At 33.9% G+C, this 72,089-nt stretch overlaps 6 protein-coding genes across 6 annotated transcripts; 3 read left to right on the top strand and 3 right to left on the bottom strand.

Moving 5' to 3' along the window:
* Positions 1–939: 939 nt before the first annotated feature.
* On the bottom strand, positions 940–2,331 carry LOC113764646 (UDP-glycosyltransferase 75C1-like). Its single transcript, XM_027308615.1, has one exon. It carries the CDS (start codon positions 2,329–2,331, stop codon positions 940–942), a length of 1,392 nt encoding a protein of 463 aa, XP_027164416.1.
* A 2,075-nt stretch (positions 2,332–4,406) lies between these two features.
* LOC113766837 lies at positions 4,407–5,159 on the top strand. The gene has a single exon (XM_027310998.1). It carries the CDS (start codon positions 4,552–4,554, stop codon positions 4,951–4,953), a length of 402 nt encoding a protein of 133 aa, XP_027166799.1. The 5' UTR covers positions 4,407–4,551; the 3' UTR covers positions 4,954–5,159.
* Positions 5,160–18,532: 13,373 nt separating this feature from the next.
* Positions 18,533–20,508, bottom strand: LOC113765437 (crocetin glucosyltransferase, chloroplastic-like). The gene has a single exon (XM_027309612.1). The coding sequence runs from the start codon at positions 20,216–20,218 to the stop codon at positions 18,803–18,805; it is 1,416 nt and encodes a 471-aa protein (XP_027165413.1). The 5' UTR covers positions 20,219–20,508; the 3' UTR covers positions 18,533–18,802.
* Positions 20,509–25,216: 4,708 nt separating this feature from the next.
* Positions 25,217–27,031, bottom strand: LOC113765438 (crocetin glucosyltransferase, chloroplastic). Its single transcript, XM_027309613.1, has one exon. The coding sequence runs from the start codon at positions 26,855–26,857 to the stop codon at positions 25,448–25,450; it is 1,410 nt and encodes a 469-aa protein (XP_027165414.1). The 5' UTR covers positions 26,858–27,031; the 3' UTR covers positions 25,217–25,447.
* A 9,093-nt stretch (positions 27,032–36,124) lies between these two features.
* LOC113765644 (UDP-glycosyltransferase 75C1-like) lies at positions 36,125–37,652 on the top strand. The gene has a single exon (XM_027309877.1). It carries the CDS (start codon positions 36,201–36,203, stop codon positions 37,596–37,598), a length of 1,398 nt encoding a protein of 465 aa, XP_027165678.1. The 5' UTR covers positions 36,125–36,200; the 3' UTR covers positions 37,599–37,652.
* An 8,614-nt stretch (positions 37,653–46,266) lies between these two features.
* On the top strand, positions 46,267–50,302 carry LOC113766042 (RNA-binding protein 42-like). The gene is made up of 4 exons (XM_027310270.1): positions 46,267–46,506; positions 48,533–48,710; positions 48,847–48,944; positions 49,993–50,302. Exons 1-4 carry the CDS (start codon positions 46,267–46,269, stop codon positions 50,002–50,004), a joined length of 528 nt encoding a protein of 175 aa, XP_027166071.1. The 3' UTR covers positions 50,005–50,302.
* The last annotated feature ends 21,787 nt before the right edge of the window (positions 50,303–72,089 follow it).

The following is a 72,089-nucleotide window of genomic DNA, read 5'->3' on the forward strand; positions in this document are numbered from 1 at the left end:
GACTTGATTGAGCTCGAATAGGCTCAATTGAGTTTGATTTGAATTGATTAGATTTAATTAAACTCAAACTCGAGTAACGTAAATTGAAGTCAAGTTCGAGCTCAAACTAGAATTCTAAAAGCTCGATAACCTCGAGCTCGATCTCGAGCTTAGTTATTTTACCTCAATTTAACTAATACACTGACTAATTAGTAAGTTTTGTTTTATAATGTCATCAGGTATGACTAAGAAATATCTACATAAAAAAAAAGAGGACGCACTAACAAGAAAGAGAAGTTCTTGGTGTTCTATTTCCTTGATTACCTGAAACCTACTTATTTATCATGTGCAAAAATTTCACGAGAAAAAACTTATTCAACTGGGGCTATAATTTGTTTAAAATACGTCAGAAGTCAATGACTAGGATGTCCTATGTTATTCGGACTCTTCATTTTATCCTAAAGTACCCATGTCGACACGACACGGCACGACACTAGTACTAGTATGGGATATGTGTCCGACAATTCGAAATATTTTTGGACAAATTGATCTTTGTGAGGTCTAATTGCGAAGGAAGAGGAGGAGACATGGGTGAGAAACCCATGGATTGGAAGACTTGTTTCATTGGAATCCTTATTGTACTAGAATCTTTTTGATTTAAGACTTGTTGGTTACCTTAGAATTCTCCAATCCTTAGTGAGCTATGAGCTGTATATTGGCCGTACTGTATAATTCTTGTGTTTAAGAGAAATTTTGCCGTATCCATGTACCCGTGTATGAGTTTTTAGGAGTGTCCTCGTATTTTAATTTTAGACGGATGATGAATTAGATACTTAAATAGATACCCGAGTCGGAGTAACATAGAAGATGTGTATTATTCTATAATGAATTCCATGAATGACAGGTTACATGGACATAGATTGAAAGGCAGCTCTACTGTGAAAAAAAAGGTTCTTTTCCCTATCCCAAACTCTCCAAGAAAAGTTTGAGATTGTTGTGTGAAGATCCATTTTCCTTCACAGCATCCACAGCCAAGCCTCTCCATTTAGCAGCATTTCTTCTTATTTTCTCCCCCTTTTCTCCACATCCCATCACAACACCCAAGCACCTCTTGATCTCCTCTCTCTCCACCAGCGATGCTTCATTAGCCTTTGCTCTTACCCCATTGCCCCAAACTTCCTCAATTAGTTTTGCGTTTGTTGTCTGATCAGAAAATTGTGGGCATCCAATCATTGGTATACCAGCAGTAAGGCTCTCCAATGTTGAATTCCACCCACAGTGCGTGAGAAAACACCCTATAGACTTGTGACAGAGTACTTCCATTTGTGAACACCATGGCACTATTATCCCCTTTCCACTCAGCCCATTTTCCATCATTTCCTTTACTTCTTGGTCTTCATTATCCGATTTTCGGATGACCATCAAATAATCCCAACCAGCTTCTTCTAATCCATGGAAAATCTCAATCTTTTGCTCTTTGTTTAACGTCGCAAGGCTTCCGAACGATACATAAACAACAGAGCGCTCTGGCTTCAAATCCAACCATCGAATATAGTCCTGTTTCGGGCTGTCAAATAAGTCACCACCAACAGACTTGTCTGTTAGATCAGTGCCATCAGAAAAAGCAGAAGGAATCAAAGGTCCAATTGGAATCACATTCATATTAGTTATTGCTCTGAGTGATGCCTGTTCTAAGTCATTAAAAGTATTGACAAGTACACAAGCTTTAGTGTCTTGCTCCAAGATTTTTATATGTTCATGGAGAACAGGCACAGTAGAAGCGAAGTATGGATTAGAAGGCATGATTGTACTGGGCAAGTCAGTACTCAAAAACAATGGAAGATTAGGCAATTTTATTGAAATTGAGGGATCAATTTCACGAACACCATCATACACACCATCCTGGCTGTTGAAGTATCTGAGGTAGATTGCAAATGCAGTAGCACACTGAATCACGAAAAAAACCGACGGTATTTGCATCTCGAAGGCCACTTCTGCCACCCAGGGCAATAAGATTGTGTAGATTAAGCAGGTAACAGGTCGGCCTTCGTCAGACAAAGTCTTGATCAACTCCCTGACGGTTTGGGTGCCGAAGTGTTTCAAGTCAGAAAAAAACCTCCCGCGATCGCGCCTTTTACCGGACTCCTCGTCATCGCAACCATCAGAGAAGGTGGCATAGGAAAGACCATTGTATCTTGGAAGGGCCTTGTTGATGCAGCTAAAGCCATGAACGGTGGTGGCAAAGGTGACTTGTGCACCATTTCGCGCAAGGCTCTTAGCTAGCTGAAGAGTTGGGTTGATGTGACCCTGGACTGGAAGAGCAGTTATGAGAAAGTGCTGAGGCTTCTTCATGATGGTTTGATTAACAATTTGTGAAGAGATTTTGACTGTTTAACTTTGTGGGATACAAATGCAGGAGATAACGAGATTAGTTACTTGTATTTGATGACTTTATAAGTGCCTTGTGATTAGCTTTTATACTTAGTGTTCACAATGTTTGACTTGTCTTGTTCTGTATGTTTAGTGTCTTTGAAAGTTCTCTTGGAAATTGACATATATTGGCTCTATTGGCTGGACTCCTCTACATTGCCGCCCCGCTTTTCCCTTCTCTCCTTACTTTCCAATACAAGTTTGGAACCCTTGTCAAGCACTTCAACATAAAAAAAAGATTTGATAATCAGAATAAAATATGTTCGCAATGAAAAATGAAAAACTTATAGTAAATTTATTCAAACTTGCAGACAAAGGTATGATTTTCAGTTTCAATAGCATTGTTTATTTCATTCAAACGTGGAGACCAAGGCAATGATTTTCATTTTGAATAGCACTAGGTTCATGCTGACCGAAGTCTTGAAACATTTTTTTAAATTGGCAATCTGGAGTTGGGAACGTTACTTGAAGATCAAGAACAAATATGCAACTTCAATTGACATAATTGGTAATACCATGCCTCTTTTGTTGTTTTCACAAGTCAAAAGTTAGTCATTGCTTGTTTTCCAAGTACTATTAGTACATTAATAAGAAATTCGCTTGACACATATAAATTCTATTCCACACGTACAAATGGACAGAATTTGAAAGTCGAACGAGAAACCTCACGGCCACCTAGCTAATATCACTATCAATTGAGCTTATTCTTGAGAATATTTAACCTTTATCTGCAGATTTAGTTGAGGTAGTAGAATCCCGGCAATCGATCCCTTTGTTTTAGCCATCTGCCATGCAAACATGCATGGAAGAAAATCCAAACTAGTGGATCCTTCATTTTCACTACGTGGATTAACCTAATTTTTGAAGATATGTTGTGACTTATGATGTGGCTCCAAGTAATATATTTACACCTTTTGATGTGGAATAAGGAAAATGTCAAGATAAAAAATGTGTTTTTGTTTTAATGGGCTTGGTGAATTTGGAACAATAATATTGTCCTTGTACTTGAACTGTCATCTTGTTGCAATCGCATGTTTCAGCCGTCTTCCGTACTGACCTCAAAAGGAAAGAATGGTTTTTAGCTTTTGGCAAGAACATACATGCAATATTCTACAAATAATAATTGAAAGCCTTCTCTTTTAAGCCGTCCTATCCTTTGGAATCCAATACCAACTTCTTTCTTCCTAACCTTTTGTCAGTGTGGTTATCTGCTAAAAATTATGTCTGTGATAGTATCTCAGTAATTTCTATCCTTAATTTCCTGCTAGAAGCACAATAATGGAAGTAAATTATACCATCTATACTTTACATCTATACTTTTCCATCCTTTGAGACTTGTAGTTAATCACAATAATGTTTCCAAGTATCTCCATTGATCCGTTAAACATGGTAAAAGATTTAATTTTCCTTTAGCTCAGGCATGTGAATCTTTTATTCTCAAACCATGCGAAACTCAAATAATTACTGGATCTTAAACAAAGTTAACGTAGCACAAGAAAAGTTGAACATAAATAGTTTGGATTAGCTATTTTTAGGGGTGTTTTTGAAAAATTTTACTGTAGCAGAGTTTTTTTATAGTATATTTTGAGATATTTTTAGAAAATATTTTGGAATATTTAAAAGTAGAAGAGTTTTTAGAATATATTTTGGTATATTTTTTAAACATTAAAAAAAATTTAGACTACCTTTTAAGTACCTTTTAGAGTACTTTTTAAAAATTTTAATAGTATTTGAAATATTAATTTTTGAAAAACTCAGCAATCCAAACAGAAACTTAGTTGCGTCAAAGTTTAACAGTCAAATAACATAAGCATAGGAGTGAGTTAGTAGCTATTTAGTTAGTTTAATGACTAATTTATGATGAAAAATTATTTAATAGTCAAAAGTCAAAATACACATGACCAGCGACACATCCATAATAATTGTTTATAGTGACACATCATCAATTTACACATGACCATCAGGTTTTCCTTTCTGCACCCAATATAAGCATTGGGCCTATCCAGTGTGCTGATGATAGAATTGGGCCTCAAATAATTGGATCAGATTACAAGAAGACAATGTGAAATGAATACAGCTGAAGCCCCTTACAAAAATGGCCCTTAAATCTCGAAATCCCAAAAATCAACAGCAACACTTAAAATGGGCGGCGCCACCCAGCAGCAGCTCCACCTCCTCCGCATACTCCTCTCCTGCCGGAAAATCACAGCCCAGGTGACGAAACCCATAACAGAATCCATCATAGCCATCGCTTCCACCACCGAGCCAGAGTTCTTACCTCAATTAAAGGCCAAGCAAAATCGTTTCCCGAGATCCCACAATTTCATGGACGCCAAAATCGCGGCCAGAATCGGCGAGAAACTCGGCCTCCGGCTTAAAGAACTCGGGGTTTTGAACGTCGAGATTGATTTCAACGAGGAGCTTCTTAGACCCGTTCATCAACAAAAGTTGGTACGACCCATTTTTCAGAATGTTAAACGAGCTGGGATTAATATTTCCGGTGCTGAGAAGTTGCCGTTCGGAGGATCAGATCATGGATATTGACGATGATGATCCGACGGTGTAGATTGGGTTTGCACGAATTTTCACTGCTACTTAGGTGTACTGGAGCAAATGTACTATGATTTTTTATTTTTTTTTGGAGTGGAGGAGTCATGTATAAAATTTAGTTTATGATTTGTTTCTCATTATTCACTAGTTAACTAGTTCTCCACTAGTTAACTATAGTTTTATTTGGTAATATATGTAAATTTTGTTTTGTTTTAGTATTTGGAAATTGAAACTTAATAGGTAATAAAGATGAACGAGTATCTATATCTATATGCATTGTAGAATGGATTTTTAGCAGAGACCTCTCAATGGCTTCCAAACATCTCATTCTTTTTTTTAGATTTTTGTATTTATTTTAATACATAAAAAGTAATGGGTTATAATCAACCCTATCACCAATTAAATTTAAAATTTAAAACATTCCCACCATCTACTTTATAAACCATTTATAGTTTGTTATTTATACTTTAAATCTTTTTTACTCCTTAATTGAAGATAAATACTCATTCGTATGCTATTTTAATACAATGTTACATTTCTATAATTAAGAAATATTTGTCACCACACTAACCCTATAACCACCCCTACAAATGAGTTTTGTAAATTACAATCACGTTTCAAAAAAAATCACAAATGTACAACTAAATGTAAAGTTGAGGGGGTAAAGTGCAGCTAAATGTAAAGTTATGGCTTCCAAACTTTTCATTCTTTTTTTTAGATTTTTGTATTTATTTTAATACATAAAAAGTAGTGGGTTATAACCAACCCTATCACCAATTAAATTTAAAATTTAAAACATTCCTACCATCTACTTCATAAACTGTTATAGTTTGTTATTTATACTTTAAATCCTTTTTACTCCTTAATTAAAGACAAATGCTCATTCGTATGCTATTTTAATACGATATTACATTTTTATAATTAAAAAATATTTGTCACCACACTAACCCTATAACTACCCCTACAAATGAGCTTTGCAAATTACAAACACGTTTAAAAAAAAATCACAAATGTGCAACTAAATGTAAAGTTGAGGGGGTAAAGTGCAGCTAAATGTAAAGTTAAGGGGTTTACTATATTTAACTCTAAAAAAAATCCCAAGAACGTAATAAGTAGTGGGTTATAGATTTTTGTATTTATTTTAATACATAAAAAGTAGTTGGTTATAACCAACCCTATCACCAGTCAAATTTAAAATTTAAAACTTTCTCATAATCTACTTCATAAATCATTTATAATTTGTTATTTATACTTTAAATCTTTTTTACTCCTTAATTAAAGACAAATGCTCATTCACATGCTATTTTAATACAATTTTAATTCGCAAGCATATAACATGATAAAGAAACAGCAGAACCAATTAGGATTAGATTTTGACCCAAAAAAAAATTAGGCCTAGATGGCACTGGCACGTTGCCGTAACTTGCGATGCCAATTAGGACTATTTAGTGTTTTTTTTTTTTTTGCAAGGAGTTAGGACACTGTAAAGCTTATTTAGGCAAACTTTGCCTCATCGGTGATTTGAGTATCAAGTTATTGAATATACTACAAATTCTATAATATCAGTTTGCTACAAAAAATAATATTTTACTGGTATGTGGTATTTGCGTACGAAATTTCAAAGGTAAATCAAATGTTTTTACTTATACTCTATATAATTTGAATAGTTTTTTAGCGAATATAACCATACTATGCAGGACCATTACTTTGTACAATTGGAGCTAGCAAAGTGTATATCAATCACAATTTAAATTTTGCTTGATACCTGCACAGTTGGTGAGTTCCATCAGTAGCACTACATCAAACTTTTAATGTTGTTTCATACTCTTATCAACATGTATTTCAAAAAATTGTAGGTTTGAAAATGATACATGTGCTCGAAAGTTAGTTACATGGTTGAGGTCAAGCAATTTTACAACATCACAAGCATTGTTGATAGCAAATTCAAAGAGAATATGGATATCCGAATATACAATCATGCGTACGGTAAACTTACTCTATTTAATTTAATTACTGCACAAATTTTTTAAATTTATAATCATAACCTATACCTTCTTTCATTCTTACTAGGTTAAATATTTTCGAATACTTGCTTACATTCAGAGCATTAACATAGAAAACATGTTCTATGAGCTATGCAAAAATTGTGGATAACTATGTGAAGGTCGTTTTTTCAAAAACAGTGTGTATGCATTGTAATGACGTGGTCGACACTGTTGTTAGGTAATTAATTTCATGTACCTTTAATTTCAACAAATTTTTCTGTATTGTATATAACATTTTATTTGTCAAACAGGTACAATGTTAACATATAAATCAAAGATTCCAGTGGTAACATGCATCTTAATCTACAGGACAGACATGCACGATTCGTATTTGATTGTAATGCTTCTTATCTTAGAAAATTACAAAGAAAGGTAGAATTTCTTGATATATGTTTATTTTTTATAATACTATTTATAAACTATGTAAAAAAAATACACTAATTTTGAATTTCGCACGTACTTAATTCTCAGGACAATGGTGATAGGTTGTTCAACCAACGAATCAATTCATGCAAAGATCGTGCATTTTCATTTGTAGTACGCATTCCACAAAATTCAACAGAATTAATTAAATCACCAATTTTGGCTTTCGTACTAAAAGTTGATTGGTGTGAAGAGTGTTCGTACCTTCATGCAAGATTATCAAATCGAATGCATAATATTTGTAAGTATTTTATTTTAACAACATTTAATTACATTCATTTTTATTCATATATCATTCATTTTCTAATATAAATTTCTATTATTTTTTCAGGATCTATCTTCCAAAAAAAGGTAATTTTTGAATAATATACATATTGTATCATATTTCAAACTATTTTTAGACAGATATTATATTTTAATTGTGTTGGTACAACTTTTTAACATTTTTTAATTCACCATTTTATCTTCATTTTTTCAGTAATGTCAGCACCGTGTGTAACACGGGTATTCACACTAGTTAAAATTATGTAAAGAAGGGATGGGTTGGATTAGGGGTGCAAACGAGTTGAGTCAAGTCAAATTTTGGCCTAATTAAGTCGAGTCTTACCTTACTTTTATTGAACTCGAGCTCGACGAGCTGACAATTTTGAAACTCGAACTCGAGCTCGAATTCGAAAAAAAAAAATAATTATTTTATTTTTTAAAAAAATAAATAAAATAATATTTTTCTTAATAAATAATAAAATATTAAGGATATATATGTAATTTTATTATTAAAATAAAAAATAAAAAAACATATATATATATATATAAATATATATATATATAAATACTCAAACTCGCGAGCCGCTCGCGAGCTAACAAGCTTAATATTTTGAACTCGAATTCGAGCTCAAGTTAGACTCGAATTCGATATTGATCGAACTCGACTCGAACCGCTCGCGAGTTGCTCGGTTCGTTTGCACCCATAAGTTGGGTGTTGTAGAAGGAAGGAGCGTGAGTGAAAAAGGAGTGTAAATAAGATATCTTCTTTACAAAAAAGAAAAACTAAAAAATATATTACAATTATGTGAGCCAAAAAAAAGGTAGGATTGTTAAAATTATGTGAAAAGTTTTGATTGGTTTGGATTTTACTTCTTGAAATTAAAAGGAATACTTATAATACGGAATGATTAATTTGCTTTTGCGATCAATTTAGAATCAAGGTCACATCATTTGAAGTTCGATTCTAGATGTCCACATAAAAGCCACACTTCTATATGAGAAATAATGGCTGATGACGGATCCTCTATCTAATATTTTGTGTCCACTTTCTTATCCAATGCAAAACTAAGTAATTCCACTTATTATATCTGCTGATATGACACATAAAAAAGAAAGGCTATTTGGCTGCCTTATTGGACAGAGGTTCCCAAAATTGTTTGCTTTCACTTACACCAAAAAGAAAAAAAATTGTTTTGTTGAAGAACTTCCTTCGTCTTCTAGGCAAAAAACGGTGGCAACAGGTTTTGGAAATTGTAACAGTAGCAATAAGGTTTTGAGAATTGTAACAAATTTGTGTAAATAAAGGAAATCCAAAAAAGAAGAAAGAAGAAGAAGAAGCATAAGACAGCCAAACAGTTTTTCTTTTTTATGTGCCACATCAGCAGATATAATAAGTGGAACTACATAGTTTTGCATTGGACAGGAAAGTGAACACAAAATATTGAACAGAGGATCCCGTCTGCTTTTAAGAGGCTCAAATGTCATTGCATAGCTATAATAGTCTTAGGCCCATTTGGACAGTCATTTTCTGCCAAAAAATTGCGTCGTTTTCCGTGATCACATTTTTCTATTACCTTTTTTCTCATATACATCAAATCGCTACAGTAATTTTTCTACAAAAAATCCAAGAAAATGCAATCCAAACAAGGCCTAATGATGGTGTTGATTTATTGCTGCCCAACTGATGTTGTTGATTCCGAATAGCTTATTCTTAGTAGTTGTCAAATGAACCCAATGATGGTTTTTCATCATATGCCCATCCATCAATTGGGCAGGATGGCTTCACTTATTTGTGATTTGACCTTGGAATCAACTGAATTTTAAGTTAAGAACCCATTAGCAGGTTTCTTAAATTTCAGCTGACATACAAAGGCTGCTAAATCACATTTTACCTTGTGCCCAAAGAGGGGTTCTATACTCATTCTTGATCAATTACTAGGCATGTCAAATAATTAGTTCAAATCCAAACAAAAATATTTCCGATCATGATGCCTCTGGCTGGGTATCGCATTACCATTCTTTCTTTCAACAAATTTAAAGGAAAAAAAAGGGGGTAGTTGGGCTGTTGACTTTTTCAATGTAATCAAAGTCAATGAGAAGATTTCTTTTGATTATATAGAAACAAAAAATGTTGTTGGTCTGTTAAACTGATCCCTCAGCATCAACTGGATAGGATGAAATTGTTGTAAGGATGTCCAAATCCAGCTTGGATGGCCCATCCTCGCTCCCGTGTACAAATAAGCGCAATTGGGTGCGAGCCCATATGTTGTTTCATCCGTATAATGACTGCCAAACTAGCACACGGATTTATATTTCAATTCAAAACAATACTTATAGTATAGAATAAAGTATATGAAAAAATAAAAAATTCAAAGAAGTGTATGTTTAACATGTTAAAAAAAAGATTTATTTCGTAAGTCAAAATGGACTTTCTTAATTTTAATATCTTAAATAAGTTGAAACCAAATTTTGTTAACCTATTATCTGTCAATAGATGATAATAATTTAATTTATAATACTTTACATGATAGAGCAATTGTAAACTTATTTATCAATATATCATGTTATACCCATATATCAAAGTTTTTAACATAAAAAAATATAAAGTATAACTAATTCATTTTCCTCAATTTTAGAAAATTTTTCTCTCATCTTGTAATCCTAAAATTGTTGAGTGCTTATAGAATAATGTTCTACATGAATTTTAATATAGATTTAAAATAATCTTTGTAAGATCTATTTTTAAAATTTTCAAAATTATTAAATACTATCATCCTTTTCATCATCTCTTACCTGTTAACTAGCTATCTGCTGCCTTCTATGACTTTCAGACCTTTTACCACGATGCCATCTTTCTTGTCATTTCCCTACGATCCTATTCTTTCTTCTCCCCAATGTTGTTAAACTCGGACCAGATAGCGACTCAGCTAAACTATTCGATCAGGGGTGAACTAGTCGGATCGAATGGACTGTTCTTAAAAACCCTTCGACATCAACATGATGTCATAATTATTTTATATTTTTATAAGTTTCAGAAATATTGAAATTAAGTTCTTGGTTATATTCGACCAATCATACAAAATGTTCCAAAAATATTAGACTTATAATCAAATATACACCTAATAAATATAAATAAAAATGTAAATTCATGACTAAACTATGTCCATTTACCAAAACTAATTCAAAAACTAAATTAAAATAAATTAATGCAAGTTGGAATCATTGATGCTAAATTTATAAGATAATAGGGATGGAATATCTTGATTTAGAAATCATTTAGGAAAGTGAGTGATTTTGGTATTTACATTAAGGGGGTGGCATTTTCATATTCCTATTAATAAATGAAAGTATTACAATTTCGGTAACTCAAATTATGTTTGAGAAAAGCAAGAAAGAAAAGTTTGAGAACCAGGTCAACCAGTCGAATCGAGACACAAGTTTAACTGATTTTTGACGGTTTTGATTGGTTTTTTACCAAAGTGATTTTGTGCTATAAACCAACTCCGGAAGAAGGCCGGTTCACGATCTAACCAATCAAACCGATCGGTCCGGTTCGGATCTAACAACACTGCTTCTACCCTCCCTTCGTCCAATCTTATAGTATTTTACCTTTCTTTTTCGACTTTTCTCACCACTCTTTAATTCTTTGCTATTCTCTTTCTCTCGCCTATAGCTAGTCTCTGACTTTCTATTTTTGCTACCCAATTTCTTATTCTTTTCCCTTCACCATTCTCCCCAACCCCTTTAAATCCATAATTTGTTTTTTAGGCTAGTAGTACTTTGTTTTCTATTTTGTGATTTCATAATTTAGAATTCACAAATGGTACCATTATTGATATTTTAAATCCATGACCAATGAATATTATTTTCTTTTTGTTTTCTATATAATTTACCCTTTTAGTTAGGATTACTAAGTTGAAAAATAAAATATTATTATTTACTTTTTTACTTTTAGTAGGGTTGGTGAATTTTCTCTTTATTTACCCTCACATTAATAAATTTCAAATCAAATTCCTATATAAGTGGGCCACTTCTTACTTTTAAATTCAAAAGACATGACAGGATATATAACAATTTAAAAAAATTAAAAATTCTATATAAAAAAAAGAATGAGGAGTTATGAGCATTTTGATTTAACCATTCTAAAATCTCTTCCTGCAATACATATAGATATAGATTTCTATCTGTCTAACTATTAGGGCAAAGACTTAAGTAGACCCAATCTATAACCTCACCTATAGATTGATTAGTTCAAAATTTGTCATATACCAAATCAAACATTAAATGCACAATAAAGATATGACAAAATTTGGATTACTAAGTTTCGTAGATAAGCTCTACCAAGTTTTTGCCGCCTATTAGGAACCAACCCATAAAAGGAAAGGAACCCCCTAAAACTCCCATCCAGAAAAAAAAAAAAGAAATACAAAGAATAAACACATTAAAGTAAAGTGAAATTGATTGCTCCAAACAACCATGATATCATTTGTTTTTTACAAAAAAATAAATAAATAAAAAACTATGATATCATTTTTTATTTCTTTTGTGCCTTATTGATGTAAAGAATGAAAGGTATCGACACATTGAGAAGAATGTACTGTTAGTGCATTAGTTTTGCGAAGCATACACTCACTATTGTAGAAAAAAATGCAACAAAATCACGTAATCGTCTACAACTGGATATCCTAGGATGGATATTGATCATTTTTTCTCTCCTGCAAAAGTTCTATAGTTCTACTAGTGTGAAAACGAGTGGAATGAAAAAAACTGTACTCGAATATCCTCTTCGCCTAATCGTATTACTAAAATAAACAAAATCTTGCGAATTCGTGTGCGTATTGTTGTTTGCAATATTGATGTCCCAATATTGATTGGCTTATGTCAGGCACAAGGAATTGAGTTATTAAACAAGTGATAAATTGTTGAAAATTTCTTGAACCATAAAATAGTAGATGGGTCTTTTGTTTCAAAACGTTTACGGCACTTGTTTTATAGTTTGATTAGGATGGTTTTAATTCAATTATTATTTTTTTTATAAGAGAACCCGCAGCTGTTACCCAAAAGTATGTATTGGGTAAACTCTATTTCGTACAATAGTCCGTCAACCACATGAAGGGATAAGGTGCACTAGACAAATCCTATGTGATGGGCAGATGTCCTAGAAAAGATTTGAATCCGAATTGGCAAGAAGATATGGTACCTACTCCACAATTTCAGCTAAATCAAGGGACTTAATTCGAGTATTTGGCCACGCCTGTTTCAACTTGGATTATTTCTTTGGGCAATTTGGCAACGATTGCTTGACAGATAATTTTAGTGGCACGGAAAAGGGAAAAAGCTTTCCCACTGTTGCAATTTGCAAACCAGCTGTGGCAAACTTGTTGATCTAGATAGATAAGGAAAACAATAATGGGGGCACATATCATTTTACGAGCTTGAATTTTTGAAAGATTAGCAGTTCGCAATTGGGCTTTTATATATATATGTGTGTGTATATATATATATATATCACTTTGTAGAGTGATTGTGACAATAATTGATTGTTGTAAATTGTTCAAATTCAAGTGTTTGTCTCATAAGTACCCACCCGTAAAACAGAGTTCATGCATTCGCTTTTTCTGAAAAATGAAGTTAAATCAGAGAATTGTCTAATGTCAGAGGTGATAACAATGGATGTGCATTCAAATGGTAAACCAAGTGCAGAAATTGTATACCAATGAGTGTGGACATATTCCTAGTTGGATAAGCCCAAGTTTTATGCAAATGAGACCTGTTAATTAATGCTAAATTGATTTATTTCCGCATTCGACCAATTTTGGCGTATGCTCCAAAATCTAAGAAAAATTAATACTGTAAGAGTTAATAGATATGCATGTCTTTAATATATATATAAAAGTTTTCAGTAAAGAAAATTTCCAAGTAATTGGTTTTCTAGTTCTAGAGATCTAGATCTTAATCATTTGAACACTTTTTCCAATTCCAATGTGCACAAGTTACTAACAATCAGTAACCAACATGATCAGAAGTTGTAATTTGTTAGGCTTGAGCAGGAAAATTTGATTTTTCTCTGTGGCTGAATATTCTAGCAAAGCAAGATGATCTTAGATCGAAGAAAATGACGAAAGTGAATATGTCTCTAGACAAGCAAAGCCAACAGCACAAGGACAATCACAAGGTCCACAGGAATTCTGTTCTGTCGTATACTCCTGTATTTGTCTAAATTAATTGGGTGCGCGTGCTCTTTCCGTTCTTTCCGTGTCGGAAAAAAACAAGGACAATCACAAGGTTGACAGATCATGCATGCATGGACCAGAAAGTCTCACTCTCGAAGACTAGATGAGTAAAGCTGTGAACTGAAACCACATGCGACTGCATCACCACCATTTGTGGAAATGGCTGCGTTTGCTGTCTATTCTCCCTTTGTGTCTCTTCATATTCATTGAAAACGGTGGCACGATGCGTCGCCTCAATCGGACGTGTAAATGGATGAGCAGCATCTACAGTCACAGTTTAGATTGTTAAGGTGCAATTAATTGTATGAATGGATTTGATTTGAAGTCAGATAGGGGGATTGATTTTGCAACAGAAATTTTAAGAAATGTCAAAATTTGTTTTATTTTTGCACAGTGTTATCTTAATGTCCACATTTGTTTTGTTTGTACTTATATTTATTGTGATATTATTTACATTGTATAATATGACTGAGATAGGTGATATATTGTAAAAATCCCAGTACAAAGGCCTGAGCAAATGGATAAACAAATAAGGTGGAAAGCAAAATGCTGTAGAAATTAGATAGCAGTGGGATTTGAATTAATATAGACCAACGAGTTTCTATATCTATGTTCAGGTTGTATTATACATATTTGTTACATTTGAGTATCTAAAAAGCTAATTATTGTTGAGTGGCTACAAAGAGTATCTAATACGATTAGGAAGAATTGATAACTAAAACAAAGTATCAAATCATATATATATATAATAAAGTCGTATTCTCATTCTTATCGCTTTATACTTTCTCTTTCCTACATGGCTTAACGACAGGACAAGTGGTTTCAACATGCTCTATAAAATAACATACGCTCTTCCATCTCTCTCTTCTTTTGCCTTTGTTCATTTATTCCATGATTTTCACTTTTTTTTTTTTAAAATAACCTATGCTATATATGGAGCTTATCTCTCTCTTTTCATAAGTACGAAATCAATTATCAATATCTATCTAAATTAAATCATATATATATAATAAAGTCGTATTTTCATTCTTATCGTTTTATGCTTTTTCTTCCCTATGTGGTTTAACAACAGGGCAAGTGGTTTCAACACGCTCTATAAAATAACCTACGCTCTTCCATCTCTCTCTTCTTTTGCCTTTGTTCATTTATTCCATGATTTCCACCTTTTTTCAAAAAAAAATAACCTATGCTCTATATGGAGCTTATCTCTCTCTTTTCATAAGCACGAAATCAATTATCAATATCTATCTAAATTAAATTTCAAATGTAAAACCATTCTTATCATCCATGTATGACTTATAAAACCGTCCTTAGCATTCTATCCTATATTCGCGGCCGATTATCATTCTATCATAATCATATATTTGCGGCTGCTTGCTCCTCTTTTGGTTTGTGAACTTCTAGGTATAATAACAAGGTATGACCCGTATAATTTCTTTAGCATGCACGCCTTAGTAAAACTATTTTTTATTATCATCTTTTTATATTCTTATCAATATCTCTTTATATCCTTATCAATCCTTATTTCCTACCCAAAGTAATGTACTCTAAGCAACTTAAATTAAGATAAAACTAGTTTTAATATTCTTATCAATATCTTTTTATATCCCTATCAATTCTTATTTCCTACCCAAAGTTACGTACTTTCAGCAATTTAAATTAAGATAAAACTAATTTTAATATTTTTATCAATATGTCTTTATATGCTTATCAATTCTTATGCCTACATATAGCCTCTTTATATGGTTAGGTATTTCCAGTGTAAGCGGTTGGTACATTAAAGCATTAATTTTGGGTTTCCACTCCTCTTGATTATCAGGTAAATCTTCCTTCGTTACAATTTTTCTTTTTTAAAAAGACATGTTCATCTTCACTTGTAAGAATTTAGTAACATATCTTGAATTTTGTGTGTTTTGGTTTTATTTTCTATTTGTTTTGTATGAAGAGATAGGATTTAAAATAGTATTTTCATCGTAAGTTTTCATATAGAAACATGTTAGATGTTTCAACCGAATTGGACAACATTCATATGCTATAGGATGCATGTTAGATGTTTGTTAATTTGCCTTTGTTTCGTTTGTCCAAGGTACTGGGCTTGTAGCTGATGCTGTGGATCCTTACTCAGCGCATACTCCAAGAGTTGAATTTGTTATTTTCTCCAGCCTTTTTTTCCCAACCACATGTAAATCTATTAGTCACTTTAGTTGAACTATCTATTCTATGTTTTTCACTGCTGTTAAACATTCATATTATAAGCATTTGGCCTATGCCTCTTGAGTGATCATGAACTGAAAGGGGCAAATTTATTTTCATTCCTTTTGCGAAGACAAAATGTCTACTAAATTTTCATCTTGAATTGTGAGTGATGATGGGTTTTGTTGTCCAGAATTGTAAATACAATTTGTAACTACAATCTGGAACAGTTTCATCTTGAATTGTTCAATTTTATGGAAGTAAATGCTATTGTTGATTACGTCCCATGTTATTCTTAAATTTTTAATAATCAATTGACGAAGATATTTCTTCAGAAATTTTGTATCTTTAGCTATTATTGCTGTTAGTTACTTTAGTTGAACTATGTTTTCTATGTCTTCCACTGTTGTTAAATATTCATATTATAAGCATTTGGCCTATGCCTCTTGAGTAATCATGAACTGAAATGGGAAAATTTATTCTGGTTCCTTTTGTGAAATTTATGTATACTGGTGTTCAAGGGTCAATGCAACAAGATTTTCATGGGCATAATATATAGTCAACTAAGTCTACAAATACAATTTAATATAAAAGTATTACCCACTTTAATACATCAAATACCATAAATAGTCTGGCTAATTAAATGTACAATATTTTATTTTAGCACGAGGAAGTAGATTTAATATAGTATTTTACTTTCTTAATCTATAATATTTATGTATTGTCTTACACAATTTTGAATGTGATAAATCATTAATTTTTTTATACTTAGTTGTCTTGCTTTGCTATCATGCAGTGATAATGGAAAATCTATAAATGCTGATTTGCACTGATAAATGGAGGAGAATGTTCAAACAGAAGAAAAACGAAAAAAAGTTTCTGAAGAATAGAACATTATTTGATACTATTTACTGCACTTTTTATTTCTTTTCAAGTTTTTGAATGTTATGGTATTGTCGAATGTTATTTTTTCATTTTTGAATTATTATTCACTGAATTAGATTTTCACATTTATATTATAAGAATACTTTATATTATGATGCGCACATAGTAATATACTTAAGAAAGATTATACTAGAATATACATTAAGTTTGTATTTCATATCGACATTTTTATAAAATTGACTAAATAGTTTATTATTTTTTGAAGATTCCCGTTCAACAAACGGGTACAAAACTAGTTCAATTTATAATGTAAAACTACTTGTCCATTTTTTCTCATATATGTAAATGAATAAATCTTATATATAGTATCAATGTATACACTATTGTTGTTAGATGGATAATATATGAGCAAATTTTGAATTTCAAATTTAAATTTTGCATATGTGTCATATATTTAACGTTAATTGTATATACATTGACAGTGTATACAAGATTAATCCTATGTAAATATGCAAAATGTCATTTGTTCTATTTAACAAGTTATATGAACTTCATCTGTGAATGTATGCTTTACCTTCCTATTTGCTAGTTGCGTTCAGGATGATGCAGAGTTGTGATTTATACACAGAATTATCATGTCAAATCCAGATTCAAAACTCCCTTAGCCTTAAGTCAAAATTTTATACATCACGTATATTTCTGAAAAGCTTAACAATGTAACCACCCCTTTGGTTGGAGGGTTTTGCACCCCTCAAAGAGAATGAGAGGGTAATGATTGTCATTGATGGTGTTTGGCACACTTTTCTTTTTTTTCGACAACTATAACATTTGTATAAATTAATCTATCATATCTACAGAGAGAAGAGCCTAAAGAGACTGTGTAAGGGTCTAACAAATATATAGATCTAATTAAATTAAAGAAATGCTCTAACATTTCTTTTGAATTTTTTTCATTGCAGGTGAGTTTTGAACTCCCGATCTACATCCCAAAGAAGGAAATCTCTCTCTGTTGGCCATTAAGCTTTGCTCAGTGGTTGTTTGTTACACTACTGTGGGCTTTTTCATTGCCACTTTTGGGTCTTTCATTTACCCAAAGCTCATTGCGGGACCAGTTTGGGCACTTTCACTCCCATTACCCACCAAGATAGAAAAATAAAACAAAAACAAACTGAAAAATGGGGAAGGAAAAGCCAAAAAGGATGACAGCCGCAGCGTCTTCCATCTTGCCTCCAGTACTCCTACTTCCCTTTTCTGTTTCATCCCAACCTCTCTCTCTCCTCCCTTCTTTCTTTCTCTATCTTACGCAACTTCTACTCTTTTCTCTCTCGCAAGTTATGGTGGTGGGAGGTGGCTGTGAAATGAGTTGGAGGTGGCAATAATAATCTTTTTTTATTCAAAAAGTCATTAACATTATGGTACCAGATTTTATCAAAAGGAATCTACGCAAATCTATTATCAAGTGGAAGAAAAGGAAAATAAATTTTTTTATTCAAAAAATCAATGAAATTATGGTAACTATCAAACACCAGATTTTATCAAAAGGAATCTACACAAATCCATTATTATTGAAGGGTCTTTCACAGTGATTATCATTGCTATTCCTTAGCAACAACCAATCGGGTGGTAATTTTTCTTCAAAAGAGAAATAATTACATGGAGGCCCTGCGTACTCTACTACTTAAGATCAGTGTAAATCAGACATACAAACACTAAGTCAATCCATCGAAATCCCAAAAACGAAGAACAAAAGATAGACGTATCTTAAATTATGCTACCAATCTACAACTGGTTTGACTCAGCTCAGTAACCTTTTCCGGCCTCTTCAACAAATGCTTTTAGATTCTTGTCTGAAGATCCACCTTCTTGCGTTACCTCCCTAGCCAATTCTTTCCATTTCATAGCATTCCTCCTCAATTCAATCCCTTTCTCCTCATCATCCATCACCGTCTCTATACATCTGTTGATCTCATCACCGTCAACTGTGCCATCTTCATTAGGTACAACCTTCACTCCTGTTTCCCAAACATCTTCTATCAACTTTGCGTTCGTTCCTTGATCGACCCAATGAGGAAATGCGATCACCGGCACGCCACAAACTAGACTCTCCAACGTCGAATTCCATCCACAATGCGTGAGGAAACATCCCAATGAAGGATGTGTTAGCACCTCAATTTGAGAACACCATGGCACTATCATCCCTTTCTCTTCCAATTCCTCCATGCAACTCAAGCTATCTTCTTCTTTCTCTTCTTCTCCATCTTCCTTCGCTCTTATCACCCACAAAAATGGCCTTCCACTCTTCAACAAGCCGCTCGCAATCTCCTCTATTTGTTTCTTAGGCAGCCTCAGTAAACTGCCAAATGATACATAAACAACTGAGGCAGCAGGCCTTGAATTCAACCATTCTTTGTAATCTTTTGATTTTTGGAAAAGATCACCGCTGAAGGAAGTTTCTGATGGATCTTTCCCATCCAAGAATGCCGAGGGAGTCAAGGGTCCAATAGCAATCAAATTATAGCTCTCAATAGCTTTGAGAGCTTGAGGTTCCAGTGCATCAAACGTGTTGACAAGTACTTTTGGCTTTTCTTCTTCATCCAGTGTTTCAAGTTGCCTCTTGAAAGCTGAAAGAATGGAGCTGTTTATAGCATCGCTAGAAGGTAGTATAAAGGACGGAAGGTCCTTGGCTTTCATCGATGGCAGGCCTGGAAACTGAATTGACCAAGTGGGGTCACTGCTGTTATTCTTCACGTCATCTTCATAGCCATGGAAGTAATAATAGAATATGTCCATAACGGTGGCCGGTTGAATCCAGAGAAGGGCAGATGGGATGTGACACTGACGCGCCACCGTCGTGGCCCAAGGACAGGGAAGTAAAAAGGTGCAGACAAGGCACGTTACTGGGCAGCCTTGGTTAGCACTAGTGTTGATGACATTTTTGAGGGCATTTGATCCATGTTTCTCCATCCCGGACATGTGTTCACTGTGACCTACACCCTTTGGCTGGAATCCGTCGTCATAACCGTCTGAAAAGCTTGCAAAACTTAGGCCTTTTGGGATGCTGCCGGAGGATTTCGTCATACGGCCGAGGGCAAAAACGCTGGTGGCAAAGGTCACTTGTATGCCCATTCTTAGGAGTCTTTTGGCAAATTGCAAGGATGGATTAATGTGGCCTTGGACCGGATAACTTACAAGGAGAATATGTCTTTGTTGCGGCATTTTTAGCAGCTTCTTGATTTTTCTTCTGGGATTTTATGCCAAGAATCTAAAATTTTTCGAGAGGTGGGAGCAAATTATAATATCAACAAAGGTATGAAGGAATTTTGAAGATGGTGGTCATTATGATTGTAGGAATGTGTTTGTTTGTGATTTTGAGGTGACAGTGGCTAAGTTGTGTGTAGGATGCATCTGAGTGACGTTGATATGTACAGCTTGTGTGGATACCAAGAATTGTTGGCCCAATGACGTTTGTGGTGACGATTTGGAGAAAAACACTGGGCAGTTTTGTTTAGTTCTCCTAGGAAATAATTGAGCAGTGGACATTGACAGTGTTAATCATCATTTTGTTAATCATTGTGATGCTGATTTTTCTATGATTTTTCTTCTTGACTTGCCTTGATAAATCAGTTATTTTATACATGGTATGAACCAGAATTGAACTAGTCCTCTATCTTCGTTTCCATAAATCTCCAGAGACACCCTTTCCTGCTTAGGTCATTATCAGCATAACACCACTTGTTCGTCCCCAGAAATTTTGAAGCTAATAAACAAACAAAAATGGAAATAGAGTTTTATTTGGGGCCACATGCTTCAATCTTTAAAATTAACGGTGTTTGAATCTGATTGAGTGAAGTTTTCCGAAAGCTTTCGAACGTTGGGAAATTAGGTAACAGGTTTTGGTATGTAATTTCGCACAAAACATCTCCAGTTTAGGTAAATTGAAAGATACAAAAGCACCAAATATGCAATCAATTTTCTTGTCTTTCTGGTCTTAATAAGCTTCTTACCATGTCTAATGCTAGAGGTCATAATAATGAATGTGCATTCAAATGGTAAACCAAGTACAAAAATGATACCAGTTGGAAATGCCTAAGATTTTTTTTCCTTTTGGGGAAAAGGTGATGATTTACACAAAGGAGACCTGTTAATCAATGCTAAATCCTTTTGTTTCCACATTGATCGATTTTGTGTTAGACTTATTTACTAATCTGGGCTTCTGCTGATTAATTTTATTTTGTTAAAAACGAGTTAAATGAAGACCGGTAAAGCCCACTACAGTATGATCCATTACAATTGGAGCCTAGGTCTATCTCAATCATCTATTTGGTGTGATATGCAAGGTGTATGGCTCTTATTTAGATCAGGGTTACTTTAATTGGGGGTCTCACTATAGTTTGCTAGGGTGGCTTGTGCCATTGATAGCCACCATACAGAGCTTGGAGAGGGAGAGGAAGCCATCTATGCAAGTCACATGAACCACAACATGCTGATCAAGGTGATCACGCATTTCTCAATATCTCCATCTATCTTCAGAGAACAGTACGCATTTATATTACAGATATATTACAGTTGCATTCAAATATCTGATATTGAGATTCTGGACATTCTTACATTTTGGCATACGCTCCAAATTCTAAGATATTTTTTTTTCAATATCTAAGATAATTGATTATTTGTATGAATGATCTAGTCTCTTATGGTTCGTGATAACATTTGCATGTTTTGACCAGCAGAACCGAATTGCATATGCTAAAATTGCTTTTATTTATCTTGAAGACAATTAGGGAAACCGGAAAAGAAAGAATTTTATTGAAAAATCAGAAATGACAAAATTGGAGATGGCACAATGATTGTTGCCCCTGAAAAATTAATAGAGTTTTTAGTGAAGAAAATTTCCCAATAATTGGTTATATAATTCTAAAGAGCCTAGGCTAGGTTGCAAACGAATCAAACCATTTGTCTAGAATTCAGTCAACATTGAACTCGAGTTAAACTTGATTTCAAAGATACCCAATTAATTATCTCGCGAGTCGGTTCGATTATATATGTATATTTTAATAGTAAAATTACATATATCTTCATAATATTTTATTATTTATTAAAAATTATTACAATATAAAGATCAAACTCGAACTCGATTCAAATTCGAATCGAGTTTGAGGTTAAAAAATAATAATTATTTTATTTATTTTTAAAAAATAAATAATAATCATTTTTTTAACCTCGAATTTTATTCGAATTTGAATTGAGTTCGAGTTTGATCTTTATATTGAAAACTTGTCGAACTCAAATTGAAGTTCGAATTTAATAAAATTAAATCGAGACTCGATTCGATTAGATTAAAATTCGACTTTACTCGACTCGTTTGCGGCACTAGCCTAGATTTCAATCATTTGAAAACTATTCCAAATGCAAACGTGCACAATTTACTACTAATTAGTAGTTGTAATTGTTTAGTCACAAGCAGGAAAAGTTTTTTTTTTGTAGGCTGAACATTGCAGCAAAGCAAGATTATACAATCTTAGATTCACAAAAATGACGAAAGGGAATACGTCACTCGATAACCAAGCCAACGACACAAGGACAATGACGAGGTACACAATACCATGCATGCATGGGACCCGAAAGCACACTCGAGAAATCCTGATGAGTCAGCTGTGTACAGAAAACTACATGTGACTGCTTTCTTTCCTCCCTTGGGGACTCTTCATATTGACTAAATGACGGCGGGCATTGCCGCAATCGACTGCAGAGGAACTTATAGATAAGATTAGAAGGAACCAGACCGTGCAAGTACACCGTAGGTCCATCGATAAAATTATGGTTAAAATGTATTGCACTATAATTTGTTTTTAAATTAAAAGAAATTATAATTGTAAAAAAATGAGCCTAAAAATGTTTATCTTTAGTGGAATATTTCAAAAGTTTGCTTCAACTTGTTTAATATGATGCAATAAAGATATATACTGTATTGTATGGATAAATAACACTAAAGAATTTAAAAAGCAAGCACATGAGAAATGCAAACCGATTCAATATTAACATAAATGATACATGCTTCATAAAAATCAAGTATCATGCTATTATAATTACAAATGTATAAAATTTCATCACCATTTCTTTTTCAAACAAGACAGTATTATGCAAAACTTCTATCCTACAAATTCACAATAAAACTAGCAAGAAAGTTGAATGGAAGGCTTTTCAATGCATAACAGGGTACAAAAATTCAATACCAAAGAATTAGTAAAGGAAGTGCAAGATTCAATTATGCATTAAAAAGGAACTAAAACATCAAAATTGCAAAAAATAAATTTTGCATTTAGATTTAAGACAAACCGCACAAAAGGAAAATCGATTTGCAGAACCAAAATAATGGAAGGCTTAATGAATATCAAGGAGATCAAGCCAAAATAAATAAATACACCAAGGTAACAGAATAAAGAGGCAAAAAAAGAAAAATGATAAATGCTAAATAAAATATAGTTAATAAAAAAAGTTAAAAAATACAGTTAATAAAAAAAAGTAAGTCCATATTTTGTAGCATGAATGAGGGAAGAATAGGAAAAAAAAAATGGAATATACTAGACAGTAAGAGTAATGGAGGTAAAAAGTCTATTATTTATGTTCTCCTAAAAAAAATTATCATGATTCATGAATCATGATTTTTGAACAATGGAACAAAAGAAACATCCATTCCCATGCAAGAAAAACATACATTCAATTAATTATAGAGGAAAAAGGAAAAAATGCATTGATTGAGCGGAATGAGAAAAGGCAGAGAAATATTAGCATGAAGGAAAAAAAGAAAAGAAAAATCAAAATACTGGATTAAAGATTTAAAATTGATGGAATAAAAAGTGACAGTATAAATCAGTTGATTGTTACGACACCTCTCTATGGTCAACAATAATCATCTAGAAAAATAGTAAGAAAATAATATTTCCAAATAATAATACATATGGTTTTTTTGGACACCTCTCTTCTTAGTATAATTAATTATAAAGAAAAAATTTGAAGGGGCAAAAAGGAAAGATGAAGAAAAAAGAGGGAGATGAAGGTTAAAATCAAAAGAGGAAGAAAAGAAGAATTGGGAGGAGAGATATTCAACTACAAAAATAGTGAAGCAAAAATTCAACTACAAATAGAAATTGACAATATGTTGTCAAAATAAGAGACTATACACTTGGCAAAAAAAGAGGTTGCTATATTAAACTCTCTTTCCTTTTATATACAAGGCGGATAAGTTTAATATTGTTCAAAATTGGACTAGTTTTTTTTTTTTTTTGAAAAAGAAAAACTGGACCAGTTTAATGTCCACAGAGGGTATTAATATGATAAGGATATGGAGAGTATTAAAAACTTGAGCTATTCTAAATGCAACAAAATAATGTTATATACGGTAAATTATATATAATCTCCCTCTCGGTTAGCATAATGTTAGATAACCCTTCCAAGGTTTCAAAATAGTCGCATATCTCCTCTATAGTTTTATGTAAAGTACAAAATGAATGGAATGCATAATCAGTTAGGTGATTGAACAACCGTGCTTTAAAAGTGTATGTGGTGAAATCATAATATCTACTTAATCTCCCTATAGTTTCCATAAATATCTATTTTATCCCCTATAATTTTTGTATTTGTCTACATAATCCCGTTATATATAGTTTTGTACAAAATAGTTAAGTCATTGTTTGATTTAGCATTTAAATAATGTTATTGCTAATATTTCAATTAATGACATTACATAGACTATTTTTCGTTAAATTTCTAGTTTACATGAAACCGTAAGGGGTTAAGTGGAATTTTGAAACATTAGGAGAATTATGTGGCAATAGATGAAATCACAAGGGGTTATTAGTAATTTATCTTATCATATATTGTGCAAAGAATTGTCTATTTTCAAGTAAGAAAATAGGAATATTTCAGACCTGATAATTTTGAAAGTTACAAACAACTCCTAGTCACTAGTTTGCCCATATCTATCTTAACTCTATCCTTTTCTCCTATATTTTAGGTATTTCTATCCTCTGATTTAGCGATAATTTTGCGAATATTTAAAATTCCGAGTAATAAAAATTAAGAATTAAGAGAGTTTTAGAATTTCTGCAATTTTTAGGGATACCAGTCTCCATGACATTGCCAGAATTCTTTCAGGTATACACACCATCAAACCATTTTACAATGAGATGCTTTACTTAATAGTGACGACAATGATTTATGAATGCATGATTTATGGTGAAGACTGAAAAGTATTTAATTTAGCAAAAATATAGTAATGCCAAATCCATATTTAGGATTCTCTTTGGCTTAACTCAAACATTTAGAAGCCCTACGTACTCTTATCAAACATGCAAACACTAAATTTATCCATGAAAATCCCCTATTAAAAAACAAGGAAAAAAGACAAACAAATCTTACTACACTAATCTACAAGTTTGACTCAGCTTAGTAACCTTTTCCAGCGTCTTCAACAAATGCTTTTAGATTCTTGTCCGATGATCCACCTTCTTGCATTGCCTCCCTTGCCAATTCTTTCCAGTTCATAGCATTCCTCCTCAATTCAATCCCTTTCGCCCCATCATCCATCACTGTCTCTATACATCTTTTGATCTCATCACTCTCAACTGTGCCATCTTCATTAGGTATAACCCTCACACCTGTTTCCCAAACATCTTCTATCAACTTTGCATTGGTTCCTTGATCAGTCCAGTGAGGAAATGCGATCATCGGCACCCCACAAACTAGACTCTCCAACGTCGAGTTCCATCCACAATGCGTCACGAAACATCCCAATGAAGGATGTGTCAGCACCTCAATTTGAGAACACCATGGCACTATCATCCCTTTCTCTTCCAATTCCTCCATGCAACTCAGTCTATCTTCTTCTTTCTCTTCTTCTCCATCTTCCTTCGCTCTTATCACCCACAAAAATGGCCTTCCACTCTTCAACAAGCCGCTCGCAATCTCCTCCATTTGTTTCTTAGGCAGCCTCAGTAAACTGCCAAATGATACATAAACAACTGAGGCAGCAGGCCTCGAATTCAACCATTCTTTGTAATCTTTTGATTTTTGGAAAAGATCACCGCTGAAGGAAGTTTCTGATGGATCTTTCCCATCCAAGAATGCCGAGGGAGTCAAGGGTCCAATAGCAATCAAATTATAGCTCTCAATAGCTTTGAGAGCTTGAGGTTCCAGTGCATCAAACGTGTTGACAAGTACTTTTGGCTTTTCTTCTTCATCCAGTGTTTCAAGTTGCCTCTTGAAAGTTGGAAGAGCAAAACTGTAGATAGCATCGCTAGAAGGTAGCATAAAGGAAGGAAGGTCCGTGGTTTTCATCGATGGCAGGCCTGGAAACTGAATTGACCAAGTGGGGTCACTGCTGTTATTCTTCACATCATCTTCATAGCCATGGAAGTAATAATAGTATATGTCCATGACGGTGGCTGGTTGAATCCAGAGAAGGGCAGATGGGATGTGACATTCATGAGCCGCCGTGGCGGCCCAAGGAAGTAAAAGAGTGTAGACCAGGCACGTTACCGGGCGGCCTTGGTCAGCACTAGTGTTGATGACATTTCTTAGGGTATTTGATCCTTGTTTCTCGATGCCAGACATGTATTCAGTGGGATCTACACCCTTTGGCCGGAATCCGTCATCGTAACCATCCGAAAAAGGTGCAAAACTCAAACCTTTTGGGATACTGCCGGAGAATTTCGTCATACGGCTGAGGGCGAAAACGCTGGTGGCAAAGGTCACTTGTACGTCCATTCTTAGGAGTCTTTTGGCAAATTGCAAGGATGGATTAATGTGGCCTTGGGCTGGAAAAGTTACAAGGAGAACATGTCTTTGTTCCACCATTTTTAGCAGCTTCTTGATTTTTCTTCTGGGAATTTAAGCCAAGAATTTATTGAAGGTGGGAGCAGATTAAGATATGAACAATGGTATGAAGAAAATTTGAAGATGGTGATAATTATGAATGCAGGAACGTGTGATTGTGATTTTGAGATGGGAATGGCTAAGTTGTGTCTAGGATGCATCTGAGTGACGTTGTTATATACAGCTTGTGTGGATAACAAGAATTGTTGCCCAACGACGTTTGTGGTGACGATTTGGAGAAAAGCACTGGACATTTTTGTTTTGTTCTCCTAGGAAATAATTGAGAGGATATTCAAAGTATTAATCCTTTTGTCAAATATCATCGTACTGATTTTTCTTCTTGACTTGCCTTGACAAATCTTGTGTCTTGCTACCTGATAAATCTATGGTTACTTCCCATGTGTTTTTTTTTCCTCAGAACAAAATTTGAATCGATTCGGCTCTGATTACTATCACGATTTAGAGCATGCTTTCGAAACTATAGGAGATTTACAAGAGTTTTTATAAATAATTCACCAATACATTTTTCATATTGATAATATGATTTAAACACACCAACACATTTCTCACATCGATAACGTGATTGAGACATAATTTTTTTTAAATATCTACTTATCAATTGAACCAAACTTGTGTTACACTTCCTATAATATTCATGTGTACAAGACAAATTCTGAACGCTCACGCATGACGTGGACTGCACATCAATAGCGTGATTGAGACACACGATTTTTTTTTAAGTATGTTATTTATGTGTACAAGACAAATTCTGAACACTCACGCATTACGCGAACTGTTTCAGGTCCTTGGGTTATGTAACTTGAATACAGCTGTGCCAACTTGTGCGGTCCGAATTTGAAAAGTCATAGTTCCCTTTCTCTTACGGATTTCGAAAGCTTACTTGGGCGAGACGAAGAAGTGGAGACCTATATCTATGACTTTTTCGCATTATAATCATGATTATCTCAGTAGTATATATATAAAACTGATTTTTTTTTATATGGATTGACAATTATTCGAATAAAAAAAGATTGTTTCATTTCAAAATATTGGACTAATTAATTACCAGTCTAATAAGATTAATCTTTTCATTGGTTCTAATTTACTGTGGAAACCATTGTCAGTTTTCCATCCTATTTAAGTATTCAACCAGAATTGAAGTAGTCCTCCGTTTTCGTTTCCATTAATCTTCATAGGAAACCATTTCTGCTTTGGTCATTATCAGTATTCGGCCACGTAAATCGATAAAGATTCAGGTAGCCCCAGAAATTTTGAAACTAATAAACAAACAAAAATGGAAATAGGGTTTGATTTGGAGCCACAAGCTTTAATCTTTAAAATTTACTCGTGTTTGAATCTGATTGAATGAAATTTCACGAAAGCTTTCGAAAGTTGGGAATTAGTTAGCAGGTTTGGTGTGTAATTTAGCACGGAACATCTCCAGTTCAGGTAAATAGAAAGATACAAAAGCACCAAATATGCAAGCAATTTTCTCTTCTACCTTTAATGTAAGTGAAATCATCGAAAAAAAAGAAAAAGATTAAGACGAAAATTGATTAGTAAGTGAACCTTTATTCAAGGGGTGAAATAATATTAGTTTAGACGTATAAGGTGTTGATTTGTAGATTTCAAGAATAACTAAATATTTGCTATAGTAAACATGTAACTTGAGATTCATTATTTTTCAGATCATCCAATGGTATAAAATTATGCTTAAGAATACAAGATGTGTATTATAATTAACATATGCAATTGGCAAATAATTGTACATAATCGAATTGTCGAATGAATGTTTGGTTGGCTTGTAATTCATATAAAACGGATACGTAAGAAAAGTTAAATATAAATACCATTTGCTTAAAAAAACAAATTACATTTAATAGAAGAGAAAAAATATAGCATCATGTAATATATATTAGTTCAAGGTCCAATACTGTGAAAATGGAGAGGACAATTGTAAAGATTCCAAGAATTTTGTAGGGCAATTGTGAGGTTAATTTCTGAACCCTTAATTTTGTGTAGTTCGTTGGTATTCATGAACTAGTTTGGTTGTTTTCTCCAATAAAAATAGTCTAGTGAGATAAATTTCCCGACCAATTAATTTTTTTCCTTTCTGATTTAATTTATACTGAGGAACTTCAATCAGCGCTAGTTTTCGAACAGATTTAACCAGCCACTTTTTATGGTGAACCAGAAATGTACTAGGCCTACGTACATAATAATCACTTGTTTTTCCCAGAACTAAAATTAATAGATAAATAAAATTGGAATTACAGTTTGATTTGCAGCCTCATGTTCTACTTTTGGCCAGCGTCCGCCGAAAGGCACATCAGTTTTTTTTTTTTTTTTGATAATAAACTAATTTTAACGTTCCCAAGTCAAATCAAATATCACTAAAATTTTTGATTTGGTAAGAATAGTCATATGTAATTTCTTTAAAATTTGTTGTGTTATCAAAATTCGATTTGCCTTTGATCTGCATATGATAGGTTCAAGCTTTCGCAAAGAATGTGACATGTTTGGTACGTACTTTCGCAAAGAACATGTCTAGTTCGGATAAAAGGAAAGATACAAAGACAAACGTAAGTAAACGGGATTGTAGCATTTTCTTGGTCAATTCCAATGCAGCAATTTAGTTGCCGTGATTTAGATCTCTTCTAGCTTTAGTTCAAGTGAAGTCGTACAGAAACAAGAAAAGGTAGGATAAATTGAACAAATACTTAGTGGTAAGGGGGAGATTCTGAATTGACTAAGTTCAGGGCTTAAAAGCTTATAGGAAAGCAAAGCAAATTTTAAAATCAATAAACATGACGTATATGATTCAAATTTGTATATTTGTATTGATAAATTTGACAATGAGATTTTCACAATTTAATGTGTGTAATAAGTTATCAAGCGATATAAATTGCTCAAATTTACACCCCTGGTGTAAGTTGATTCTTAATAAATCTAGTGAATATTAACATTAATACGATTGGAATTTTTATATTTGTATTAATTAATTTGATAATGAGATTTTCACAATTTAATTAGTGCAATAAGTTAGCAGGTTTTATTGGCTAGTCAACCCAGCATTTTCTAGGATTAAAATGCCAAAAAAATGAAAATTGATAGAACCCTAATTTTTCAGAAGGCTAAACTAGAATTGAACTCATATGCATTTGAAAGTGCTGCATTTGTCCATACTTCATTCATGGAGGGGTGGCCTCTTGGAAAAGGCCCCCTTCATAAACAATTGTTTTCGTTGTTCAGCTTAGGTAGGGTTTTTTTTTTTGGATAAAATGCAATCTTCATTAACAAATTGCTGAAAATCATCCATTACAAATTGATCTACATCATTACCCTAATAATAGATTAAACATGCACCAAATTCTAAACAAATGTAAAAAATACAAAAAAATTTAAAATGGTGTTCTAACTCATATATCGCCACATCTCCTTTTTGCTAATGTTGCAATCGTCAAAATTATTAATCAACAGTTTTAAACTCTAATAATGATGATGAGATATGTCGAAATAGACCCAAGATCCAAAAAAAATTTCAGATCTGAAGTAAATTTAGATCTAACAATAAAAAAAAAAGAAAAAACACAAAAATCTTCATATGAATCCCTAGGAGAATAGAAAATTCTCATTAGAAATCCTTAGGAGAAATAGAAAACTCTCATTACGAAAATTTAGGAGAGACTTTATTAGAAAAACAATATAAGATGAAATGAAATTCATGGGAGGGAGACCTAAGAGGAGGCCTTTGAAAAAAGCATAAGAAGTAGAGAAAAATTGGAGAAGAGGAAAAGGAAAGAGAAGTTATTGAATCATAATTATGAAGAAAAGAGAAGTTCAATAGCTTTGGTAGGTTTATCTTAATGTATGTATTCTTTGACGCATATACTTCAAGTTACAAATCATTTTTTGCTCAAAAAACTCAAAATAATTCATACCGTATTTGAAAGTATTTGCATTTTAGTCTTGAACCACACCAAGGTAACCAGAATTCCTGTAGTTTATGATAAGAATTTGCCTGCTAGTCTGGTCTATTGCTTGTTTTCTTCAATTTTTAAAAATATTTTGCAGATGGTGCTCAAAAAAACAAAAGAAGAAGAAGAAGAAGAAGAAAACAAACACTCACCCGAATCTTGATTGTTGTTACATCCCAGTCTTAGCAATGTGATATTTGATTTTTGGGACATCAATTTTCTAGAAGCATTTGTTTGTATTCTCTCCACTCTCCTGAGAATTTTAGGCATCGTGTAGATAGTAGTTGACGGGCTTTTAATATACGTACAAGTTAAAAAAAAATTGAATTACACCCGTTCACTTCAAATATACATGTCAACTAGTAGTTTAGGATATATATCGGGTCGATCCCACAGGGAAGAGTAAACAATTACCGGTATTACTAAAGCTTCTCTATTATTTAGACTATCAATGAATTATAACAAATTTAACCTACTGAAATTATACAAAATAACAAATAAAAGCTCCTTAGGTTGTGGTATCCCTAACTACTCATGCAAGTGCTATATTTGGATCATTGAGTACTGCATCTAAGCTAGTTATGGTGTAATTTCCTTATGCATTTGAATCCTACTTTCGTAGTGAATCAATTATATTTATAACTAATCCATACCTATTCTCATGGTTATGAAATTAGCTACAAGTTCATTTCTTCAGTGAAATTACATGAAATGAATCACTAAAAACCACATAGGTGCACCTATACTTTCGTGAGTGTACTCCCTATGTTTAGCACTTCTTGAACAAGTGTTAAATCTCAATTTTCATTGCAGAAACAACACCTTAGATAATCACAATCAATGGTACCAGATTAATCATGATTTAAAGAGCCAAAATGCTAAATAACTTGCTCAAATCATAGCAATCAAATAACCAAATAATAAACACTAACAATTATAGAAAGTTCAACCAAACCCAAGGCATAAACTTTAGAGACACATATTGAACACAAAATCCAGAACTTGCATATCAACTAAACTTAGAATCCAATACAAAAGATAAAGAGTTGGAAAAGAGATAACCCTTGTCACATGAGCTTCAACTCCTCCTTCTTCATCTCCATTTTCATCCTAATCTAGCTAATATACAAGAATGGAAGAGCTACACTATTCTAAACTAAACTATCCTACTACTCAGAAAGTGCAAGAGCTACATCTTTGCACTCCAAGTTTCTCCCGTATGTCTCTCCATTCTTTTGCAAGATTTGGCTATTTCAAGACAAAGGAAGTCAAGAAAATGAGGCCTACACTTCCCTTTTACAGCTGGTAATGTTTTTCACATGTCTAGCATTGCATGTGACTTATTGGAGGTGAAATTGAGTTTTCCGCATAAAGAGCAGCCTTCTCTGACCACAATCCGGCCAGAAATCTGGCCATAAATCCGGCCAAGTTCCGGCCGGATTGCTACAGTGACATTTTGGTGCACTTTTGTTCAATTTCCAGTTCTGCTCCGATTTTGCGTCAACTTCAACTAAACTTTTCTTGATGATAAAAGCTGATTTAGCTCTTGACCAAAACATGAAACTTGTAGCCCTTTGAGTTAGCTTTCCAATGCATCAAGAATCACCTCATTTGGATCTGTGTAGGCTGATAAATGACCAAAATACCCTTGACTGCTCATTGCCCTGTTTCAGCTTCGACCAAATGAAATTAGCTACTGTACTTCGGCTTTTTGACTTGGAAAACCTTCAAACTGGATTCAGATGTCTCCACTAAAGTTGTAGATCTATCTCTTATCTTCAAATTGGTTCAAGAATCATCTTAATCCAATCATTGTAGCTCAAGTTATAGTCGAAATACGAAAATGTATCGAAACTGTCAAAATACACAAAATCCAAGTAAAAAGTGATAAAAATCTCATTTAATCACTTAAAAGTATTTTTCACTAATTATAGCCAAAATGATTCATTTTCTTCCAATAATATAACCAAAGTGACTAAAAATAATATAAAATGTCATACAATTATTATGTAAATTAGTCACTTATCAGTAGTTTTGAGTCAAAATCTCAATTAAAGTAAATTTTCAACCTTTTGTACATTAGTTTGAAATATGGATAACCTGGAAGTTCATGTAACTTTTGGAATGTTAATTGTGACAAATTCTAAGGTGCAGGGAAGAACGATAATATGTGTTTCACTGACAAATATGACTTAAAGTTCTCTATTTCTTTAATTTTTGCAATTTTATTTACATTGAGTTTTTTTTTTTTGGTTATCAAAGAGAGCTAAGCAGCTCAACATATAGATACTAAACGGGGGTGGTTACTCTCACAATATCCAAGTTCATCCATCTCCGAACTATATCCAGTGGGCTCTGTAAACGATACAACCCTGACTCCTTCTTGAGGCTATCTTTAGCTAAACAATCCACAAAGATGTAATCACATTCCAATTCTATAATCAAGCAATCGTATAGGGGCAAAACCTACTCTGGAGACACACCAAATGGGCAATGAAAAGCAGTACAATGAAATTCTAGTGCTTGTGACCAGAGAAGCCCCAATCCAAAATTGTCTCTCTTTCTTCTCTTTATTATTGGATATGGAGCCTGCATTCATTCTCAAATTTCAGCCCAGCAACAAAATTATTAAGATTATTACTATATTTATTTTCGACTTTCAAATTCTTCCTTTTTCCTCTGTCTTCTAAATCTTAAAGTTTCCATCGAATTGAAAAAAAAAAAAAAAACAAAATTCCTGTCAATTGGTAAATCCATTGCTTCTGTCTGGTTCTTATTTGCAGTTCCTCAACAATATACCTTTAAGGTTATTTAAGATACTTTTGGTTAGAAACAGCGCTTGTTCATAGCGAGATAACAATTTCTCCAAATGCTAATATGGCCCCAGCAAAAAGTTTGATGCACTCGGACATTTCATTACAACTTTTAAACACGAAAATTATAATTTGGTCAAATTTAGGGATCGTATGTCAAATGCATCTCAATGACAATTAGCTATTTTGGAATGTGAAAAATTTTGATAGTTTAGATACTATTGGAATGATTAGCTGTTTATGTTTTTTTTTTCCCTAAAAATTACCATTCAATTATGAATTTTATTTTGAGCAATTTCCGCCTTAATGCCATCAAAATGTCCCAAATCACTCCATTTGTCATATTTTATGAAAGTAATTAGTAAATAAACACCTATGGGCCGGCTATGAAAGTAGATAAATACATATGTACACACCAATCTTTTTGAGAATTTTTTGAATGGAAAACTGCCTTAACATTAAAGAACGAGTGTGGTATGTTGCAGAAACTTTCATTTGTAATCTGCTGGATTATGGTAATTGAAGATAAATCAGTAACTTAGGGTTCGAAATAATAGTTTAAGGTAAATTGAAATAGTTGATCATCTTACGATCCCAAGTGCTAAAAATCAATTTAAGTGTGCAAAATGATAGTGTTGAAAAATTGGAATTCAAAACATATAATCAAAATGAATGAAAAAAAATATCATACTGCACCTGATTATACTAAAATCAATAATCTGATGGTACATAATCAGCCAGTAGTTGATGGTAATGAAACAGTTAATCGTCCAATTAAATAAATACTTGATATAGGCAGGATAAATGATTTAAAGACAAGACACTAATTGCCAGGAATCCTCAGTTTTCTGGTAATGTAATAAGTGTAAGATGAGGTACTGTTATAAAATTATGTAATATGTGTGGTGTTAAATATAGCAGTCAAGTACTGCAATTCAACTAGTTATCCAACAGAGATCAATGTATGAATTTAGCAAATTAATACAACCAAAACCTTTGTATACAATTTGGACTCATAAGTAGGCCTATTAATGGGCCTAGAATAAGTCTAACCCTATGCTTTAATTGGACTAGGCAAAGTTTGGATTTAAATATTAGATCCAAATAAAATAAAAGTAGAGCTTGGATCATGCTAGATTTAGGCCCAATAAATGTTCCGAACTATATGTGAATATAATTTTTTTTTTTTGACAATACAGGGTATATCCCAACTTTTTGCCGCACTAATCACCTTGCACCTGAAGTACCCCGCCCTCCAAGAGCCTCAGGCATTAAGAGAGGTTCGAACCCTGGACCTTGGGACTTGAATGACTACCCCAAGACCAGTTGAACTAACCTCGAGGGGCGAGTATAATATTATATATATATATAATGACATAAAAATATTAATAATTTATATATATATTATAAATTATAGTAATTTATAATTATAAAATATATACTATATATAATTATATATTAATTATGAATTTGGACCAAACACAATTTGAGCTGAAATTCATGTAATAGCGTGAGTTGAGTCTAGGGATGGCGATGGGGGCGGGTGCCCGCGGGCAACAGCCCCGAGGGGGGCTCTCGGGGCAGGGGGAATTTTTTCCCCCCATTTATTAATTAGTTATACTAAATTTACTAATACATTTATACTAAATTTCTAATTACACTTAATAGAATAACATTTTTTTCTAAAAAAAAAGCACAAACACAATAATGAATTAGTGATTGTATTTGTACTAAAAGTGAAAACTTAACTATTTTAGTTGTATTTATTTCATCATGTTGGATTGTATTCAAATAACTTTTGTTTGATTGTTTTTATGAGTTTCAATTGTAAAATTAAAATGAATAATAACTTGATGATGTGTTGATATTTTAGTACTTGATTATTTATTAAAATTTAACTATAATAAAATTTTATTAATCCAGCGGGAAAAAATTTGTTAACTCCCCGCGGGGGAGACGGGGCGGGGCAGGGGGAGTAGGAGGCGAGAGACGGGGCAGGGGCGGGGGGAGTTTGTAGGCAGCGGGGCGGGGGATCCCCCGCCCCGTTGCCATCCCTAGTTGAGTCTCGATTTGTGAGTGACTTTGAACTTGCCAAAATTTTACTCAGAAAACTCAATTGATGCTCCCACTCATAATTTGACACGGCTGCTTACTATTTCGATGAACCTAAGTAATTAGGTAGACTGGCGGAACATTAGTCAAGGCAATAAGTGATGGAGTCATTATCATGATGAAAAATGATAACCATGATGAACGGTATCCCACCGTGCTTAATTTTCTACGAAACCAAGACAAAATAAAAAAAAAAAACGTTTTTCTCCAAATCGTCACCTCCTCTTAGTCAAAAATGGTTGCTGGTAAAAAAAAAAAAAATAGTGATGATTTGGACAGCGTAAACTATATAAACCATAGAAGTCATCAAGAAAAATCAACACATGTACAATTATATTTAGCCTTGCTAGGTCCTCCGTTTGCCCACAATGCATAGAAACATCAATACACAAAAAATCTACACAAGATTTTTCATCAAACACCATGAAGAATCAGCAGCACCACATTCTCATCAGTTGTCTAGCAGCCCAAGGCCATCTCAACCCCACTTTTCAGCTAGCAAAGAGCCTCGCACGAGCTGGTGCACGAGTCACTTTTGCCACCACCGTCTATGGCTTTAGCCGCATCAAAAACCTGCCGTCCTTTTCTGGTCTTTCCTTTGCCTCCTTCTCCGACGGCTACGACGATGCAGAGTCAAGAAAGAACATCAAATTTGATAGCTTCTTTGCCGATTTAACACATGTTGGATCCAAAAACCTCACGAAGTTGATCCAAACTTTGTCGGATGAGGACCGGCCGGTTACTTTCTTAATCTACGGTATTATGATGCCTTGGGCGGCTGAGGTTGCTAGTGGAATGAACATCCCATCTGCTTTTCTATCTTTTCAGTGTGCTGCTGCTTTAGCTATTTATCACAAGTACTTCAATAGCCAGGATGGTGTATATGATGGCGTTCGCAAAATTGAACCCTCCATTTCCGTCAAGTTACCTGATCTTCCGTTGTTTGAAAATTGTGATTTGCCCACCATTCTTGTACCCACTGATCCACAATTTGCTTCAGGCCCGCCTATTTTTCATGAGCACATAAGAGCCCTGGAGAAAGATTCTAAGCCTTGCGTACTGGTCAACACTTTTGCCGAGTTGGAAGAAGCATCAATCAGAGCTATTGTTGATCACATGAATGTGATCCCAATTGGACCTTTACTTCCTTGTGTTCATTCGAATGGGAATGATTTATTTGACAAGTCTGTCAGTCTTGATTTATTTGAATGTCACGAAAATGATTATCTCCAGTGGTTGGATTCAAAGCCCGAAAAGTCTGTGGTTTATACAGCATTTGGAAGTCTAACGAAGTTAAAGAAAGATGAAAAGTTAGAGATTTTGCACGGATTAGAGGAAACTGGCAGGCATTACATGATTGTTATGCGAGCAGTGGAGAATGAAGATGAAGAAGTAAAGGAAATGATGGAAAATGGGCTGAATGGAAAGGGGAAAATAGTGCCATGGTGTTCACAGATGGAGGTACTTTGTCACAAGTCAATAGGGTGTTTTCTCACGCACTGTGGGTGGAATTCAACCCTGGAGAGTCTAGTTGCTGGTGTTCCAATTGTGGGATGCCCACATTTTGCTGATCAGACAACAAATGCTAAGCTGATTGAGGAAGTTTGGAGCAACGGGGTGAGAGCAAAAGCTAATGAAGATGGGGTGGTGGGGAGAGAAGAGATCAAGAGATGTGTGGATGTTTTGATGGGAGGTGGAGAAAAGGAGGAAGAAATTAGAAGAAATGCTGCTAAGTGGAGAGGCTTGGCTTTGGAGGCTATGAAGGAAAATGGATCTTCACACAACAATTTCAAATTGTTTTTGGATAGTTTGGATAATTAATGGAACATTAAGACCCCTTTCTTGTACGGCAAAAACTTTTACAGAACATTCAAATTAAAAGAGCCATTTCTTCAACATGAAACTTTGACTTTGGTTCTTTGACGGTTGAAAAATCTCATGTAAAATCTTTGGTTCTTTGGTTCAACATGAAAATCTCATGTAATTGGCTCATTGCTGCATGATTCACTAATAAAGTCTTCTACCACAAGAGAGAGAGAGAGAATTACGAATTCAAATGCACGAGGTTGACGGGGTGAAGACGCTTCTTTTGACACCAACCAATTTTGCAAGGCCTGTATAGATTTGGGATAACTTCGTAAACATCGTTTTGGAGTCTCTTCATGAAGCTCCAAGACTGAGGGTGCTCTTGGCCTTTTGATTTAGTTAAAAAAAACATTGGGTTTTGATCCAATAGTCACTGACAACTTCTTTAAAACTCTCTCGTGCACTAAGCAAAGTGCTTCATTATTCTTAAAAAATCAAAAGAGTGCAACAGTACACTTTTTTGGTTTGATGGCTCACCTTTCGATCCTTACACAAGTCTCTTTAGGACTCCCTTAGTATAGGAGTAGAATAAATGTTGTTATTGTTAAAAAAAAAGTTAAATCTAGAGAATATAATAGTGCACTTATCTCACTTGGTGATTCACCCTACAATCCCTACACAAGTTTCTTTAAGCTCCCTTTCCTCCTAGTATAAGAGTGGGAAAGATTTTGTCATTGCGAAAAAAAAAGTCAAATAAGTATTTGGTGTGGAACATCTGCCTCTCAAGTTTTGGTGAATATTACAAGTTTTTAAGACAAACTCTACTTTACACCTCTAAACTTGTATCACTTTCCTACTTTGCATTTGAAAGTTCAATTTTGAATATTTTACATCCTAAACTCTCAATTTTGAACACTTTATAAGTTAAATTTTCAAATTTGTCCCATTTAAATCCAGTCAATGACAACTTTTGCAAATTAATGGCATAGATGACTTAATAAATTAATTATAATTTGCCAAAAGTAATCAAAAGGTGCCAAGATATCATAGCAAAATAAAACAATACATTATCATTAACTTGTGTTATTTTTTATCTCGTTAAATTTACTAACATTATTAGTAATTGAGACCATATAAATAAATGATAATGTACTAAAAATTGTTGAAAAAGTTAAGTGATCATAGTTGGAACAAAATGGTACATTGTCATTAATTTTCACTATCCTTTATCTCATTAATTTTGCAAATGTAATTATTGATTAGATGTAAATGAGACAAACTTGAAACTTTAGGGTTTAAAGTATTCAAAATTAAGAGTTTAGAGTACAAAGTGTCCAAATTAAGTTTTGAGGAGCAAAATAAGGAAGTAATATAAGTTCAAAGGTGGAAAGTGGAGTTAATCCAAGTTTCTAATGTTGATTAACTGGAGACGTTCTTGCTGTCAAGAAAAAGTATTCAATTTTGATCAACTAAAGCAAGGAAATTTGACAAAATTTCCAATAATTCTGCTGATTTATAAACACGACCTCTCCTGGAAAATTGGATACTTTGCTTTCAAACTCAACTTCAAGCATTTTGATGCAAAGATTATGTTTAGTACATGCTTCTAATAATTTAACAACCCTAGACGTGTTTGATAACTCTACTTAATGCTAAAAATTAATTTATTGAGAGTTTTTCAAAATCAGCAGCATGTTTGATAATAAAATTACCTTATCGCTTAATACATAAATACTGCTTAATTTCTGTTCAAAATTTTAAGTGAAAAATTTTCACTGAATTTTCTGAATTAGCTACACTTATTATTCCTCTCAAACAACCCATTCTCGTACATGTTCTCACACAAAATGCACATTTTTTTTTGTTAACACACACACACACACACACAAAAATACGCAAACTTAAATACAATTTCTCAATTGTTTCATTATTTTTTCTCTGACAAATACACACTTTTCTCTCTCTGGTAAAAATAGAAGTAGATTTTTTTAAAAGATAAAATCATCATATTTGCGCGATATTGCAATTCACTTTATAAAGTCAGTCAGATATCAAATATATATAACCTTGTAGCAATTTAATACTTTTAGCACTTAAATTCACACTTCAGAATTCAAATTTTAAACTTCAATAGTATCAAATGCGGTGTAAGTTACATTGGTAGTTATTTTCTTTTTTCCTTTATTCTTTTCTCTTTTTGCAAAACATTATCGAACAAAATTTCATGAAGAATTCGAAATTACAAAAGAAATACAAAAACAACAAAATTTTAAAAACCATATCCCCGTGCATACCATGTGCATATTTGTAAGCTCGTAAAATTTTCTATCCTAGTCTTGTGAAGATACCAGGGCCAACTCGATTAGTTACTCCACAGCTCCATAAATCGAGAAAATTGAGTTCAAAACATGGGACTGAGATGTTTGCGAATTACTTCAAATAGATCTCCAAATTACGTGTGAGAAATTTAAAGGTGAATTTACTGATGATTATTATGTTGGGACTTTGTTATATTTTACCCAAATGTACAGAATTTTATGCTCTGATCCAAAGATTTAGGAAAAAAAAGAAAAATTAAATGTTAAAAAAATAAAAAAATATTCCAACCATTTCGCACATCTCTCGCACGGACCAGATCTGGAGATCTATTCTTGTATATTACAACCCAAAAAATTACTAGGTGCTACACAAGCCCAAAATTTATACTACAAACTATATATTAGAAAAGTTATGGGCTCTATATGGATTGACAATTTTTTTAAAAAATTTTGTTTTTGAAGTTTACAGCAACAATTCAAAAATAAATTTTCAAAAAACAACTTAAAAAACAAATGCAATCTTATAAAAATATAAAAAATTTAAAAAATGCTACTAAAAACATCTTCAAAAACACTCCAAAAATACTTAACCATCTACACCATTACAATAAAATTTAAAAAAAAAATTCAAAAAACACCTAATGTATATGTAGCCCATGTTTTTTTTAGTCATATTGAATCGATTCGAGGGTCAATGCATTCAAACTTGAAGAATTTGATGATAGTCCCTTGAAAAATATGTTTTAACAAAAAAATGCCCCTTCAAAACAATCAATCATTCAAAAAATCTTATTTTCCAGCAATGATTTTACACAAAAAGAAATGTTTTGTTCTGTTATAATTAGTGTATAAATAAAAAGGCACAAAAAGTACAAAGATAGACATAATAATTTTTCGTATGACAATCCAAGCAAACTCTGACAACACATTTTGTGACTTAGTAGTCAAATAAGGAAAATCTTGCAAATAATGACAATCCAAACAAACTTATTAACTATGTAGCGTTCAGCATCTAAGGTTTCTAACCAGAGTGTAATTGAAGTTTAGTATAAACACAACAATTACTAGAACTAAAAATTTGACTATCCAGCACATCAACTTGCCTCTGAAAATTCTTTCTCATTACCCCCTTTTTTTGTAAAAAAAAAAAAAAAAAAAAAATTCTTGAATAGTTTCCATAACTTTGCGGGACCTAATTAACAAATTCAATATTTTCAATGAATCTTCACTAAATGTAGATGGTAGTAATCGAAAGAAAGGGCTTTAGTGGACTTCCCAAGCACAAAATTTTGCTTTAATATACTCAAAAAAGTCTCACTCACAAGTTTACGCTACTTACGCACGAGCACTCGTTAATATAACTAGTATTCATCTAATCTACCAAATATATATATACACATATTAACTATTATTATTCTCTGTTGCATTTATATATTTTTTTATTTAATTTTATCTATCCTCTCTTATATTTATTTACTTTTCCTAATTAATTTTATAATTTAAAAAATATAACACCTGAAATATATCTTAACAAGTATCCCATGGGTACCCGTTAGACAAATCGTTGTTTTAATTAGTTTTGAGCTTGATTAAATGAAACTCTCTTTCACAAAAATCATCACTTGTCTGAAGTTGATAGTTTTTTTTTTTTTTAGGGGTGTCCCACAAGGAGTGGACCCTGCAGACTATTCCCCACCCTCCACAACTTGCTGGCAGCAAGGTTCGAACCAGGGACCTAAGGCTCCATCTTCAGCAACCTCAACCACCAGACCAAGCCCTGGAGGGCTGAAGTTGATAGTGAAATGAGAATTGGTTCATTTTTTAATTAAAGAAAAACCACATTATTTTCGTGATATTTCCGTGCAAAGGTTGCACGTAAATTTATATGGATTAAAGTGAGTGAACATGAAGAAACAAATACTCTTAAGAAGGCTTGGGTTCTTAAGGCTTTTCTGTCAAGTGAGTCAACAAGAAGGCTTGCTTGTTAAAAATAATATCGTCCCTAGTAAATTAGTAAAAAGTCCCAATATTAATATTTATATGGTAAATCACTTAGAATTTAGCCATCTTCTTCTGAACAAATCACTAAGAGTAACTTTTACAAATTGTATATAGTATAATGGAATTAAAAATCCCCACTTTCAGATCTCGTGTCTCTTAATTTCAAGGATTCAGTTCAATAATGCATTTTTTTTAAAAACCCTTTTCTCTAATCCAGCATTTCTTCATTCAAATTTCTAGGTTCTTTACATTCCATACCCGGACACAATTTTTATGTAAATGTTACCTGATCTTGTCTGGTTAGAGTAACACTTGTGATGCTTATAGAGAAGCAAATAGTTGTATAGATATACTAGCAATTAAAACCCCAACTGGCCATCTTCTCCTGCATGCTAAAAGTTTATTGTGTGATATTATTTTTTCCAACAAAAACATGGTTTCTTCTTTTTTTTTTTTTTTGGTTAAGCTCATCCCAAAATTAGGCACTGTAATTTTCCAGTCAGATCACTAAATTTTCTATTGAGTTTAATTGAAGTTGTATAAATGCTTCCAATTAGATTAACACAATACATGGCACAATAAAATGTTGTAGGTGATATAACATATGCACAAGTAGCTCCAAATATATATATATATATATATATATATATATATATATATGCATGCTTAGGTAAAATTATGTGTCAGCCTCAGTTTCAAAATTGATCAATAAGAAACATAGACAAAATTTTTTCAAGTAGTCTGATATAAAGATTAAATTAATGTATATACTCTATTCACGTATATATGAATCAATTTGTTAGTGGACAAAAATGAAACCACATTAATGATCTATAAATATGTGAACAGCATGCATTTGATATATAAAAACAAAAAAAAAATGTGACAATGATAGTAAGTAATTAAAAAAAAAATCGATGATTTGAAAACTATGTGAATGGCAATTGAGTTGGGTGATAAAGGAGAGAGATTGTAAGTGTAGATGATAGCATAGAATCAAGTGATGACCCAAAACCTTCACAGACCAACCAAACGGACAGCTTAAATCTTCTAACAGGAGAACAAATGCTCTTAATCCGAAACCTATGAAATCATTCAACCGCTGCTTGTGGACGCTGTCTTTCTTATCTTTTTCCTTTTCCTCAAAATATCAGGAAGTGAAACAAAAAGATATCTCCATCTAGTGGACGAAACAGATTCTTTTGTACCATCGAGAAGTGATGGAATGTGGCAGAGAAGATGGTTGGGAAGGCCACTGATCCTATCAACCTTAACACGATCATCTCAGTTCTAGATTGTTTTGACAGCCTTGAATTTACGTTGACTGTCTTTCTTATGTCAAAATGGGGTGGGGTTTCAACTTCCAAGAAATTATGCCAATATAACCATTAAAAAACGCAGTGAATAACTTCTTTTTTTTTCCTTACATTTTCTTACAGAAAGTAAGAATGTTTTTGCAAATAAACCTAATCCCCACAATAATTTCAAAAGCCGGCAACTTTTGAAGTCCTGCGAGTGAATAACTCACGACATAATTGGTTCCAACAAGTACTTGCACATGCAGTAGACTAACGACAAACAACAAACCCTTTTTCCTAGTGTATACATGTAAATATACAGATTGTACATAAATAAATATTTTGCTCTTGCTGTATTCAATTCTAAAGAGTCTGATATATTATTGTTTTATTTTACTTCCAGGCATATCAATCTGTGAAAGTGTCTGGTCAGCCAACAACTCAACTGCTAGTGGACTAAAAGCAACTCCCCAACTCTGAAAACATGCGATCCTATTTCAATAGAGTTGATATTTTAAAGCCAAGAGAACCTATTCAATTTTAAAACTAAAACTACACGTGCAGTGCACGTGAACCTAAATTAGAGAGAATTTTCGGGAAGAATTAATATTAACAAATATTTGTTTCTATTTAATGCTTAAGCTTTAAGACGTATATATAAGAATGAAGATAATTTCTAACTTTTTTCTTTAGTTATTTAATTTTCTGAACAATGTTGTAAAGTTTTTTTTTTTAATGCCTCAACATCCATGCTTTGCCTTGAGCTTGATTAGATATCAAAGTAATTTCAAATTAAATTATGACTAAGTTTGTTATATATAATTCATACACGCAGCTTATAGTCACATAATAAAGTGTTGGTTGTGTTTTATACTATTATTGTGGATAGTCTAGTTCATCATTGGCTTGGTGTACCCAAATTTTAAAAGCAGCATTTTCTTTTTCCATTTACTCTTTTCCAACAAGGTTATCAGCAACCATTTTTTGGAAATAAAAGAGGGAGAGGAATCTACGATTCCCTTGGCAAATTTAACAACCGATCACAGCCCACGACCAAGAGTGTTAGTTTAGTCTTGAATTGAGTGCTAGACAAGTAACGCCTTGTCATGCACTACTAGGATGGTGAAACTAAAGAATGTATGTCTATTGGAGAGCAACTTCCTGTTATTAATTTGGACAATAAAATTGAATATCCATTTTTTTTCAAGAAGTCGGCAAGTCATGACAGATAAAGGACATGGGTTTAGAAAGTTTGTGCCTAACAGAAATTTGACTGTCAAAATAATCATTGGAATGTGAAATAGAATAGCAGGGGATCAAGAGTCTTTCTTCCCCAAATTTGTACAACTCTTGAACGTCGAAAGTGCAACATCAACTAGTGTTTTTTCTTCTCGTGTACTTTTTTTTGTCTGAATAATCACTGACAAATCCATATCCTATGGCTTTGTAATGAGGATATAGATTCTCATGGTAATGCTTTCTTAAACAGGTAAAAAGAAACGAAAAATCTTAAAGTCAGTACCAGAGGGTTGAACTGACGAAAAGCACAAGTTTTGGGTTGAAATTCCATGATATTGGTTGTCATTATTCATTTTCAATTGAGGGATGAAAATGTTGATGTTAGGATGTAGGGAGAATGATAGCTTAACAATGTTTTAATATTTTAATGACCAGAAGTCGTCATTAAATTAGTAAGAAGTGCGTGCATGGCTGTTCCGAATTTGAAGATAGTTTAGTTTTCAAGTGAATGTATTCAAACACGAGCTCCAATTTACTTATAGAGGTTTGATTAGATTGGAGAGGATAAAATGGCTTATTTGCCCATATATAATTAAGTAGCTGTTAAGGTCAAATTTTGACTAATCGCGAAATTCTTTTACTAGTCAAAACTAAGGATTCATGACAAACACATAAAAAACTCAATGCTCAAAAAAAAAAAATGAAAGAAAGAAAAAATTAGCCTTTTTGTTAATTACTCTCTCCGTCCCGTAAAATTTGTCATGTTTGTCACTTTTTTTTGTCCCAAATTAATTGTTATCTTAGAAAAATCAACTCACCTTTTTTTAATGAAATTTTATTTTGCCCTTTCATATAGCCCATCACTTATTTCTTACAACTATCAATACATCAAATAAAAGATGACTCGTTTCTAAAAATATGAGATGAAAGAAAAAATTTTCTTTTCTACTAATATATCGCTATATATAAATTGCACGTTCTCCTAAAAATAACACATTTTATGAGACGAGGAGGAGTAAAAAGGGACAAGGAAATAACTTTATACATGATGATGGAGAGAGATAGAGGAAAGGTGAGAGAGAAAGAAAGAAAGAGACTGGATCAAGCAGAAGCAGCACTACAACAAAAATGGTCTTTCCTGACATATCTATAAGGACACTTGCTGGTTTGTGCCATTATAAAACTTCTATCATGACACTAGTTATCAACTCAATAATATATACTCTAATTTTTTTTATTTTATTTGATATAAAAATAATAATGTACCTTTAGACTCCCTATTATGACACTTACGAAAATGTGAGATACACCAAAAAAAATTAAAACACAAAACGACGTCGTTGGATTTCGGCGGAAGATTCCTTTGCCAAAACACTTAGTGAAGTCTCAAAACTTCATTTTGCCTCCCAGTGAAATTTTGCTTCTTCTTTATCTCTCGCACAAAGTCTTTCTCTCGGCAAACTGTCTCTCAAAACTCTTGGCCAAAATTTTGCTTTCCCACAAAGTTTTTCCTGTTGAATCTCTCCGCAATCAAACTATCCTTGCTTTCCCATTGAAGGGATGTAATTCCATGATAAATTTTTGCCCTAAATTGATTTCTCTCGGTTGCCTAAATTTTTGCCCTCTGCCTCTCTCGGCCACTTTCCTCTCCTCTGCTCCCTACCTCTGCCGTCCCGTCGCCCCTACTCTTTCCCTCTCATCATCAGGTTTAGGTTCGTCAAAACCAGAAAATGGAACAACATGACATTGAAAAGGACGAGTTTGAATTCTCCAAAAACAACGAAGCCCTAATTTTTGGTCCCGCTTCTCAAATCTCGCGGTTTCGCAATGTCGTCGACATCGGCTGCTGCAGCTTCTTCTTCATCCTCAACGGCGTCGTCTCAATTCACCTACACTACCGGCACGTACTTTCCGACTCCGTTTCACCTACAACAGCCGCAAACCTATGTGGCTGCTGCCGCTGCCGCTTCAATTCTGCAATTTCCTGCTCCTCCTCCTGCGGTTCCCCACGTTTATCCTGCTCCCGCTACAATCCCTACCGTGTACTCCCTCCCTCAGTATCAACAGGTACGAACTTTTCTATATCCAATCATTAAGCCACGTTGTTTTTTTTATATGAATTTTGGATGGAATATTTTTGGAGAGATTTAGGGCAATGATTTCGGCTCTTTTTCCTCTTCCCCTGACATTTGAATTCCCTTGTCAGCAGCTATGATGAGAAACTATTGATCTTTTTAATTATTGGTAGGAGTCGAGATATGTATACCATTGTTGTCTATGTGAGTGGAGGAACCAGGAAGTCCAATTTTTCGGTAAAATACCCGGTCTGTTCATTTATATATATGGCTTAATTCATTTAGGAAGAACTTCCTAAATTGATTTAGGAAGTTGAATTTAGGCATTAGAAGAACTTTAGGTTAATGTTTTTCTTCTAAAATTATTGACCTTCTTTATTGTTGAGGTGTGATTATTTACTTAAGTTGATATGATAGTGGTGGAGATTTTAGTTTTTAGAAAAGAGGGAGGGGGGCAATGTAGAAGGTGAAGGGGATTTCACAAATTTTAGGGTGCAAAGGTGGGCCAAATAAAATATTGGGGAAACTTGTCGCGTGCACCCAGGGGTTTTGTATGTGTGGGCAGAATTGCAGACTTGCTGAGTATTCATTTTGCTAGCTCCTGATGGGCTTCGTTTCTTTATGAACTAGTAGAGTGGGAACTGAAGTGTGGAAGTAGTATACTCTCACAGCTTCACAGTAGAATGTCTTGTCCTTCAATTTCTATACACCATCGCCTAAGAGAAACGGAAGCAAATGATTTTGAAATTTTCAATGTGTATAAGAGCTAATTATGAGTAGCAGACTTGAGAGTTACTGCAGAAATGAAATGAAATGAAATGAAGGAGTTCTCCTTCATGTTTGTTCTTGGATTACTGGCCAACACATTACTTGAGTAGCTATTGCATGACTACATTTCTGTATCCTAACTGCAGTTTCTTTTTTTCTTTTTTTTTATTTATTCAGACTTTGCATGGGGAGAAGCTGTACCTTAGATTATGCTGCTTTAGGAGGCCCTGAAATCTAAACCAGATATATAGAAAAATTATTGGGACTTTGGGAAGTGTTATATTATCTTGTTCTAACCTTATAACAAGAAGCTGATGCTGCTGCTTGCACGCAGGGAAATTTGCCCGGTGACAACACTGAGGTAGACGTGCTCATTTCAATCCAAAAGGTGGAGTCTAATCATTCGACAGATTTTAGTTGCTACAGCCACTATTCTTTTCCCAAGTTACTAAGTTGATTGCTTCAATTAATTAATTTGTTAGGCATACTAGACTCGTCAGTGAATGTGTCTTCATACTTGAAACATGTTGTCAAAATTTGCTGCTCTAAAACAGTTTACTGCAGTACTTGATCAGCAAAACATCCCATCAAACCAGAAATGAAAGTAAATTTTGGTCCCAGGATCTTGAACTGATTCTTTGTAATGAAGAAGACAAACCATACCGGCCCATTGTTGGGACATCAATCTGCCAATTATCTTCAATTTCAGCATTGAAACAAGAACAGAAAACTAGAAATTCATAAAGGTACGACATGAATTGGAAAAAGGTAATCGAAAAATTGGTCTTTCAATGTCGGATTTCCATTATCTGAGAATACAGAACTATAGTACATTACATTCTACTAAAAGTTACTGAAATTTTGCAGCCAATTTTACAGGGCACATGCTTATTACTTGCAATGATTTTATAAATACAGAGTTTTCATATTCAAACCTACTTTAAGTTAAGCGATATCTAATACTGAAAAAAATGTTAATGTTGATCAAATAGATAATCTTGGATAGCTTATCCAGACGCAGTGGTGTATTAGTATTTTTTTGGGGGCTGACTGTCGCAGTGGTGATATTATTGTGGAAGTTTGGTGACCCAGGGGTTTTGTATGTGTGGGCAAGAGTTCTTTTTTTTTTGGGAGGGGGGGTTTATATTTGCATCTTAATTTAGGTATAAGTATAGTTTGAGGAAGAGGAATGATGGCAATATTTAAAGTTAAACCAGTCAGTTCTTAATATCTGAAGTTTTGGTGGACAGGCCCAGCAATTATTTCAGAGGGATGCACAAACAATAACACTTGAAGCGCTAGAGAGTGTGAAAGCTGCGCTTGCAAGTAGTGAGATTGAGCACAAGGCCGAGACTAAGAAGAAAACAGTACCTCGTAAGGCAGCAGGGCAGGCATGGGAGGATCCTACACTTGCAGATTGGCCAGAGAGTGAGTTTCATGTACTCTACTCCTTGTGTGGTTGCATTCATCATTTTTTATGACAATTTTCGCCTGTCTTAATTCCTTCACTGATCTTGTTTTTGCTAGTATTAATGCCTTCAGTATTACTGTTTGTGTTGTGCAGATGATTCTCGTTTGTTCTGTGGTGATCTTGGTAATGAGGTGAATGATGATGTTCTATCCAAAGCATTTTCAAGATTTCCATCTTTTAACATGGCCAGGGTGAGTTATTTGAACTCGTCCACTTTTTATATGTCTCAACCTTCTCTTGTTCGAATTATCGAAACTTTAATTTGTCTCCTTGTCGTGGTTGCCTTTGGTGAGGTTCTGACCTGATTTTGCATGATCCCTTAATCTGATTTCGAAGAAGTGCTTTGATCTGATTTACGAGTTTAAAACTTTGAACTTGGACAACATCTATGGTTATGTTTGTGTGAAATAAGATTAAATTTTGCTAGCATATGATTCTTTAGCTTAAGGGATGCTTGGTATCGAACACTGTTCTGGCTGATCATACTGGTGCTTCTACCATCATTTTTATAAAAGAGAGAAATTTAAGAATCTCTCATGCCTCTGAGCTCTTGAATCTGTGCACTTTTGTGTCTGCATCCACACTCGTCCCTTTTGTCGTGACAAATGCCCCTTGTAGTTAGTCAAACATAATATATATTATCTGATGTTTAAAGGAGAATGATTAATCTGCTTAGTCATACTGTCTTTTGTTCAGTGCATTACTTGACAGTGTTGGTACTGTGATCACTACTGTATGTAATGTTGCCTGGACGACGAGCTTTAGTTTCAGCTTGTTGACAATGTTGGCTGTTCAGGCACCAGTTAGTGATTGGGAGTACAATGCTACGATCCCCAAAACTGCTTCAATGATTGATTTGGCTTCAAAAATAATGATGACTTGTTTAGCACTGACTTAAGTGAGGACCAGCTGAGGCAGAGACTTGGACACATGTCCCACACACCTTGTCAAGTAGGAAATTGCAGTACATAGTTATGTCCAATATCTATAATTTTTTCCATCGCATTTGATAGACCAAAGGCTATATTTCTAGCATGACATGATTTCTAGTAGGTTGAATTGCTTGAACGCAAACTATTTCCTGGGGTGTTATTATATTATTATTGTTGCAATTTTTTTCCTATCATTTTCCAATCTCAAATGCTCAAGAATTGGAAAAAAAATTTCTGTTTCCCCAGATCACTGCATACACTTTTCTTCATCCCTTCAATTTCTCGGCTGTTTTCTCTTCTTCTGAAGGATTGGCACTAACCTCTACTAAAGCATAGCCGGACTGCTCCACCTAGAGATGGCTGAAGGAAGTGGAAATGAGGAGACAACTCTTGAGCATACATCAACATGGGCAGTGGTAGTTGTTTGTTTCATCTTGATGAGCCCAAACAATGTACTATATATATACTATACCTCTCGCGGATCGTTGCTAATATTGTACAATTACGTTACCTGACTTTTAGCATTTCTTTCAACTTGTTAGGGATGAGAGTCTTTTTGTTTGTGCACAAGAAAGTCTTTCAAGTTATTGTAAATGAGAATCTTTCGGTACTTTATTGGGATTTTAGTACTTGCTTTGAGCACTTGTTTGCGATTTTAGTACTTGCTATGTTTGTACTTGTTATCGACTTTTAATTCAATGAATTATATTTGAGTATCGACTTCTTCTTTTAAATTGCTATATGCATTCTGCTCTTTGAGATAATTTTACAAGTCCCTTGGGATTCTGGTTGATGGAATGTACAGCAGGGAGGACTAATTGCAGGTTGCTTCCATATAAAAAAAAACAGGGAAAAAACTCTTGGCAATTAAAAGTGTCAGCATAGCTTAACTTCGAAAAACACTAATGACAAATGGGCATGTCGTCCAAAGCAGTGTAAATTCACATGGCTACGTGTCCTTAAAGTCATATATTAAGACAACTAAAGATGCCTTCATAAATTGGATATACTACTGATCCGCTACTGATGTTCTAATGCTATACGGACACTTTCGATTATCACAAAAAAAAGTTTTTGTTGGCAGAGGGAATGCTATAGCAGCATGGTTTTCCTGACACGTTTGAATGTTGCTAAAGATTTGAGGCTATCCCCACATTGGAAGGGACAACACTCGCCCTAGGTGTGAGGATAGATAAAATGTCAGGTTAAATTGTCTATACTGACACTTTTAAATGCCGCTAAAGGCCATTTTTGTTGTAGTGCAGAGGTCAATGAATAGAGGAGGATTGTTGAAGAGAATCCTGGCATTCAAATGCATGGACATCAAGTCAACAACTCTGGGCACCAGCATCGATGCCGCAGCGTTCTAATTAATTCGCAACCCTTTCACCACGTTTCATCATTACAGTAATTAATTCACAAATTCTAATTTGACTTTAGTTCTTTGTAAGTGAGGTCGATGGGTATCTACAGTTTGACCTTTCTTCCAATGCATTTCACCGTAAAGTTTAAATCCTTGATTAAAAGTGCTAAACAATTTAAGAATTAAAAACATTTCAATACATAAATTTGCCACAACTAGTTAATTACCAATTTCTAGTTTAGGTTATGTTGTTTTCTAAACTTTGTCAAAATCGAAATTTCTATTGTAATAGATAGTTGTACGTACATATATTCAATCAGTTAGGCTTCCACTAAACTGGTCATTCTAACTCAGTTACACACAAAAAATTGGTCTAAGCATTTTCATGCAACTTTACTTTTTCTAGTTCTTTTATGACTTGAATATTGACTAACCTTGTTCAGTTAGGCTTTTTTATTCTATCAAAAAAGTTCCCCCAAAAAATTGAACTTGAATATTGACTAAACTTGAATATTTTTTTAATTTCCCCCTAAAAATTTACGCATTATACAAACTCATTCTTATTCTATCAAAAAAAAAAAGAAAAAAAGTTAGAAACTTTATACATGCTTGATGCCTACGTATTTTGCACGCACGTAGATGTTACCATGCAGAAATTGTGCATGGTAACAATATTCACACAACCAAATTATTGTCAGATAATAAACTGCTGGTAGTGTTTTATATCAATATTGTGGATATTGAAACGTAGTTAAACCTTTCCCCAAAATTTAATCCAGTTCCCTGTTGGCTTTTTGTACTAAAATTTTAAAATGAGAATCTTCGTTTTCTATTTCTTTTCCAACAATGAGGGAGGTTACCTACTACCACATCTTGGAAACAAAACAACAAGAGCAATAACAAATTAGGCAAAATTCTTTTGTCCTTGAGCCGGAGTTTGTGGTGAAAAACAATCTCAGCGTGCAACTGTTGCATTAATTCCGATGGTAAATTTGGAAATTAAACTGATCACAACCCGCCGACCAAGAATTTTAAATTGACATTGAATTGAATAGTAGACAAGTGACGTCTTCTCATACACTGAGATATCGAGACTATAGAATGTATGCTTAGTGGAGAACAAATTCCCATCACCAATTTGGACACTAATACCCTATTTAATAATTCAATTCAGCACTTAAATTTAATAAATTCAGATCTCAACATATTTAGATCATTTCATAACCCCAAAATTGAATATTTGAATTAATTAACTGGAACTGAATTTTCTAGGCAAAACTTGCTCCCAAAATTAAGTGATAAGTTATTCACTTATCAGCGAATGTGATATGCACACAAATATATTAGATTTAATACTTAACAATTCAATAATTTAATGGATTTAGATTTCAAATTTTAGATTTCAAACCTCAATTTTATCAAACGCACCTAACATTGAATATACACAAAGTGGACAAATCATGACATATAAATGATCCAAGGACATTGGTTTAGGAAGTTTGTGCTCAGGAGAGGCTTGACTGTCGAAATAATCCTTGAAACGTATTTGAATAACAGGTCAAGTGTTTTTCGTTTTTCAAATTTGGACCAGCATTGTACATCTAAAATGCAACATCAACTTGTCTTGTTCTTCGTTTGTGTTGGGGGCAATCTGGGTATGAATGAAGGTTTGAATTGATTAGATATACCTAAATAATGTGTCTTGATCATCGGACTACAATCAAAATGGCAAAACCTTATGTTGCATGCAAACATCTGTAGAAGCTTTTATTCACATAAAATCGTTATACAATTTCTTAGTTTTATATCCGATAACGAGTTTTGTTGCTTCTCAATTTTAAAAGCAAAAGTTTTATCAGACCATATGGATCCTTTCTTTTAGGGAAAAAAATGCAATCCCATTTGGATGATCCTCAAATTTACTTACTAAGCATATCCATGATCATTTAAAAAAGATAAGCGATTAGAAGTTAACTTAGAATGTCAACAGATGTACAAAACAATTTTGAACAATTACTATATTTTTTATTCAGTCAAGAAGTATATTATTCGATAGCGAATCTATTATATTCATAAATTCATTTCATGATGCTAGTTTCTAAATTTTTTATTAGGTTAAGAAATCATAATTTCATCTTAATTAGCCTTATCTGTTATTCTCCACCTTCCCTATATTGTACGCCAGTCCAAGGACTGCTCGACAAATACACCACATCCTAAATTGTAATTTCATCTCCTCAACCTTGGACCCATATGTACTACAACACCCATTTCTTGTCCTTCTAAACTCCAATTCCCCAGTTCCCAACAACCCTTTATTTTCCCCCTTCTAAAAACTAAACCCTTTTTGATTTTTTTTAATTTTTTCTCTGAATTTTCTAAATGCAATAGGTCACCGAAGGATTAACTTTCTGAGGAGAAGGCCTTGATTCAGTCTTGATTGATATTATGGGGAATTTGGCTTCATTGGTGAGATTTTGGGTATAAGTTCGATTCTTTTTGGGGAAAATTTTAATTGATTCCCTAGTACATTTATGATTTGTCTCTTTTTAGGTTGGAAATTTAGTGTAATCCATAATTTTTTGTTAGGAGATAGAAAATCTTGAACTTTTTCAAAACAAACATCCTTTGACCAAACCAAATATCCTTGAATGTTCAAATCCCTATAGAGTTTAACGTGAACGTGCACAACTTGTGCCATGCCGATTTGTCAATTGAAAACTAATTGGTACAAAACTAGCTAATGCAATTTTTTGCTTAAGTGCATAGCAATTAGGACATGACAACCAAAAGGGGAGATCAAGGAAAACAGACCTTTAAATTGGTTGAGATTGATATACAGGAGATCCATTCTGAATTTTTCTCTCACATATAGTGCAAAGGAATAAAGTTGGGTCAAGTAGCTATGAACGTGGGTTTAACACCAATTGGCTGAACGTGGGTTTTTGGTGGGTTTCCCTTAAATTGCTTTCGGGCCGATTTATCCGTTAACTCCTGTGTTTGTTCTAATTAGGTGTGTGTTATTTCCGTTCTTGGGAAAAAAAGCTATGATTGCTCGACTCCTAAATACGTTCCAGTGTAGGTCACTAAACTTTCGTACGACACTGACTAGCTAATTGATTTTACACAAGATTAGGGTCGATATGTAGATATGTCCAAGTGAAGTATTTCTTTCTAAACTATTCGAATATTTAATGGACAATCGATAGCCTCATAGTACTAGAATGGACATTTTCTTTAAAAATTGAAAAGTTAGAGGTCATTGATTCTAATTTTTCTGTACCCTTGCGGCTTCTTAAATTTCCCCCCCCCCCCCCAACCAAACCCCACTAGCAAAAACTTTTTAAAAAAAAATTAATTATTAAGACCCACTGTTCGTTATTCAATATTTGCATGGGACCCTATCTTAGCTACATGTCATCCACATGTCATTAATTCTACGGGGATGTGATGAGTTTTTTTGTTAACAATGCCAGCTTTTATTTCTTCCTCATAACTTTTGCGAAACTGCAATAGCATCTAACCTACATAAAGAAAAGCAAAGATTATAAATCCTATAAATCAAAGTCCATCCCCTCCTATGCCAGTGGCATTAACGCGCACACACACATATATATAACCTCATCTATGTTTTGCACCCTCTAAATCTGATTTCTGCTTTCCATTGAGTGCTTCCATTTTCCCCAAAATAATTTACGCATTATACAGAGCTCCTTTTTTTTCTATTGAGAAGGGGAAAAAATCTTGAAATTTTAGATATGTTTCATTTCTACGTATTTTGCACGTGCAAATGTCTGTATGTTTTGATGTCGACATGCAGAATCCATTCAAAATTAATTACAGCGAATGCAATATTTTGTCCATGTCAAAGCACAAATCAAAGGGTAGACAAAGGAAACATATCTTTAATATTAGTTGAGGGAAAGCCAGCAACAGCTAAATTTTAATGTGTTTTCTCAACCCCTTTACGATTTTCTTCGTTTTCTTGAGTTTGATGACTTTGATCCTTATTGATTTTGATTCATTAATGTGCTTGTCATCCTCAACATATTCGTCAACTGCTTCATTGTGGTGGCATGCTGGTGATGAAAGAGAGAGTTGTATGCTGGGATAAAAAATAAATCTCAATATATAAAATGATGTAAAATATTCATTAGATATATTTAAATAAGTTTTATATCGTTAGTAACAGGTAGTGTGTCATGCCCCATTTTTGAAAATAAAAAGAATAGTGGTAAAAAATGAGTTTTTGATTTTAGAAAATAAAGAAAAAAGGGCCTAAAATGGGACATAGAAAGTGTGACAATTTGGGTCCAAAATTTTAGTCTAATTTAAGAAAAATAGGAGTCGCTACTTGATCTTGAGTTTAGGCGTACCAAGTCATTCAAAATATATTCTTAAATAAAAACCAATAAAAATCTTTTAGATGACTCCAAACCTTTGAAAACAAGATAAAAGAGTTCCAGAGTCACGATTGAAAAAACGAAAGGCAGAGATTTTGATCTAAACCATCCTTTCAACCTAACCAATGGCTAGTTGTGAGAGTTAGTCGAAAATTTTCCTACTATAACTTATGAAACTTATCATAGTTGGATGCTTCTATATGGATGCACCTCTACTCTTGTGAGTGTACTCCCTAGATTTATCACTTCTTTGATCTAGTGTTAAGTTCCAATTTTCATTGCAAACTTAACACCTTAAAATTATTACAATTAATGGCTGGTTAATCATGATTAGAAAAGCAAAAGTGCTAAATAACTTGCTTAAAATAATATTATCAAATAATCAAATAAATAGCACAAACAAGATATAGAACGTTCATCCATAACTATAGGCATAAACTTTAGCAAAACATGAAAAGAATGAAAACATGATCCAAACTTGTAGTATAGCTAAACATGAAATCAAATACGAAAGAAAAAGTTATAGGAGAGAAGTCACCCTTGTCAAATGAGTTTCAATTCTCCATCTTTACTTATCAATTTTTTCATCCAAATCTTTACTATACTAATGAACTAACCTAATGAACTAAGAAAAACTAGTGAAAACTATATTTTGATAGTGTCTCTAGCCTTCCAAAGTTATCAAATAAGCTCTCCAAAGGCCTCTATTTATAAAGAATTCAAGCCACAAATGAGTTGTTTCTAGTTAGCAAATTTGGCTCTTGAAATTTCCAAAGGTTGTTTTTTCAAGTTTCCACACTCTTCCTGAGCAGATACAATTGAATTACTTGCTGGAATCGAGATGGAAAGTTGTGTGAAAGTAGAGCAAGTTGATATGCAAGTTGTAGAAAATAGGGAAGAATATGTAGGCTCTGAATACGCGAGTTGATGCCATATATTCAAAGCTCTTGTTTTCACTTCTACGAGTTTAGCATCACTTCAATTGATATTTTCTTGATGATGGAGGCCGAATTAACTCTTTTACAAAATATAAAAGTTGTAGGCCTTTGTGTTGCTTTCCAATGCCTCAAAAATCATCCAATTTGAAACTCTGTAGATTGAGAAATGACCAAAATACTCTCAACTGGTCAATCCCTTATTTCAACTTTTAACAACAAACATAATCGACTGTATTTCAACCTTTTGACAAGGAAAACTCATGAACTGAATTTTGATGTTTTCATAAGAAATGTAGAGCTATGTGTTAGCTTTAAAATGGTTCAAAAATCATCTCAATCTGATATTTTTAGCTCAAGATATAGCCAAAAAACCAACAGGTGTCCAAGCTGTCTTAACTTGCATTCCATTTTTTGAATATTTTGCACTTTGTGTCTTCTTTAAATTCGACAAAATTCCAAAAATTGGAATTCCAACAAAAAATTCAGGTAAATAATTAATTCAGGTATATCGGATTAAGCAAACTCAGTCAAAATTCGACAAAGTCAAACAAAAAATTCGACAAAGTCAAACAAAAAATTCCAACAAAAATGCCTACACTTGCATTTTTTTCAATAAAAAGCCAATATACTACCCCCCCACACCTAAATCTTGCATTGCCCTCAATGTAAGCAAAGAAAGAGCAAAACAGAGATATTGGGGCAACGAAACTTCCCTTAAAACGGAGGAGGGCAGAACTGAATTACGGCTGGAGAGGGAAAGGCGGGCGGAAACCCACGTGATGGGGATACTGTGCTAAATTCTGGGCCATCCCACCCATTTGACGCTCCATCCGATCCATTCGAGTGTCCATTTGCTCTTGCCCTTATTTTTTTGGTTTAGTCATTGGAAATCAGAGGGCAAGGTGGAGGCAAGGAAATGGGATTCCAAAGAGGTCAACAAACAGCCAACAAAGCAAATGACAACTAAATACAGCTTCCAATCACAGACAAGTGCAGAAACGGCCGATGAACACACCCCCAAGAATTAATTAAACAGACAACTAGAGTAAAAACTTTCCCCAAATATCACTGGTTGGGCACAACGTTAACCAAATAATCAACAATCAATCCACAGATATGCCACAGCACCCAAACAAGCACAAATTTTCTGTCCTCAACTAGCAAATCAAAAATCTGGCCTCAGCTAAGAAATTAAAATCTGGCATCAGCTAATAAAGAACTAGTAATCTGGCCTCAGCTACTTATTGACGGAAAAATAAAGAAAGAAATCACCGGAGGTTTGGAGTAGGCAGTGGATGACAGTGAAGAGAGCAGGGGTGGGCATTGGAGTGAAGGAAGGCGTCGCGCGTGCGCCGCACGCGCTTGGGCAGGCGCCTTGGGGTCGCTCGCCGCTGGGTCTCCCGCGCCTGGGCTTGACTGCGCGGAGACGAAAAGCACACTGCTGCGCCCCTGGTTGAGCGCGCGCCTGGGCTGCTGGTCGCTGGTGCTCTGGCCGCCTGCTGCGTGCGGCGGGCTTGAAGATTGCGCGCAACGGGTGGAGCTGCGCGCTCGGTCTGCTGTGCTCCACAAGCTGGGCTGCTGGAGAGCTGGAGTTGAGCTTGGGCGCAGAGGAGGGAGAGGACGTGCGAGAGTTGGTGGCGGAGCTTGCACGCGAAATGGCGTGGAGCGCAGGCGGCGGACCTGAGGCGAGATGCTGCGGCTGACAGCAGGAAAAAGTAGGAGAAAAAGAAAGAAAAGGAAGAAGAAAGAAGGAGAAAAAAAGACAGAAAGAAAGAAAGAGTAGGGCTGCGGGTCCTTTGAAATTTTTTTTTTTTTGAACTCAAGGAACCCCTGGCTTAGGCGTGGGCACGCCTAACTGCTATATAGTCCGCAGAACCTGAACGAAATTTTCTTTCACTTAGGCGTGACCACCTGGCGTGGGCACGTCTAACTGCTATAGAGTCCGCAGAACCTGCACGAAATTTCTTCCCCTCAGGCGTGACCACCTGGCGTGGGCACGCTTAACTGCCAATTTCCTGCCACAAAACCAACAAATCACTAAATGCAACTAACACTTAACAAAAACTCCAAAAACATAAGAAAACTAAAATAAAGGCCTTGGGTTGCCTCCCAAGCAGCGCCTTTCTTTAATGTCTTCGGCTAGACATTGTCCTGTTTATTCATGGAGGATAAAATCGTGTAGCTCGCTTCAGTGCTTCATCTTCTATGTAATCCTGATAGCCCTCGTAAATGAAGTAATTCTTGACCACCCGAGCTACGGTCTTCCATGGATTAGTAGATGGCGCCAAACAAACAAGTGATGATCTTAAATCTTCACCCACTCCTCCATCACGAGCACTTATTGGTTCGAAATATTTTGCCATCATGACTCTTAACTTATTCCTGGCATGAAATTCAAAATCGTCTGGTATAATAAAATCAATCTCACTAACAGGAATTAAAGAATGAGAGTCAGGAAAATATTGATCAAGGAGTGGAGGAGATGTCACCGCATTTGGAGATTGTTCACTGGATTCATTCACTTGAACCATTTGATGTTGGGGTCTTAATTCTTGCTCTTCATCTTTCTTTTCAACTGCATCTTTAGATTCTTCTTCTTGAGACTCTTGCAGTACCATGTCATTTGTCAGAATAATTGCACTCTCATCTTCCTCATGGTCGATAATAGCCGGTGAGGGCAATTCTTCATAAACTGGAGAAATCAATTTGCTCGTTTCAAATGCCCATTCACGCCTTGCTTCTTTCATCTCTTCACCCATCCTTTGTGTCTCCTGCTGAATTCGAGATACATTAGCAGCTAGTAATTCTATCATCTCTTCAAGAGACATACCTGACACGGATGATGGTTCTTGAGACTCATACTGCTGAAAATTCATTGGCTGCTGAAAATTCATTGGCCCTGTTGTATAATCATAACTGGAGTTATCCCACCATCCTTGATCATACCCGTTTGGATTAGAGTTATACCACGATTGAGACCAGGGTGAAAAATCTCCATAATTATTGAGTGGGACACTCAGATTATCTTGATATTCGGGGCACATACTGGTTGAATGATCCCTGGAAAAACAAATTTTACAGGTTGCAGCAGCCATTCTTTCTCTAATAGAGTTTACTGCCTCTTTATATGCAAACTTAGCAAAAAAACTAGTCTCATCGCCTTCCCCGGAAACAAAATCCAGTCTATCACCAAAATATGGAGTGTTAGAAGCCATAAACTATATATAAAAAAAAAATAATAATAAAATAAGAGAAAAATAAATAAAAAAAAAATAAAAACAAGATGAACTCAAAAAGAAACAAATTAATCTGACACCAGTCCCCGGCAACGGCGCCAAAAATTGACAGGTGCCGAACCTGTGCAATAATAAATACCTACTCGAGAAAAATACAGATTTTGTATATAGCGGTGAGTAGGGTCGAATCCACAGGGACTGGGGATAATTTGTTATTCTAGAGTCCAAGGTATAGGGGGTTTTGGATTAAATGCTAACTAAATAAATTAAATGCAGAAAATAATTAATTAAAAGAAATATTTAGAGAAACTCTAGCCAAGGGTATACTTCAGAAATGGTTCATGCAACTGATCATTGATTCAGAGGTAATTCCAACATTTACTAATAGATTGGTTCTAGTTGCCTCGCACGCGCTAAACAACCAACCCTTCCTTAATTTATCGATAGCTAAGGTACGACCGTTAGCTATTTCTCTAACCCAAAAACAACCCTAGGTACGACCGTAGGATTTAATTTCCAGACTGCATTAATAATTAGAAAGGCCCAATCCTGACCAATAAACACGCTACGAGGGTTTATTTAAGTTAGATCGTATATTCCCCTGACATAAACCCAATTATACCAGTTGCTACTGGGATAGAGGCAACGAACAATTACGGATTCAATTACCTCTATTTAGCAAAATAGCCTATATGAATAATTAATTATTGCGCACTAATCAATCATACACAAGAGCTATAACAATTAAAAGCAGGAAACATATGAATACCAATAAATGGAGGAAACAATTAAAATAAATTCGATCTCACAGTAATTGTTGAACCAAGTCTTCAGTTGTCCCCTTGACTAGAATTGAGAGGTTAGTCCTCCATTAATGGAGAACAACCATGCAAAAGAACTAAGAAAAGAAAAACTAAAACTATGCTAAAAGCCTAAACTAAAACTTGTTTCTGCAGAGAGAGAGAGAGCGAGAGCCCGCCTGAAGCCAGCGAAGGGATTGTATTTATAGAGTCCTCGTGCGGCTGTCTCCAAAAGAGACCCAGTAGTCTTCCTGCTTTTGTGGGCCAGCACGTTTAGTCAAAGAAGGAACCCAATCAATTGAAATCCCAATTGAAGTCTTGTTGCCAAATGACTCTTCACGTGCAAATTGGCTAAGTCAGCATTGTTCCAGAATTGTCACCCGCGAAGGAATCTCCAAATATTTGGAAGTTTGCACGTGGCCAACAATCCCGCAAATCCGGCTTTGGACATCATACTTAGGCGTGCCCACGTCTAACTGACAGGAAAGCTTCAAAAGTTAATTTTCCAGCTCCTTTTGCCCCTAAATGCTGCAATTCGCATAGAACACAAAATCATAGTAAAATCCACCGATTAGTGCAGTATTTAGTCCAAATAAATAGGAAAAGCACGTGAGAAGACCGAATAAATTGCACTCTATCACTTGCATTCCATTTTTTGAATATTTTGCACTTTGTGTCTTCTTTAAATCACTTTAAATCATTGACAGCCATCCAAATATCTTCTTAATTCACTCCATTTGATGACTGAATCATTAAATCTACAAACACATGAAGTTTTCACCACTTTAATCCATAGAAATGCAATTTTTGACATTTAAACCATAAAATGCATATAGAAATTTAGTTAATTAGTTATAGAAATAAATAAAATACACCAAAACTAAATAATAAACCACATTTAAATCACTCAAAATAGACACTTATCATTTATATTTAAATAAAATTGTAATAAAATGTCTCAGTTTTTATATCCAATTTGTTGCTTCGACATTGATTTTAGATAGGTAACCGTAAAACTACATGAATCTCAACATTTAAAATTAAGCAATTAAGAATTTTTAAATATATGCTTCAAGCTGTAAATATGATTATGTAAATTCTATTGCAAAGGAACACTAATGTAATCTTGTATGAAAACTGATAGCGTTTGCTAAAACTTGATTAAAACTTTAAGCAATTTGAAATGTCTTGATTCTATTTTAGATCGTCGACTGTCTGAATAATCACTGACAAATCCATATCCTATGGCTTTATAACGAAGATATAGATTCTCATGGTAAAGCTTTCTTAAACGAATAAAAAGAAATGAAAAATCTCAAAGTAGGTGGTGTTATACATCCTATAATACTAGAGGGTTGAACTGACAAAAAGCACAAGTTTTGTGTAGAAATTCCATGATATTGGTTGTCATTATTCATTTTCAATTGAGGGATGAAAATGTTGATATTAGTATGTTGGGAGAATAATAGCTTAGCAATGTTTTAATACTTTAATGACCAGAAGTCATCATTAAATTAGTGAGAAGTGCGTGCATGGTTGTTCTGAGGTTGAAGATAGTTTAGTTTTCAAGTAAATACTCTTACTTGTATTCAAACATGAGCTCCAAATTACGTATAGAGGTTTGATCAGATTGGAGAGGATCAAATGGCTTATTTGCCCATATCTAATTAAGTAGGTGTTAAGGTCATATTTCCACTACTCATGTAATTCTTTTGCTAGTAAAAACTAAAGATTCATGACAAACACCTAAAAATTCAGTGCTCAAAAAAGAAAGAAAGAAATTAGTCTCTTTGTTAATTACTTCCTCTGTATCATAAAATTTGTTATGTTTGCACCTTTTTTGTTCCAAACTAATTGCCATTTTAGAAAAGTCTACTCTCCTTTTTCGATAAAATTTTATTTTTACCCTTCATATGACTCACCACTCATTCTCCATAATTATTAATATATCAAATAAAAGATGACTGTCACTCAAAATATAAGAAAAAAGTAAAAATTCTCTTTTCTATTAATATTTTTATACATAAATTGCACGTTCACCTAAAAACGATAAATTTTATGGGACGGAGAATTATAAAGGTACAAGGAAATGACTTTATACATGATGATGATGGAGAGAGATAGAGGAAAGGTAAGAGAGAAAGAAAGAAAGAGACTTGGTCAAGCAGAAGCAAAAGGTCAACGAGTAGAAGAAGCCAAACGGAGATACCTACAAAAAGTCTCGATTAATCTCTTGTCACGACTGAACACCTACAAAAACATGCAATTTAACATTACCAAGGCCATCATTACCAATATGTTATCTTCTAATTACCACAAAGGAGAAAAAAAGGAGAGAAAGAATTTCTCCTCAAACAATACTAAATGAGCAACGCAAGATGTTTTCCTTTCATGTTTTTTTATTGTGAAGCAAGAAAAAGAAAGGATTCATATACAGAAAACCCGAAAAATTACAATCAAAACTTAATTTATAAAAAATGGGAAAATCAGATTTCACACAATAAAACATGAAATTTACCAACTTATCCCACCTGCAATCACAAAATATAGGTCAAGTTCAGGTTAGATAAGTAACAGGAGAAAACAACATGAACAGAAAATTTAATGAAAAAAAAATCTCAAAATATTCAGATTCAAAACCTAAAAGGATTTCAGATTTGTCTCTACTACTTGCTCATCACATACATAGGTAGAAGAAGAGGAGGATTTTTTGACCAAAAAAATAAAGACGAGAGAGAAGAAGAGGAGAACCTTTGAGCAATTCTTTTTCCCCCTTACCAGTTCCTATGTCCCTTTGATGGCATTACGAATCCAGGGGCGTACGCCCACAAGATACGGTCAGTTGGCTTTGGTGGTTTGTTTAGCAGTAAATACCGCATAGGATGCTGATTAAACTTCGCGGTCGTTTTGCTTAGTAACGAAATGATGCAGCATCAGTACGGCCGTAAACTAATGTGGAGATAGAGCTCAGTGAGTAGAATCCGTCTAAAGCTGAGCCTAAAAGTTTTTGGCTAAACCTGCATCAAGGAGGAAACTAGTCCAAATTCCAAAAGAACTTGGGCACCAGCATCGATGCCGCACCAGTCTTGGCATCTGGCAAGCCCTTTTACCACGTTTCTGCTGCAGGTGGAAGGCCGCCTCCCTCCACAGCGAAGTCCTCCGCCTGTTTGTTCACCGTGCAAGGCTGTTGCAGCCATTCCTCTTGCTGCATCATCTTCTTCCCTTCCAATACATTTCTGTAACATTACTTCACTTTTCTACAAAGCAGCATGAATTTTACCTACACTTGATTCTCTCATGGGATTAGCTACACTTTAGTTAATAGCTCTCATGGGAAAACTTAAGGCTTCATGATACAAAACAGCATGATTTTTACAAACACTTGATTCTCTCTTTAGACGTAATCCTATACAAATCGCTAAGATTGCACTTCCAAAACTGCTTCTTTTTTTTTTTCAAAAAAAATTTTTTTTTTGGGGTCTAGAAACAAACTGCCCAGTCTTTTGTTTGTTCCCAGTAAACTACAATGGTAAGAATGTAATGCTTATGTCAGAGTAATAATTTCCAAATGGGCATTCAGTCAAGTAAAATTTTTTGGACAGTTGTCCTCACTGTGGTCCAAATTTATCCAATATTTTTTTTTAATTTTTATAAATAGTCTTCATTACAGTAATTAATTTACAAATTCTAATTTGACTTTCCTGCTTTCTTAATGAGGTAGACCGAGTATCTACATTTTGACCCTGCTTCTAATACATTTCACCGTTAAGTTTAAATCCTTGATTAAAAGTGCTAAACAATTTAAGAATAAAAAATTTTCAATGCATAAATTTGCCACAACTAGTTAATTACTAGTTTCTAGTTTAGGTTATGTTGTTTTCTAAACTTCGTCAAAATCGAAATTTTTATTGTGTAAAAAGTTGTACCTACATATAATCAATCAGTTAGGCTTCCACTTAATTGGTCATTCTAACATTGTTACATACAAAAAATTAGTATTCATTCCACTTAATTTGTCTTAATCTGCTTATATTTCTCCGCCATTACTTTAGTGAAACTGCATCTACATCTACCCTACAAACTGAAGAAATAAGATTAAAGTTCCTCTAAATCATAGTCCATGGCCTCCTATGCCTAATACCTATTTGAGCATCCTCTAAACCTGATTTCTGCTTTCCATTTAGTGCTTCCATCTCCCTCGAAAAATATGCGCATTATACAAACTCCTTCTTATTCTATATCAACAAAAAAGAAAAGGAAAAAAGTTAGAAATTTTAGACATGCTTGATGTTTACGTATTTTGCACGCACGTAGATATTACCATGCAAAAATTGTGCCAAGCCAATGAGTCAATTCAAAATTAATCAGTATGGCACCGAGTATAAAACTAGCAAATGCAACATTTAGCTAAGTCAAAGCACGACTAGAAAGGGACATGAAGGAAAGAAAACACATTTTCTAGCGTGTTTTGCCAACCGTTTAATACTTTATTCTTTGTTCTGGATTTTAATGACCATGATCCTTATTGATTTTGATTCATTAGCTTTTAATCCCCAATATTTTTGCCAACAGCTTCCTTTGGGTGATGAAAGAGAGAAAGAGAGAGTTTTATGCAAGCATAAAAGATAAAGCTAAAGATAGATGTCCATATTCCATAGCCTCTGATCAAGGTAGCTGCGGAAGTTTAATAGTTTTAGTCACAGTTTTAGAACTTATTTCCAATGATTGTTGGTTGTAACCTTGCAGCCATCAGTTACGTGAAGGCGGTTCAAGTTGCAAAAGCCCAAAGGATCCATGTCCATATAGGGTTAACTATGATAAAGCTGATACATCTATTCTTCTGGGCTACTTATTGAAGACATTTTGCGTCTCGATCAAGAGGCACTGCTGCATCCAAGAAGTTTGTGCGAGCTCCAATAATGTTGGGGTGCGTCCAGTATCCCCTGTACTTAGAATTTCAGTAGGAATTTCTGTAAAATTTTCGTTATTTTTCCTCTGTTATCCAATAAAGCTGTTTCATCTTCTTGACTATTTTAGATTATGTAGTAGCAAGCAAAGTGGTAGCTACCTAAGTGGAGTTGCGCCTGATGGGCTTATGGGTCTCGGACTTGGAAATATTTCAGTGCCAAGTTTTCTTTCAAAAGCAGGGTTCAGTCGGAAGTCTTTCTCTCTCTGTTTGAAGGAGGAGAATATTTTTTGGCGATCAGGGAATACCTAGCCAACACACTGCCCCTTTCCTGCCTTCTGATGACATAAAGTACGCAATATATGTCTTATGGCTATTAACATCCCTTCTTTATGTATGTATATACATACATATATATAATATATATGTATATATATATATATACGTATATATACAAACCATTGGAGAATATCTTCTTACCCAATCTTCCTTGTCAAAATAACCATCAATCCTCAGCCACTTCTTCAAATCCTTTATTTGAACTTAATGAAATACCAACCAAATTTCACAAAGAACTCCAAAACAAACCTATTGACCAGTCGGGAAAAAGGATTGCTAAGATACAGGTGTGTATATATATATTAAAGGGGGAATAGACATTAAATATTAAAAACTAGTACAAAGCATCATAGACGATGTCTGATATTACATTTTTCTACAAGAGTTGATATTGTAAAGCCAAGGAGAACCTAATGAAGCTTAAAATTAAAACTACCCGTGCAATAATCGTGAAAGTAAATCATAAAAAAAATTATAATACAAGTGCAATAATCGTGAAAGTAAATTTTTCTCATGCCTCAACATGCATTCCTCACATTGAGCTTGACAGAAATTAAATTGATTTCAAAAGAAATTGTGACTAAGCTTATTATACAATATTCACACATCCAGATTATTGTCAAACAATAAACTGCTGGTCGTGTTTTATATTGTTATTGTGGATATTGAAACACAGTTAACCTTTCCCCAAAATTAAATATAGTCCCATGTTGGCTTTTTGTACCCAAATTTTAAAATGAGAGTCTTCATTTTCCGTTTGCTCTTTTCCAACAATGAGGAAGGTTACCTACTAACACATCTTGGAAACAAAAGAACAAGAGGAATAACAGATTTGGCAAAATTTTCTTTTCCTTAAGCCGGAATTTGCGATGAAAAACAATCTCAGTCTGCAACTGTTGCATTAATTCTTATGATAAATTTTGAAATTAACTGATCACAGCCTGCCGACCAAGAATATTAGATTGACATTGAATTGAATGCTAGACAAGTGACGCCTTCTTATACACTGGGATACCCAGACTAAAGAACGTATGCTTATTGGAGAACAAATTTCCGTCACTAATTTGGACACTAAGATTGAATACCCATAATATTACACAAGGTGGACAAATCGTGACATGTACATGATCCAAGGACATTTATCAGACCCCTATGGACAAACCGCTAGATTTATTTCAAAAGAGATCTTCAAAAGCAAAAGTTTTATCAGACCCTTATGGATCCTTTCTTTTGGAAAAGAAATGCAATCCCATTTGGATGATCCTCAAATTTACTTACTAATCATATCCATGATCTTCTAAAAAAGATAAGCGAATGATCTTTTGCAATCCCATTTAGAAGTTAACTTAGAATGTCAATAGATATACAAAACAATTTTGAACAATTAGTATATTTTTTATTTAGTCGAGAAGTATATTCTTGGATAGCGGATCTATTAGATTTATAAATTCATTTCATGATTCTATTTTCTAAATTTTTTATTAGGTTAAGAAATCATAATTTCATCTTAATTAGCCTTATCTGTTATTCTCCATCTTCTCTAAATTGTACACCAGTCCAAGGACTGCTCGACAAATATATGACGTCCTAAATAGTAATTTCATCTCCTCAACCTCAGACCCATATGTACTACAACACCCATTTCTTGTCCTTCTGAACTTGAATTCCCAGTTCCCAACAACCCTTTATTTTCCCCCTTCCAAAAACTAAAACCCTTTTTGATTTTTTAATTTTTTGTTTCTGAATCTTTTAATTGCATTGGTCATTGAAGGATTGACTTTTCTAGGAGAAGGTTTGATTCAGTCTTGATTGATTTTTATGGGGAATTTTGCTTCATTGGTAAGTTTTTGGGTATAAGTTTTTGGCCTTAATGTCAACGTGCACAACTTGTGCCATGCCGATTAGTCAATTCAAAACTAATTGGTACAAAACTAGCTAATGCAACTTTTTGCTTAAGTGCATAGCAATTAGGACATGATACTAAATGGCCATCTGCCAGTGGATGATGTGCTGCAGAAATTCCAAATTCACGGTCCATCTAAGTGTCACTGTTGTTTGCCGACCCAGGTAGAAATGCTGCAACATGTGTTTTTTACTGGTAAATTGGCCGTTGGGACATGGACGTTCTTTGAGCGTTCCCTAGGGGTGTCTACACCGGGTCTCTCCATTAGGTCTCGGTGTTACGAGATTAAATCTATTAAATTATTGAATTATTAAAAACTATATTTGATACATTTAAGTGTATATCACATTAAAGAATAATTGAATTGCTCATCACTTATCTTTGGAAGCAACTGTACTGAATCGGACAATCAAACGAAACCTAAGGAATGTTTGTTTATTGATGAACAACTTCCTGTAGTTAATTTGGATGCTAAAATTGAGTATCCACTGTTTTTCAAGAAATGGACTAGTCGTGATAGGTACATGCTCCAAGGACATGGGTTTAGAAAATTTGTACTTAGCAGACACTTGACTATCAAAATAATCATTGGAATGTGAAATGGAATAGCAGGTCAAGAGTTTTTTGTTTCACAAATTTGTTCAATTCTTGAACATCAAAAATTTGACCATAAAGCTGCATGAATCATAATATTTTGTGTCAACATTTAAAATTGAGTAATTAAGAATTCTTAAATATATGCTTCAAGGCGTAAATATGATTATGTAAATTCTATTGCAAAGGAACACTAATATAATCTTGTATAAAAACTGATAGCATTTGCTAAAACTTTATTAAAACTTTAAGCAATTTCAAAAATATTTTTATTTTATTTTAGGTCATCAACTATCTAAATAATTACTAAAAGCAATGAGGGGCCTGCATGTAATGAGGTGTCAATAAAGTCCTTTATTTCTTCTTTTTTTAGCACCTCAAACCTAGTGCTGACATGTCATGTTAGAAACATTTCAGTCGGATCCAATGTTAGCTACATGCCATCCACGTGTCACTAATGCAGTATTTGGTCAAGTCAAAGCACAAATAAAAGGGGGACAAAGGAAACATACCTTTAATAGTGGACTAAAAAGAATTCCCCAACTCCAAGCGCAAGCAAATTAATCACTTTTAAAACTAAAACTACATGTGCAGTACACGTGCACCTCAATTAGTGAGAAGTGCGTGTGCAGTTGTTCCAAGGGTTGAAGATAGTTTTCAAGTAAATTATTTTTTTCAATGAAATTTTATCTTTATCCTTCCGTTGATCCACCAATTATTTTTCATAATTATCAATACATCAAATAAAAGATAATTCATCACCAAAAATATAAAAGAAAAACAGAAATTCTTTTTTCTACTAATATCTGTATACATAAATTGCACGTTCTCCTGATAACAGCAAAGTCCTCCGCCTGTTTGTTCACCGTGCAAGGCCGTTGCAGCCCTTCCTTTTGCTGCATCATCTTCTTCCCTTCCAACAATACATTTCTGTAACATTACATCATTTTTCTACAAAACAGCATGAATTTTACCTACACTTGATTCTCTCTTTAGACGTGATCCTATACAAATAGCTCAGATTGCATTTCCAAAACTGCTTCTTCTTTTTTTTTTGGGTCTAGAAACAGACTGCCCAGTCTTTTGTTTGTTCCCTGTAAACTACAATGGTAAGAATGTAACGCTTAATGTCAGAGTAATAATTTCCAAATGGGCATTCAATCAAGTAAAATCTTTTGGACAGTTGTCCCCACTGTGGTCCAAATTTATCCAATATTTTTTTTAATTTTATAAATAGTCATCGTTAATTCACAAATTCTAATTTGACTTTGCTTCTTTCTCAGTGAGATAGACCGAGTATCTACAGTTTGACCCTACTTCTAATACATTTCACCATAAAGTTTAAAAGTACCAAACAATTTAAGAATAGAAACATTTCAATACATAAATTTGCCACAACTAGTTAATTAGCAGTCTCTAGTTTAGGTTATGTTGTTTCTAAACTTCGTCAAAATTGAAATTTCTATTGTATAGAAAGTTGTGCCTACATATAATCAATCAGTTAGGTTTCCACCTCATTGGTCATTCTAACATAGTTACATACAAAAAATTACTATTCATTACGTCAATTGGTCTGCCATTTTCATGCAACTTTACTTTTTCTAGTTCTTTTATGACTTGAATATTGACTAACATTGTTCATTTAGCCTTTTTTATTCTATCAAAAAATTCCCCCAAAAAATTGAACTTGAATATTACGCTTTATACAAACTCCTTCTTGTTCTATAAAAAAAAAATTATAGAAATTTTTTACATGCTTGATGTCTACGTATTTTGCACGCACGTAGATGTCACCATGCAGAAATTGTGTCAAGCTAATGCAGAAGGGCTAAAAAGTTCATAAAGTTTCGGAAATGGGATTCAAAATCATCAAGAAAATCAGTATTTGTAAGTAATAATGGTAAAACAATCCTAAAAATATTATGGTTCGGACAAAGAAATTATTAAAACTTTATTTGCATCTGATTTTGTATTGACACTTTAAAATTTTGTCCCCATTAAATTTGAAGTAGAATCATTTGGGGAAAGCAACAAAGAGTTCCATCAGGCAATGCCACAGTACTGTTTAAGATCACCCACACTGCTTGATTTATTAATTTTGTCTCAAATGTATGCATATAATTTTTTGAATCTCATTTGCATGCATTATCTATTTTTGAGATCAACCGAATCTCTTACGCATGTATTAAGATTAGGTGTATAACCTCATATTTTGCAACCACGATAACACCATATTGATATGAATGTAGATGGTATGATTGAGAGACTTACATTCGAGGAATATTAATATTACAAGTCTATCATTTCCTTGTTCTTTAATTGCATTCTTTGAGTAGATAACATTCTTAGTTAACTAATTTTGCAATTCATTGATGTTAAAGAAAATTTAGTTTTCAACGTCCAAAAAATGATGAGTTATACCAATGACATGCCATCCTTCTTCAATGGAGTTGATATTTTAAAGCCAAGAGAAAACTAAAACTACACGTGCGGTACACGTGTACCTAAATTGGTGAGAATTTTCGAGAAGAAATATTAACAGAAATTTGTTTCTATTTAATGCTTAATTTTTTTTTAAAAAAAATAAGAATGAAGATAACTTCAAACTTTTTTCTTTAGTTATTTAATTTTCTAAACAATGTTGTAAATTTTTTTTTTCCCTAAAGCCTCAACATGCGTGCTTTGCCTTGAGCTTGACAGATATCAAATTAATTTCAAAATAAATCATGACAAAGTTTGTTATATGTAATTCACACATGCACCCAGCTTATTGTCACATAATAAAGTGTTGGTTCTGTTTTATACTGTTATTGTGGATATGAAAAATTTTTAGACCTTCTCCCAAGATCTAATCTGGTTCATCATTGGCTTGTTGTACCCAAATTTTAAAAGCAGCATTTTCTTTTTCCATTTACTCTTTTCCAACAAGGTTATCAGCAACCATTTTTTGGAAATAAAAGAGGGAGAGGAATCAATGATTCCCTTGGCAAATTTAACAATTGATCACAGCCCGCAACCAAGAGTGTTACTCCCTCCGTCCAATTTTGATAGTCCTGTTTTTCTTTTTCGTCTGTCCCAAATTGTAGTCCACTTTCCAATTGAAGAATGTAGTTGTATTTTAATTTTCCTAAAATGCGCTTATTCAATGTAAGTTGTTGTTACTATAAACCTACCCTATTTAATGAGAGTTGATTCTTTTTTTTACCATCAATTCAAGTTCCCATAAAGTTGTACTCTATTTAATATGAGGGTATTTTAGGAAAATAGCAATCTAAATTTATTTTTCCAACAAAATTAACTATTTTTTTTAAACTGTGTGAAAAAAGGAACAGAACTATCAAAGTGGGACGGAGGAAGTAGTATAGTCTTGAATTGAGTGCTAGACAAGTAACGCCTTATCATGCACAAGGACGGTGAAACTAAAGACCGTATGCCTACTGGAGAGCAACTTCCTTTTATTAATTTGGACAATAAAATTGAATATCCATTTTTTTTCAAGAAGTCGGCAAGTTATGACAGATAAAGGACATGGGTTTAGAAAGTTTGTGCCAAACAGAAATTTGACTGTCAAAATAATCATTAGAATGTGAAATAGAATGGTAGGGGATCAAGAGTCTTTCTTCCCCAAATTTGTACAACTCTTGAACATCGAAAATGCAACATCAACTAGTGTTTTTTCTTCTCGGTACATTTTTTTTTTTTTTATCTGAGCGGAGGGGGCTGCAGTCTATAGTTTTAGAAAGGGAAAGGGGCATTCAGGTTTGAATCTATATTTTTTTCTTTTTTTTTTTGGGGTAGGGTGTTGAGGGTGTCTGAATAGTATGAAAGAAGCCTTGAATCAGTAGATATGCCTAAGAATATAGGAGTAATGTTTTAATCAGTGGACTGCAGTGTAAGTGGCAAAATATTATGTTGCAATCAA

This window comes from Coffea eugenioides, chromosome 3 (genome assembly GCF_003713205.1).
Source record: "Coffea eugenioides isolate CCC68of chromosome 3, Ceug_1.0, whole genome shotgun sequence".
Lineage (NCBI taxonomy): Eukaryota > Viridiplantae > Streptophyta > Magnoliopsida > Gentianales > Rubiaceae > Coffea > Coffea eugenioides.

Bases quoted from the DNA above. Each gene is read 5' to 3' on its own strand.
- LOC113765438 (XM_027309613.1), bottom strand. From the start codon at position 26,857: ATGGTGGAACAAAGACATGTTCTCCTTGTAACTTTTCCAGCCCAAGGC.
- LOC113766042 (XM_027310270.1), top strand. From the start codon at position 46,267: ATGTCGTCGACATCGGCTGCTGCAGCTTCTTCTTCATCCTCAACGGCG. The intron at 46,507-48,532 runs GTACGAACTTTT...TTTGGTGGACAG, and splicing joins CCCTCCCTCAGTATCAACAG to GCCCAGCAATTATTTCAGAG. The intron at 48,711-48,846 runs GTGAGTTTCATG...TGTGTTGTGCAG, and splicing joins ACTTGCAGATTGGCCAGAGA to ATGATTCTCGTTTGTTCTGT.
- LOC113766837 (XM_027310998.1), top strand. From the start codon at position 4,552: ATGGGCGGCGCCACCCAGCAGCAGCTCCACCTCCTCCGCATACTCCTC.
- LOC113765644 (XM_027309877.1), top strand. From the start codon at position 36,201: ATGAAGAATCAGCAGCACCACATTCTCATCAGTTGTCTAGCAGCCCAA.
- LOC113764646 (XM_027308615.1), bottom strand. From the start codon at position 2,331: ATGAAGAAGCCTCAGCACTTTCTCATAACTGCTCTTCCAGTCCAGGGT.
- LOC113765437 (XM_027309612.1), bottom strand. From the start codon at position 20,218: ATGCCGCAACAAAGACATATTCTCCTTGTAAGTTATCCGGTCCAAGGC.